Source organism: Ovis aries, chromosome 7, assembly GCF_016772045.2.
Source record: "Ovis aries strain OAR_USU_Benz2616 breed Rambouillet chromosome 7, ARS-UI_Ramb_v3.0, whole genome shotgun sequence".
Taxonomy (NCBI): Eukaryota; Metazoa; Chordata; class Mammalia; order Artiodactyla; family Bovidae; genus Ovis; species Ovis aries.
Genome location: NC_056060.1, coordinates 97733923 through 97805839, shown reverse-complemented (window position 1 = coordinate 97805839; position 71917 = coordinate 97733923). Strand labels below are relative to the sequence as shown.

Here is a 71917-nt window from a genome sequence, read left to right as displayed (position 1 = left end):
AACTAAGGCCTGGAGTCTTTAATATCTTTAATATCTCATTATTGTTGTTGTTGCTGTTGTTTTGTCGCTAAGTCGTGTCCAGCTTTTTGTGACGTAGCCCGCCAGGCTCCTCTGTCCATGAGATTTCCCAGGCAAGAATACTGGAGTGGGTTGGCATTTCCTTCTCCAGGGGATCTTCCTGATCCAGGGATGGAACCCATATCTCCTGCATTGGCAGGCGGATTCTTTACACTGAGCCACTGTTACCAAGTTCAAGCTCACTCTGCTTGCTGCTTGAGAGGTTGATAAATCTGAGAGACGAGACGTTGAGGCGAGGAATATGACTTTATTTGGAGAGCTGGGTGACTGAAAAGATGGCAGACTAACGTCTCAAAAAAAAAAAATCTTATCTGGTGCTGGTTGCCAGGTTTTTTATGGATCAGAGTTAGGGGGAGGTGAGAAAACAAAATAAAAAGACCATTTAATTCTTGCAGATATCTCCTAGAATGGGAGATGTGCTAGTTTCACTTGCTTACAGCCATCTCACAGGTGGTGTGAAATGGAATATTGCCTTCCCTATCCATAGACAAAGAATGCCACAGGCCTTCACAGGGAGGCGGGGCAGGTTATCTCCCCGAGGCAGGCAATTATGTTCGCCTATAATAACAGAAGTGGCAAGATAAAAGTGAAAGTCACAGAAGCAGATCCAGTTGTTGTTCAGTCACGTCCGACTCATCGCAACCCCATGGACTGCAACACACCGTGTTGTCCTGTCCTTTGCTATCTCCCAGAGTTTTTGCAAACTCAGGTCCACTGAGGCAGTGATGCCATCCAACCATCTCATCCTCTGTCTTCCCCTTCTCCTCCTGCCCTTAATCTTTCCCAGCATTAGGGTCTTTCCCAATGAGTCAGCTGGCCAAAGTATTGGGGTTTCAGCTTCAGCATCAGTCCTTCCAGTGAATATTCAGGGTTGATTTCCTTTAGGATTGACTGGTTTGCTCTCCTTACTGTCCAAGGGACTCTCAAGAGTCTTCTCCAGCACCAACCTTCAAGCATCAATTAAGCATCAGTTCTTCAGTGCTCAGCCTTCTTCATGGTCCAACTCTCACAGTTGCACGTGACTACTGGAAAAATCATAGCAGATCCAGTATGAAGTCAAAATTAACCCCATATGACCAGGGAAGCCAAATACCTCTTTAGAAGATCTAACCTGTATCTCTTGATGTCTGTAAATTACAGAAGTAAGTTTTAATGCATGTGTTATGCTTACTTATTGAAGTAATCACATTTAGGAAGATGAACTCCAAATAGTTTCCTCAAGTACTGTGGAATGTGCAAAATGATTAGCTTAATTTTTTAAGTCAGGATAATAAATGTAAGTCCTTGTGGAATTATCTGTTCTGTCCAGTTTGCTTATGCTAGGGATTATCCGATAATCTTTTAAGATTTAGGATCCAAAAACTGTTTCATGAATTCAGGTTTAACCAAGACATGCACTAATATTTATGGAGGTACAATTCAAAGGATAGTGCAGAGAAGGAGGAGAGATGATTGGCAAAAAATTGAGTCAACTGGGGCAAAGGGGCTAGGGACAGACAGCAGGGAGGATGGGAAGCCAGGTTGATTGTTAATGGATTCTGAGGCATCAGGACTGGTGAAGGCAGGTTCTGTTACCCAAAGCTATGAGTCATACCAGAATCCAAAGAATGAACAGAGCAGAGATTACAGTGAAAATCTGAGAGTGATGGGAATGCCTGCCATTTTATAGAAAATAATGCTAGAACCTTTATTCCCGTTGGTGCTTTTTTTTAGAGGATGTTAAAATATCTTTGCAAATGTGCTGTAATTGGGTAAATCCCTTCTGTTGTTTTACAATACCTCTTTCTATAAAGAAGCCTTCAAAATATTAGTTACTGCAATATTTAAGACTATATCATATGCGTGGTCTGCTGAAATGCATCATGGGCAAATGCGACTTTGAATATGTTCGCAACATACAGATGGCCAGCAAACACATGAAAAGAGGCTCGATATCACTCATTATTAGAGAAACGCAGGTCAAAACTACGAGAGATCACCTCCTACCAGTCAGGATGGCCACCATTAAAAAACCTACAAACAATAAATGCTGGAGAGGGTGTGGAGAAAAGGGAATCTTCCTACATCGTTGTTTAGAATGTAAATTGATACAGCCTCTGTGGAGAATAGTATGGAGTTTCCTTAAAAAACTGAAAATAGCACCACCATACTACCCAGCAATCCCACTCCTGGGCAAATATCCAGAGAAAACCATAATTCAAAAAGACACATGCACTCCGATATTCTCTGCAGTGCTATTTACAATAGCCAGGACATAGAAGCAACCTAAATGTCCCCCAACAGAAGAATGGATAAAGGGGATTTGGTACATATATCTGTACAGACATACATACAATTCCACATACGCGGAATATTATTCAACCATAAAAAAGGATGAAACTGTGCAACTGCGGTGATGTGGACAGATCTAGAGACTGTCACACAGCGTGAAGTCGGAGAAAAGCAGATACTGCATAAAATCACTTACATGAGGAATCTAGAAAATGATACAGATGGACTTGTCTGCAAAGCAGAAATAGACACAGAGACATGGGGATGGGGGAGGGGGCTGGGGTGGGATGAATTCTGGGAGACTGGGACTGACATGCCAACACTGCTATGTCTGAAATGGACAACTCGTGAGTACCTGCTGTTCAGCACGGGGAACTCTACTCGACGCTCTGCGGTGACCTAAACGGGAAGAAACTCCAGAAAGGCGGGGGTATATGTATACATAGGGGTTGTCTAGTGCCTCAGACGGTAAAGAGTCTGCCTGCGGTGCAGGAGACCTGGGTTCCATCCCTGGGTCGGAAAGATCCCCTGGAGGAGGAAATGGCAACCCACTCCAGGATTGTTGCCTGGAGAATCCCATGGACAGAGGAGCCTGGTGGAGACTGACCCCACTCAGTCCATGGGGTCGCAGAGTTTGACATGGCTGAGTGCGTGCATGCGGATACACACACACACACACACACACACACACACACACACACACACACACACAGCTGATTCACTTTGCTTCCAGCAGAAACTGCCACAGCATTGTAAAGCGACTATTCTCCAATAAAATTAGTTTTAAAAAAATAGAATACATTCACAAATTCTTTGACACTCCTCCTCTCAAGAGGTGGAGCCCAGTTTCCCTCCCCTGGAGTGTGGGCTAGACTTAGTGACTCACTCCTAGCAAATAAAGCAGAAGTGACGCTGCGTTGTTCTGGAGACGAGGTCAGAACAATCCCGTAAATTCCCCCTCAAGCTCTCTCACTTTCTCTTTTTGCTCACTTGGTCTGAGGGAAGTCAGTCTGTGTCCTGAGAACAGGCCCACATGGCAGGTATCTGAGTGAGCCAACAGCATTGAATAACCACCTTGGAAGTGAATCTCCAAGCCTCCAGATGATGACAGCTCCTGCTAACATCTCTACTGAGCCTCATGAGGGATCCTGAGCTGGACCACCCAGCCAAGGTGGTCCCGAGTTCCCCACCCACAGAAACTGAGATGGACTAAATATTTATTACCTTTCCTCATAGCTCAGTCGGTAAAGAATCTGCCTGGAATGCAGGAGACCCAGGTTTGATTCCTGGGTTGGGAAGATGCCCTGGAGAAGGAAATGGCAACCCACTCCAGTATTCTTGCCTGGAGAATCCCATGGACAGAGGAGCCTGGTGGGCTACAGTTTGTGGGCTCGCAAAGAGTCAGACACGACTTAGCGACTAAACTACTACTACTACGAACTATTTATTGTTGCTTTCAAATGCAGAACACTGGATAATTTGTGACACAGGAGCAGATAACAGATTCAGTGAATATATTGTTGAGTTGATGTGCATGTCACGATGTGGAGTCTAGGTGCCAGTAGTCTGAAGTCAAATTAAATTGTAAACCCAGGATTAATTCAGGCAAGTGTCAATCTTCAAGAATGTTTCCCTTTTTATAACTAAAATATCCTGTTAACTCTCTGGGTTTATGGCATGTTCTTAACTCATTTTTAAGCAAATGTTTCTAATAATCATGGTAACTCATTGCTGATTAAAAAACTCTTGTCTGGGAAAAAGAAATTTTAATCTGATGGTTTGGACATGCAAGCAGTACAGAGAGATATGAGAGAATGTTTCCCTTTTTATAACTAAAATATCCTGTTAACTCTCTGGGTTTATGGCATGTTCTTAACTCATTTTTAAGCAAATGTTTCTAATAATCATGGTAACTCATTGCTGATTAAACAACTCTTGTCTGGGAGAAAGAAAATTTAATCTGATGGTTTGGACATGCAAGCAGTGCAGAGAGCTAGGAGGTGTGTTTGTGTTCTCAGAGTGCTGTAACAAAACAGCACGGACTGGGAGGCTTCGACGGCAGAACTTCGCTCGTAGTTCTAGAAGCTGGAATCCAAGATCAAGGTTGGGAGGCTTCGACGGCAGAACTTTGCTCATAGTTCTGGAAGCTGGAATCCAAGATCAAGGTGTCCACCATTTGGTTTCTGGGAGGAGCCCTTTTCCTGTCTTGCAGATAGCTGTCTTCTCACTGTATATCCTCACCTGGGGGGCGGGTGGCAGAAGGAAGAGACAGGGTGGGCGGGAGGGAGGAAGAGGCAGGGAAGGGGGAAGAAGACTGCCTCTTTTTATAAGGACCCTACTCTTACTGGAGCAGGGTTCCACTCTTACGATCTCACTTCACCTTAATCATCCCCTTTGAGTTTCTATCTCCACATCCAGTCACCATGGAGCTGAAGGCTTCAACATACCAACTTTAGAGGGGATCAGTTCAGCCCATAGTATTAGGCAGGATTCAAGGTCTGAGACGGAGGTGGGAAAGCATGTTCTTATCCAAATACCTGCTGACACTGAGAAGATGGGCAGGAACCCTGAGAGCATTTCAGGCTTCCTTGGGGCCAGAATGCACCAGGGGGAGATCTTTTATCCAAAACTGTCAGAGTTGAGATTAAATAAGGAAAGTGGGAAGCCAGGGCTATTGAGGTAGCTTATGAATTGGGGCAGAGAGCCCCAGACAATACTGACGGTCGGACTATGGAGCCCGAAATCTGAAATCTAGGGAGCAAGATCAGAGCAGTGGAGGCGAAGCAAATACTGACAGGTGATTCTTGCACACGGTGGGGTTACGTTTGCTCTGTGTGTGTGTGTGTGTGTGTGTGTGCGTGCGTGTGTGTGCATGGGAGGACTGGCCACTATCGTTTCTGTTTCTGCCTAGGAACACTTCTGACATAACACGTACACGGTTTCCTTTCTACCAACAACGAATCCTCCAATCCTCCAGACACTAGCTAGATGTTCGACAACTCCGTAATTCTGACACTAATTACCTGGAGTATGGCATCAGACTCCACAAGGAAGGAGCTCAGCGGCACTAGACCGATGGCACTTCAGATGCCAGTCACAAGACTTGGGTCTTCACTACTTTGGACGAACTGGCTGTAATTTGGGGGCTCTCACACCCCCTTCCTCAGGGTCAGTAATTTGCCAGAATGGCTCTTAGCATCCAGGAAAGAGTATTACTGACATGTACTAGCTTATTATAACTGAACCACTTGGAGAAGGAAATGGCAATTCACTCCAGTAGTTTGGCTGGGGAAATCTCTTGGACAGAGGACCCTGGCGGGTACAGCCCATAGGCTCTTGTGCACTTGAGACGGGGCTCATTTGAACTGAGATGCACTATCTGTATAAAACAACTTCGCTGGTGGCTTGGTGGTAAAGAAGCCACCTGCCAGTGCAGGAGACACAGGAGATGTGGGTTTGATCCCTGGGTGGGAAAGATCCCCTGGAGAAGGAAATGGCAACCCACTCCAGTGTTCTTGCCTAGGAAATCCCATGGACGGAAGGAGCCTGGCATGTTACAGTCCATGGGCTTGCAAAAGAGTCAGAAGCGACTAAACAACAACAATCTGTATAAAACACAAATCTAGATTTTTGAAAACTTCTTATAAAAAAACCCTGCAAAATGTTTTACTGACATATGTTTATATTGACTGCATTTTTGGGTATTTTGGGGTTTTTGTTTTTATTTAGTTGCTGTGTCCAACTCTTTTGTGACCCCCATGAAGACTGAGGTAAATAAATATTAATCAAAATTAATCTCATATGCTTTTTTGGGGTCAACTTTAGTGTGGCAAAGAGTTGACTCATTGGAAAAGACTCTGATGCTGGGAGGGATTGGGGTTGGGAGGAGAAGGGGACGACAGAGGATGAGATGGCTGGATGGCATCACTGACTCAATAGACACGAGTCTGAGTAAACTCCGGGAGTTGGTGATGGACAGGGAGGCCTGGTGTGCTGTGATTCATGGGGTTGCAAAGAGTCGGACATGACTGAGCGACTGAACTGAACTGAACTGAACGTGGCTACTAGAAAATTTCGTTATATATACATGTTTTATCTTCTATTTATTGGACAGAATTGTACTAGATGTTTAAAAAAAAATCTTCTGGGCCATGGGTACTGTTATTTTTTTCATGCCCAAGACCTGAAATTAGGTGGACTCTAGAATTCATACCATGCAGGAGTGCAGAAAAAGATACTGAGAATCCAAAGACGAACAGATGCATCATGGGTGAGACAGAGGAGGACAGCAAAACTTCCTGGCGTTCTTCACGTGAGCTAATCCAGGCATTAACGGGCTTCCCAGGTGGCACTAGTGGTAAAGAACCAGCTGCCAACGCAAGAGATGTAAGAGACACAGGTTCGATCCCTGGGTCAGGAAGATGCCCTGGAGGAGGGTATGGCAACCCACTTCAGTATTCTTGCCTGGAGATTCCCATAGACAGAGGAGCCTAGTGGGCTATGGTCCACAGGGTCGCAGAGAGTCGAACATAACTCAAGTGACTTAGCACACACATGCGCATCAACAGTTACCAACAAAAGAACTACACGGGGTGAAGGCAGTGTTTAAAGTGGGGGCAATGCAGATATAGAGGCTGAGAATTCTTTGTGGTGATCATTTCCAGTCTCATTATAACCTGGTGTATCAGTCAGGGTTCTTCGCTGAGGGCAACAGCACCATCTTTGGCTAACCCTGAGCAAAAAATGAAAAGACTTAGAAATCGAGATATGGCACAGAATTGTTGCAGAATCAGCCTTGTGAAGTGGGCTCCTGGCAAAGGACCAGAAAGGCAGCTCTAGCCATCCTGCCTGAGCCCTTAGGATGGCGCTCCTCCCTCTACTGCCCCGGGGAATTCAGTCCCTCTGGGGCGCCTCTAGCACCGCCTTCCTCTGGACTCTGCTCTGGGCTGCTTTCTCAGAGGCCTGTACATTGAATCGCGCTTCTAAGAACAAAGCCCCATGTTTGGGGAACTGACTGAGGGGTCCTGGTCACTGGGGCTCCAGAGCTCAGGTGCTGAGGATGAGAAGAGGGAGAGTGCGGTGCCTTAACTCCTGGAGGAGGTGGGATCTGCCTCCCACCAAGACTCACACGATGGGGGATCAGCCACACACAGGAAGACATGGATTTGGATGACCGTAGACAACAAAATTTAAACCAGTACAAAGACAGGAAGAATCCTTTCCCTCAGGACTGTCTTGGTTCTGTGGAGAGCAGTAAACTCAAAGAGCTATGTTCTAGTTAAATCTGTATTCCACTGATGTTACTGTTCATATAATACGCCCTTCAATAGCTTGTAGTATATGCTGATCATTCTTCTAAGTTTTATATAAATATTAATTCAGCTAAATTTCATATTCACAGTTCTACCATCACCTCTATTTATGGACGGTTACTGAAGCCTGAAGAATGTAAAGAAACCTGGCTGAAATCACACAACTAACAGGCGGAAGGGGAGATTTGAAGCTATGGAGCGACTGAACTGAACTGAGTCTGGCTCCAGGGCTGATCATACTGGCTTAACTACCCTACCACATTGCTTCTTATTCTAGCAGTTCTTATCTGTAGTTATACTTAAGAAAATGTTTAGTAAACAATACATAATTTATTCCATTATGTGGATTCTGTCCATTGAACTATTTTTACTGTCTTTGTATAAGGCCCTGAGTTAACTGAGAGAAGTCATAGAACAGGGAGTGATGTAATTAACAACTGAAATCACAAGTCATAAAGATCAGATAAATGGCAGATGTTACAGGATAGCTCATGAAAAGAGAATACTTCATACTTTTGACCCTGGTGGACTCTTACTTTAAGAAATGCTTCCAACTTATCTAGAAGTAATTTTTTTTTCTTATCCTCTTATATGATTATTTAGTGACTTTCCTAAAAATCAAACTTTTATTTTGTTGTGTCAAGATATTGAGTTTTGTACAGACCCCAAGTTATACAGGAATTTGCCTGTATTTTCTAATAGAACTTTTAGGTTTCCATTTTTTAAAAAACACATTTAGACCTTTATCCATTTGGCAGTTATACTTAGATGTGGTATGAGGCATAGTTCAAAAATTTGATCTTTCTCTCAATATCACATTTTTGAAAGCAATCTTTCCCAGTGATTTGAAGCACCATCACACCAGTGATTTCTGTTTAAGTTCAATTTAAGTTTAGTTTCTGTTAAGTTCAACATATATACTGAGTACCCACCATGGGTTGCGCACTGCTGCACTTAAGTACAAAGAAGAAGACTTGGTCTGTACCCCTGAACTTCTGGCAGCCTAATTCAGACTCCTAAAAGTAAAACCGTTTCTGAAAGTGAGACAGCAGATTTTATCAGCAACGTTTCATCTTTTAGACAAGACTGTGCTCACTTTCCTCGAGAGATCATCTGATTTGATCACATTTTCACTTTAGAAAACTGAGAAATTTGCTGGGGCTGAAGTGCAGTTTGACACTCAGAAACACTGTTTGTTTAAGAGAAAAACTCCTTATTTTTAAAATTCATCTGACTTTTGAGAACTGAGAGACCCTCGTTCCTTACTGTCTATTTCCGGGATCCTGATAGAAGAGAAGCAAGGGAAGCCGAACACACCGCCACTGGTCTGGTAACTGCTGTCTCCCTCTATTTCACACCTTCAACAAGCAGCAGTGCTGCGCCCAGCAGTCCAAGTATCTCTTTCTTAGCTTGCACTTACTGCTTTTTTATTAGAAACTTTCTTGTCTAAGAAAGTTCCCAGTTTTGCTTGTATGGTATTTTCCCTCTATTTTTACCTTGGTACTTCCCTTCTGGTTACATTATTGTGCATATGTTTTAGGGCTTTCCCCGTAGCTCAGCTGGCAAAGAACCTGCCTGTCAGTGCTGCAGATGCACGTGGACTCAGGTTCAATCCCTGGCTCGGGAAGATGCCCTGGAGAGGGAAACTGCAACCTGCTCCAGTATTCTTGCCTGGAAACTCCCATGGACAGAGCTACAGTCCATGGGAGTGCATATCACAGATACAAAATCTCAGGGTTGGTAGGAAGCTTAACATTTACTTATCAACCACGTCTGGCATCCACTGGTGCGCCAACCCATGTTTAAAACTTTATTAGAACAGATGGATCAGCGTTCTGGGAAGAGAAATCCATGGCACTTGAATAGCTACACACTTGAATACAGCAGAATCACACAGAAGGGTGACTGTAAGGAAAGTAGGTCAGATAAGTGCTGTATGGAAAACAGAACACGTGAACGAAAACAAGTGACAATATACAGGGAATTATGTAACTTACCATGCAAGCCAGAACATTTTTGAGGGTGAAAGCGACACTATTAATAATTGGGCTAGGACATTAGACACCAGCTGGGAGTGTTTGGTAACAGTAGATCGACAGTAACTTAGGGAAACGCTGAGTAAGCATACTGTCCACTACGAACCTACAGATATCCTTAAGGGCCTGATGAGTGTGTTTACAGTACTGCTCAGATAAGCTTTTCCTCTTAATATAATTGTAGTCTTGACACTTACATTTAGGTTTGCAGTAATGGGGCAAAACAATCAGATTCCAAATAGAACCCTGTAGACAAAGTCTCCCTCGGCCTAAATAGCCTTTGGGTCATCGCCCTGCCATTTTGTGGTATCCCAGGTTTGCACAGGCACTGATAACCAACTCCATGGCTTTGTCTAGTGAGAGATTGGGCTCAGAGATATTTTCTCCCAGTCTCTCAGTAGTCTCTCCAATTTGCTTCAATGCCAATGAAATCAGAAATCTCAGTTCAGTGCCGGATGTGACAGGGATCCCAAACAATTCACAACTTCCCTACCAATTCAGGGGTATCTCTTGGGAACCATTTCAACTGGCAGCGGAAAGTACCCTACGCAGCTACACAGTAGGTATCAGGATGAAGTACCTGGTCAGCTAACACTTGCTAAGTGGGTGAAACTTTCAGCTCGGATTTACTGCATTGTCTGTTTCCTCGTTTGTATGCCATTTAATCAAATGTCCCCTCTGCAGCTGGGCTTCTTGTTTCCTCTTACATACCGGGGAAACTCAGGCTCAGGAAGCTAAGTGACCCACTGGAGGTGACAGCAGAATGCGGACTATGACAGAGGCTGCGAGCCGGGTCCTCTTTCTAGTTTAGCCACCAACTGGCACATGGTACAAGTGCCCTGTGAGGCTTCAGTTCAGTTCAGGCGCTCAGGTGTGTCTCACTCTTTGTGACCGCATGGACTGCAGCACGCCAGGCCTCCCTGTCAATCACCAGCTCCCGGAATCCACTCAAACCCATGTCCACTGAGTAGGTGATACCATCGAACCATCTCATCTTCTGTTGCCCTCTTCTCCTCCTGCCTTCAATCTTTCCCAGCATCAGGATCTTTTCCAATGAGTCCGTTTTTCCCATCAGGTGGCCAAAGTATTGGAGCTTCAGCTTCAGCATCAGTCCTTCCAATGAATATTCAGGACTAATTTCCTTTAGGATTCACTGGTTGGATCTCCTTGCAGTCCAAGGGACTCTCAAGTCTTCTCCAACACCACAGTTCAAAAGCATCCATTGTTTGGGGTTCAGCTTTCTTTATAGTCCAACTCTCACATCCATACACGACCACTGGAAAAACCAGAGCCTTGACTAGAGGGACCTGTGTTGACAGAGTAACGTCTCTGCTTTTCAAAATGCTGTCTAGGTTGGTCATAACTTTCTTCCAAGGAGTAAATCTCTTTTAATTTCACGGCTGCAGTCACCGTCTGCATTGATTTTGGAGCCCTCCTCCCCCAAATAAAGTCTGTCACGGTCTCCACTGTTTCCCCTGTTTGCCCATCTATTTGCCATGAAGTGATGGGACTGGATGCCATGATCTCAGTTTTCTGAATGTTGATGCTTGGGGAGGTCCATGGTAAGCCATTCACTGCACGACTCCCTTGGCCTTGGATAGCCATCTTTTTCTTCGATAAAATGCTCCAGTAGGTGATGCCAGAGGCGGGGCACCGAAGCGACAAACGCGGAAACCTGCAGTCAACCCCTGACGTAGGGCCCGTTAGAAAAGGCTCGCTCCCCACCCCCACAACACGAAGGCGGCTGCGTCAGCGACCCGCAGCCCACACTCAATATGGCGGCGGCGGCACCCGCGGCCTCCTGCCCTTCTCCATCATGGCGGCGACCGGACCCGCCTCCCTGGGCGCCCGAGTCATATGACCTGTCACACAATGGCTGAGCGCCTAATTCAGGCCTCCCGGCAACGCCGGGCGAAAGCCATGACAGCCGCCGCGGGTTTGGCGGGCCAAGCCGCGGTGCCCCTGCTGCTGTGCGCGCTGCTGGCACCCAGCGGCGCGTACGTGCTCGACGACTCCGAGGGGCTGGGCCGGGAGTTCGACGGCATCGGAGCGGTCAGCGGCGGCGGGGTGAGGAACGGAGCCGCGCGGGGGGGGGGGGGGGGGCCGTCCCGCCCCGTCCCACAAGCCCCCGCGGCGCGGCCCCAGCGTTTCGATGCGCGCGCGTCGCCGCCTGAGGCGGGCGCCCGCCCGTGGCTGCTTCGACGCCGCCGTCGCGCGACTGGACCCCAGACCCCATAGAGACGGTTAGGTTAAACACATGAGGGTCCGGAGGTCCACCAACTAAGTGACAGGTCTAGATAGTGACAGGGCGGAGGGCTCAACTTGAGCAGGGGTCCCTGAGGGGAAGGGTCTCTTCACCTTGAAGAGGGCACTCCGGGAGGGTCGCTCCAGAGATGGCCGGGGGCCCGAGGAGCGTCCGTCCGCCGAAGAGGATGCCCCTGAGGGATGTTTTGAGTGCGCTTGTAATTTTTGGGGGTCGGGGGGCCAGAGAGTCCTGGATCCGGGACTGCAGCTTGTGCCCCCAAGGGGGCAGGCGTCCGGTAGGTTTTGTTTAAAGGGACGACAGGTGCCTCAGGCCCTCTTTAGGAAGGTGAGAAGCCAGAAACGGGCTTTTGAAAGTCTTTTTTTCTAATATCAGGGCACACCAGTAACAGCTGATACTCTCGGATTGTTTAACTGTTTGAGGACTGTTTTGCCCTTGGATGGCAAAGGCCTAAGGGGGTGAGTTGCCCTCTGGAAGAGGCCTCGTTGGTGGCTGTTTATGTGTGCGAAGAGAGGGAAACGTTAAGGTGCACAAGAAATCACCTGGTCTGTTTTGTTTAAACGCAGACTCAGGCCTTCTCACCAGCTCCCATTCTGACTTTAGAGTTCTGGTGTGGGGCCTGAGAACCTGCATTTTAACAAATTTTAACAAAGGCACCAATTGATACTCGTAGGTATTGAGAGAACTTTTTTATTGATTCAAGGACCTCTGGAGCAAGCTTGTTTTCTTTTCTTTTTTTTTTTTTTAATGAATTTTTAACTTTAGAAATCGTTTTAGATTTACAGAAAAATTGCCAAGACCATACAGAGTTGTCATATACCCTGTAATCAAGTTTTCTTCTATTATTAGCATCCCAGGATAGTATGGGACATTTGTCCCAACCAATGTTGGTTACCTTAATGAAAGTCCTTACTTCCTTTCATATTTCCTTAGTTACCCAATGCTCTTTTTCAGTTTCAAGATCCCACACAGGATACTAATTACACTAAATTGGCTTGTCTCCTTAGTCTTTTCTAGGCTGTGTCAGTTGGGATAAGTTCCTCTTATCTAGGCATTCTAAAATACTTAAGGGAGCCTACCAGTCTCCTCCATCCATGGGATTTTCCAGGCAAGAGTACTGGAGTGGGTTGCCATTTCCTTCTCCAGGGGATATTCCTGACCAAGAGATTGAACTCAGATCTCCTGCATTGCAGGCAGACGCTTTACTGGCTGAGCCGCCAGGGAAGTTCCTAAGGGAGACATGAGGGCCATACAAGCTTAATGCAAAGTCTGCGTGGGCACAGCTGATAATTTCCTTAGTTCCCTAGTTATGCTAACAGGTGGCTCCCAAGCCTGGGAGCTTGCTACAGTGGCATGATTGTTCTTGGCTCCTAACAGCTTGCTTAGTCGTGTCAGCTTTTTCTTTGTAACCTTTGTCTTGCCTTTGTTTTATCCCCTTGTGTTTATAGCCTTTGAGTTGATGGCGTTTGTGATGGCCGGTCTTTGAACGAGAGGGATTTTCCTTTTTGTTCCCCAGGACAGAGCTAGAGCTGATTTTATTTGAAAATGGCAAGGCTGAACTCTTGAATGGGTTGTTTGTTGAATTGAGTCAGATGGAATGTGTGTCCTTGGATGCAATTCAGAACTAGTTTGAACGCCTGCTGGGTGGCTGTTTTGGGTGGGTCTCATCCGGGGTCGCAAAGAGTTGGACACGGCTGAGCGACTTCACTCACTCAGTCACTCACTCATCCTATTGATAACCAGTGTTGTTGTTGCACTGGTCTCTGTGGTTCTTATGATTGCAAGATGCCCTCAGCGATAACCATTGGAAAACTTTGAACAAAACAAAAGTTTATTACTCATAGGTCCTGGAAAGCACATGGTAAACCTGGGTCACACCTGGTGATGGTAGGTAGAGAGACAGAGGGTGTGGGCCTGCGGTTCTGCTTTCATTAGGGTCAAGGGTGGAGGCCTTGGGCCTTGCGGCTTATTTTTTCATTGGTGAACTGAAACCTTAAGTGTGGGAACTTAAAGTTCAGGGAAATAAAAAGTGGCCCTAATGATGGTCAGCTAGCGAAACTGACCAAGATCTTGCAAAGAACTCCCCCCTCCCCCCAACCTCAGCTTGGCTCTGGGTTCTTTGGCTGCAGTTTGTTTATTTGAGACAGCCATCTTGGAAGTGGATCCCTCTTTGAAGTGGATGCTTTGCAATCAAAGCTTGAGTCTTGCATTTGCATTACAAAAAAGGAAAAACCTGGCCATTGGGGATTGCACTACAAGCCACCCTTAATGCCCAGGTATCAGCATAAGTGGTGAGGGCCTTAAACTGCCTGAATAGCTGATTTACTGAAAGTAAGGGATAGGGCCTGTTGTAATTTAGAAAGGATTATAGTAGCACTCCTGTAATTATACTACAGTCAATAGTTTGCAATCCAATTGGTAGCCATTGTCCTAAGCTTAAAAGGTCACACCTTGAAACCAGGTCAGTGATCTTGGGGCCCGAGGAATCTGTTCAAAGATTAGGTAATACTGCAATTAACATTTTGGGCCATCTGTTATGAGTGGGTTTGAGTCTGTCCTGGGTTGGTGGATTGCTCCATATCTCACCCAACCACGGTCAGTTCCGTTAAAGTGTTGTGTCTCATTTCAGGAGACAGTGATGCAAGTGTGCGTACAAGGTTAGGTCTATATGGTGCGAATACTTGATTCAGTTTATGTAATAGACATTTCAGTGAAAACAGAAGAAAACGATGGCTAATGGAGCAGATTGTAAACCTATTCTGAATCCTGAGGGCAGCCAGTCATGATTTCTAGATGTAGAACATCTTCAGATGGAGTGGGGACAGACGGTGGCAATCGTAGATCTTCTTGAGTTGAGTTTGACTATCTCTGGGGATCTTTCTGAGTGGTCCACAGAGCAACAGGCATGAAGGTTGTTCAGATATGAACTGTTGTGATTTCTCTGGAGTTTGTATAAAGTTATCACACTTTAGGTTGCATAACTTCAGGAAAAGGGAAATTTTAGTTCTTAATAATTTAAAGTCAGAAAGTTGGGAAAAAGAAACATTAGCTTGACAAGCTGTATTCAGATATTGGAAGAAATGAGAAGAATTCAGTATTTGGTCCAGTTTACAGGTAGAAAACAAACCTCAAAGACAGTCAATAGGACTAGAATCTGATAATGGGCTTCCCTGGTGGCTCAGATGGTAAAGAGTCTGCCTGCAGTACAGAAGACCGTGGTTTGATCCCTGGGTCAGGAAGATCTGGAGAAGGAAATGGCAATCCACTCCAGTATTCTTGCCTGGAAAATCCCATGGACAGAGGTGCCTGGCAGGCTACAGTCTGATTATCTGCAGAGTGTACTCTAGTTCTTCACTGAAATATAATTTTCTCTCTATCATCACCCCTTACTTCCACCTTTTATTAGAGATAACCAAAATAAGGGTAATTTCCTTGCAAAATAAGTATGGCCTTATTAAACTTGTCCTGATTATATAAGTGCAGCCAAAATAATAATTGACCATATAGGTTCTTTTAAGTGTGCCCTGTTGGACATTTGCACAAGGAATCACAGATTGGGCTATTAAAAATCTCTGTCAAGGCTAGGCAGCCAAGCCGTGAACTTATCATCAGACTTTCTCTGCAATCCTGATGGATTTGGGTGAATTCCTTTCTTCACGAGGTCCACCAATATTCTGAGATTCGTGCATCTGCTAAGAAGTGACCTTTCTTACTTACCTGGTAAGGCTTCTGGGAACCCTGTAAGCAAGTTACCAGGCTGATTTTTCCAGGGAGCTTTATTGGCTCCATGTGCCATACTTAGTCTCTCAGTCATGTCCAAGTCTTTGTGACCCCTTGGACTGTAACCCACCCAGCTCCTCTGTCCATGGGGATTCTACAGGTAAGAACACTGGAGTGGATTGCCCTGCCTGCAGCCCACTGTAATGGGTTGCAATGCACCCACCTGCAATGTGGCAGACCTGGGTTCGATCCCTGGGTTGGGAAGATCGCCTGGAGAAGGGAGCGGCTACCAGTATTCTTGCCTGAAGACTGCAGCCAAAATGATGGTACAGAGTTCACTGACATTGGCTCTATCAGTTCAGTTCAGTCACTCAGTCCTGTCTGTCTGTGACCCCATGGACTGCAGCATGCCAGGCTTCCTTGTGCATCACTGACTCCTGGAGCTTGCTCAAACTCATGTCCATTGAGTCAGTATCCCATGCAACCATCTCATCCTCTGTCGTCCCCTTCTCCTCCTCCTGTCCCCAATCCCTCCTAGCATCAGGGTCTTTTCCAATGAGTCAGTTCTTCGCATCAGGTGGCCAAAGTATTGGAGTTTTAACTTCAACATCGGACCTTCCAATGAATATTCAGGACTGATCCCTTTAGGATGGACTGGTTGGATCTCTTTGCAGTCCAAGGGACTCTTCAAGAGTCTTCTCCAACACCACAGTTCAAAAGCATCAATTCTTTGGCACTCAGCTTTCTTTATAGAAAGCTTTGGACATATTTCTTTATATGCCCAAAGAAGAGCAGTGCCAAACAATGTTCAAACTACTGCACAATTGCACTCATCTCACAGGCTAGCAGAGTAATGCTCAAAATTCTCCAAGCCAGGCTTCAACAGTATGTGAACTATGAACTTCCATACATTCAAGCTGGTTTTAGAAAAGGCAGAGGAACCAGAGATCAAATTGCCAGCATTCGTCGGATCATCGAAAAAGCAGGAGTTCCAGAAAAAATGTCTACTCTGCTTTGTTGATTATGCCAAAGCCTTTGACTGTGTAGATCACAACAAACTGGAAAATTCTTCAAGAGATGGGAATACCAGACCACCTTACCTGTCTCCTGAGAAATATGTATGCAGGTCAAGAAGCAATAGTTAGAACTGGACGTGGAACAACAGACTGGTTCCAAATTGGGAAAGGAGTATGTCAAGGCTGTATATTGTCACCCTACTTATTTAACTTATATGCAGAGTACATCATGTGGGATGAAGTGCAAGCTGGAATCTAGACGGCTGGGAGAAATATCGATAACCTTAGATAGACAGATGACACCACCTTTATGGCAGAAAGTGAAGAGGAAGTAAAGAGCCTCTTGGTGAAAGTGAAAGAGGAGAGGGAAAAAGCTGGCTTAGAACTCAACATTCACAAAACTAAGATCATGGCATCAGGTCCTATCACTTCATGGCAAATAGATGGGGAAACAGTGGAAACAGTGACAGACTTATTTTTTGGGGCTCCAAAATCACTGCAGATGGTGACTGCAGTCATGAAATTAAAAGACACTTGCTTTTTGGAAGGAAAGCTATGACCAACCTAGACAGCATATTCAAAAGCAGAGACATTGCTTTGCTGACAATGGGCTGTCTAGTCAAAGCTATGGTTTTTCTAGTAGTTATGTATAGATGTGAGAGCTGGACTATAAAGAAAGCTGAGCACTGAAGAATTGGCTCCATAGGCCAACCTAAATTTTTAAAATCTGTCTGGTTATATCTGAGTCTATGTAGGTCTCTCTCAAATATGACATGTTAGTTAAAACCTTGGTAATATAACCAGTGTTTCTAATTGTGTCCTGTTAGGAGGAGGACAGATTCTTAGTAAACTTATGCAAATAACTATATTACCATGAAAATAAGAATACTCAGAGTTTTTGAATATTGGAGGGATCAGATAGGGAGAAATTTGTTTTATCTTTGTTTACAAGGATACACTTAACAAATTGATACAAGTCATAGACAGGTTAGGAAAAAGGTTTTCCACAAATCTGGAAAAAGTAAAACATTCAAGAAGCAACAGTGTTTTGGATAAGTCATAAAAATTATAATTATCATCATCAGTTCATTCAGTTCCCTATAATTAATTCTTGTTGATTTTGATCTTTTGTTAGCAGTTTTATGATTCTTGTTTTACTTTCAGTTCGGTCCAGTCGCTCAGTCGTGTCCGACTGTTTGCGACCCCATGAATTGCAGCACGCCCGGCCTCCCTGTCCATCACCAACTCCTAGAGTTCACTCAGACTCACATCTATCAACTCAGTGATGCCACCCAGCCATCTCATCCTCTGTCGTCCCCTTCTCCTACTGCCCCTAATCCCTCCCAGCATCAGGATCTTTTCCAGTGAGTCAACTCTTCTCATGAGGTGGCCAAAGTACTGGAGTTTCAGCTTTAGCATCATTCCTTCCAAAGAAATCCCAGGGCTGATCTCCTTCAGAATGGGCTGGTTGGATCTCCTTGCAGTCCAAGGGACTCTCAAGAGTCTTCTCCAACACCGCAGTTCAAAAGCATCAATTCTGCAGCGCTCAGCTTTCTTCACAGTCCAACTCTCACATCCATACACGACCACAGGAAAAACCATAGCCTTGACTAGACGCATCTTTGTTGGCAAAGTAATGTCTCTGCTTTTGAATATTCTATCTAGGTTGGTCATAACTTTTCTTCCAAGGAGTAAGCATCTTTTAATTTCATGGCTGCAGTTACCATCTGCAGTGATTTGACCTTAGAGTTCTGTAAATTCTTACCCAGTTCATCAACACGATCTGAAAGAACCCTGTACTTTAAGTGAAGAGTTCTCTCCAAAATTCTTGAAGATGAAGCACTTTTGGAAGAACATTTTTGCCAAAACATTAGTAAAGCTATAACTATCTGTAAATGACAAAAAGGCTTAAACACGGGCATATTAAAAATCTGATAAAGTTCATTGTAATTCAGTTGATGAGGAAATTTGGTTATTTCGGTAACGTATAGCATTTTAAGATAACTAGAATTACAAGTGATAGCATTATACCAGGATATAGCAGATGTCTAGGAATTTGATGTAATTTCTGGAACACATATGTTAATAACATGTATCAATACAAGTATCAACTAAAGAAAGTTTAGTGTTACATCTTACTTGACAATGCTTACTATGCAGTTTAACATGCCAAATAAGCCTAATTAGTTTCATGTCTTTTTATAAGGAGAAAGAACACATCTTTGAGATGTCCAGGGCTCATCTGGAGAAATCTCAGGAAGTTAATATGAGGTCAAGAAGACTTCATTTAGAATTTATTTGGGGAAGTTTGTCAAAAATACAAAAGGTGTTAAAACACTTGATTAAATAGGGTCATTGGTCACTGTGAAACAATACTTAATTATCCATTTAATTAAAATGATAAGAACTTCACAGGCAAATGTATAAAGTTACATAGTTTAAACCCAGTTTAACCACCCCCACCCACAACCTTAGCTCTTCTAATAGAGAAGACTCAGGGTTTCTTTTTTTTAAGTAAAGACTTGATAAAGATAATGTGAAGCATAGAATATTATTTTGATAATATCTGAATCTTTATTTCCTAGGTAGGTTCCTTAAAAGGTAGGGAACCTTTCCTAAGCTTGTCAAGAACAGACGAATAGTCTAACAAAAATTTGTCTTTTTAGCAGATTAAGAATAATTCTTAGTTTTTTATAAGTATGCTATTTATTAAAGCTTATTTTAAAAAATCCTTATAATTTAATTTTTAGCCAGCTTGACTACACAAGGTAAAATTCCCTCTCCTAGCTTCTATATCCATTCATTTTCTCTACTCTAGGACAAAATTACTTTCATTTCCCTTAACAGAAATATATCTCCCTACCTCATACCTTTTCTTAGCCAAAATACATCCTACTTTTCTTGAATTGTTTCTCATATTATTTCTAGTATTTTAATTACACATATTAATTAGATTGCTTAACCCTTAAAAACCTTAATTTCTAGAGACAGGACGTTTTTTCTAATAGATCTAAATATGTTTTGTTCCTCTGTAATAAGAAACCAAAAGTAGATAAACCTGTGTTCAGTATTAATGTTTCAGTGTTTTATATTATTTGGAAATTATGTGTGTAATGAATTTCATTTTTCACTTTCATTTCAATTTCATTTTTCACTTTCATCATTTAACTTAGCAAAACTCTAAGGTTTCAAGTTACCAATGAGATTTGGGTGACTACTTCTAAGTAGACATACCATAAAACATAATTATTTTTGGAAAGTGGATTCCTGGGCAATCGGAACTTCAGTTAGGCCCTTGCACTCCAGAAAGGAAAAGACAGTGGATGACTAAGTTTTTAGTCTGATAGCAGATCTGACCTTCTGCTCTGGGCAAAAAATCTTTTCCCTAAACCAGCTGATTTTTATGCTTTAATTTTCAGATGTTGTAGCCTTACTCATAGGTGCTGGTAAAGATAAACAGTAGATGAATGTGCTAATGTATTTATCCTTTACTACTATGATTCTCCTTTTTATTTTGGTGGTTTAAACCTAGGATAGCCAGTATTTCATAAAATGAGGATTCATCATGTCCTAACACCTTTCCTTTGATGTTAAATCCATTGTTTAACTTGTTCAAAGTTGAACTCTTGTTGTTGTATGTTTATTAACTCTGTTTAAAATGAGGTTTGTTTCATAACTCAGAACAGGAAACTCTTTTATGATAGTGTCCCGTGTATAATGTATTACTCATCTCAGAAGTTGAGTAAATACTGATTGAGTGAAAATGATTGCAATGCTATATTTGCACATCACTCCTTTCTGGAGTCCCTGGATGTAGCACAGTTTGTAGCAGTAAGTGTTTGGAATATTCTCATTTAATCTGCATATTTGGTGGGGAAAGCAGGATGGTGCACATGGACTTAAGACCAGGTTGTCAGGGATCTGTTCTGGGCCTCCTTGTCACTCACTGTACAGCCTTGGGCAGGTTATTTAACCTCTCTATATCTCAGATTTTTTTTCTGGGCACACAGTGATACCTGCCTGGTTGGAACATTGTGAGGATAGATGTCAAAGATCAAAGGATGGCATCTGCAATGTGAATAATTTTGGTTAGTATCATTCTGTTTCATACATTAGGGGGGAGGAAGTTATCCAAGGATTTTAAGTGAAAAATACATTCAGTGCCTGCCATGTATTGGGAACATCACTGTTTTCCAATTTTTGTGCTAAGGCTCCATCCTTGGCTGTTATAACAGGCCTTATTTAGGGAGCATGATTAGTATCAATAATTAGGTGATTTGTTATTGCTTCATGGTACATTTCAACACTTGGCTATACTGCTATTGCCATTGATAAAACTAATGCTTCTGCACTGGGTGTGACTATCAGCTGGCAACATCCTAATGACGTGTGATGGCTCAAAGCTGGCCCTTTCTTTGTTAAGGATAGAAGAGCATAGAGAGCAAAACGGCCTCCAAACAGCAAAACACACTGTTCTAGCTGTAGTGTATGTTGCTAGCATGACACAGAGCAGGCGGCATTGTCTCCCTTGGGTCAGGAGGTTGGCCTGCGTATACAGCACTCGTTCACTTCACAGTTCGAGCCTCCACCAGTCTGTAAGCTCGCTGAGGAAGAGACTGTGCTTTCAGAAGCAGTCTGTGTGTGCAACGCCTGCTACCTCCTGAGAGCGTCCTATGCGCCAGCTGCTGCGCCAAGTCCTTCCTGTGTCTGAATTTAGTCTTGGGACAGCTGAATGAGTAAGACGACCCTTTGCAGATGGTGACTTGCCCTTGGTCACCCTGCTTGTGAATGATGTAATCAGGATTCCAGCTCCACGGACTCAGACTACTGTTACGTTGCCTGTACTGGTGAAGCTAATGATAACATAAGAGATAGTAAATGAATGCTTCTTGAAAAAAATAAATGGGGATATGAACTTGAGTGGGACCCAGTCATTGTCCCCAAGGATCTTAGAGGTGAAACAGTGATGAGGGTGTGGGGATAGAGGGATTAATGGTGGCTCTGTGGACCTGTTCCTGAGGCCACAGTCCACAGGAGAGGCACCTTCGTCACATCGCTGAGGAAGAGCAGAGGAAGTCTTCCTTGAAGAGGTGGCGTTTGACCGGAAAGCTTGGACTGGATTTGGCCAGATGAGGGGGTAGAGTGCATTTGACAGATGAATGGATAAAGAAACTGTGGTACATAAATATAATGGAACATTGCTCAGCCTTAAAAAGGAACACATTTGAGGCGGTTCTAATGAGGTGGATGAACCTAGAGCCTATTATACAGAGTGAAGTAAATAAAAGAGACAAATATTGTATATTAATATATATTTATGGACTCTAGACAGATGGTACTGATGAGTCTATTTGCAAGGCAGTAATGGAGACAGAAGAAAGATATATTAGTTTGTTATACCTACATAGGGAGAAGGCAGTGCAGTGCTCTTGCCTGGAAAATCCCAGGGACGGGGGAGCCTGGTGGGCTGCAGCCCATGGGGTTGCGAAGAGTTGGACACAACTGAGCAACTTCGCTTTCACTTTTCACCTTCGTGCACCGGAGAGGGAAATGGCAACCCACTCCAGTGATCTTGCCTGGAGAATCCCAGGGACGGGGGAGCCTGATGGGCTGCCGTGTATGAGGTCGCACAGAGTCGGACACGACTGAAGCAACTTAGCAGCAGCATACCTACATAGATGATGTGAGTTGGAATCCAAATAATTAAGGAATTTGGGTATAAAACTGAACAATCTGAACTTTATTCTGAAAGCTCTTGAGGGGAGGGAAATTCTTTCATCTCTTTATTCTTCCGCCTTTCTTCATCCATGCATTTTGATGCCAGTCTTTTTAAAAATTATATCTATTTTCAATTGAAGGATAATTGCTTTACAATGTGTTGGTTTCTGCCATACAGCATGAATCAGCCGCAGGTATACATACGTCCCCTCCCTTTGGAGCCTCCCTCTCACTTCCCACCCACCCCACCCTCTCGGGTGTCACAGAGCGCTGGTCTGCGCTCTCTGAGTCGCAGCAGATAACCGCTGGCTGTTTCGTGTGTGATAATGCATGTGTCTCCATGCTGTTCCCCCAGTGTGTCCACAGGTCTCTGTCTACATCTCCATTGCCGCCCTGCAGATAGGTTCAGCAGTACCGTCTTTCTAGATTCCATATATATGCATTATATATGATATTTGTTTTTTTCTTTTTGACTTACTTCACTCTGTATAATATGCTCCAGGCTCATCTGTCACATTAGAACAGACTCAAATGCATTCCTTTTTATGGCTTGAGTAATATTCCACTGTGTATATGTACCACAGCTTCTTTATCCATTCATCTGTTGGACATCTAGGTTGATGGAAGATGGACATCTTCCATGTCCTAGCTATTGTAAACAGTGCTTGATGCCAGTCTTGTGTGAGGTTTCCTGTATAGCCTGGCCTGGGGACCATTGTGTTGTCATTCTTAACAGCAAGAGATAGCACCTCTAAATCTCTAATAAGACTGAAGAGTAGAGGTTTCTTTAAGAACTGCTGCTTGTAATATTTTCCTACAAGATGCTGAGGGGAAAAATTGCCTGAGATTCATCTTTCCCATTCTTGGCCCCCAGATATTGTAGATGACAAACAGTCTTGAGATAGAGAAACTGTTTTTATTTCTTCTAATAACCACTCTCTGAGTCTAGGCCCTCAAGATAAATCTGTAATAGTGAGATTCATTAATAGACTTAGCAACCTTAACCTCCCAGCCAACCGTCACCAACCCTCATCTCAGTAGAAGGGAAACGTGGTTGTTGGGAACCTGTGTTTTAGCTGTTGGACGGACATCAGCCCTATTTACCCAGCGATGAGCAAAACAAAGGTAGGTGAACAAAGAACCTGGGAAACGACTTCCCACAGCTTGGTGCTGCCCAAGAGCTGGCTGACTGTGGACATGCTAGATGGCACGTCCACATAAACACTGTGAAAAAGTGATCATGATTAGATTTGTTTTATTCATGCTTTTGAAAACTTTTTTTTTTTGTTTTTTTTAGGCAACCTCCCGACTTCTAGTAAATTACCCAGAGCCCTACCGTTCTGAAATACTGGATTATCTCTTTAAGGTAGTGAACAAATAATGACTTAATGGTATCTGTGATATTTTAGAAACTGTGGTGTATTTCAGCAATAGTCTTTAGCATCTTCACAATTCTAGTTTTTAAAAATCTGGTAAATTACTTTTGGAATAAGTTACTATCTATCTGAAGTTTTGCTTTGGTTTTCTCATCTGTAAAATCAAAGGCAGTGATTAGTAATTGTCTTGAAGTGTTTTCCTTCATACAGTGAATCATATTGTTAATATTGTTGCTTCTTTCCCCAGCCAAACTTCGGTGCCTCACTGCATATTCTAAAAGTTGAAATAGGTGGTGATGGGCAGACAACAGGTAGGAGGATTTGGAGACTGGGATATTTGCCTCCAATATTTGAACCTGTACCTAAACTCATAGACTGTGGTTTCAGAATATAAATAATGCCAACATTTCTGATGTTGATTACTGTGTAGATTGTTCTTTATTTTCCTTTTTCATTATAGTTATTTAAAAAATATTATATCAAAACATGTATTTTTTCATACAGAGCAGCTTGTGGACTTTAGATTTCTTATTTAGTTGAAGAATCAGTAGTAAATAAATCCACAGTTTTTAAATAAACTAATAGTCACTAGACAGAGAATAGGGAGAGAGTGAAATTTTACTGAGAAGTTTTAAGATAGTAAGTTTTTAGTGTATTAAACATGTAAAAAAAGATGTTATTAGCTTTAAATAAAATATGTGGCAAAATATAAATAGTTGGTATTTCAAAGATACAATGTTTTTGTCCTTTAAAAATAAAATAATTTTAACCAGTAAATTTGCAGTCTTTATTGTCATCATTTTGATTGGCCTTGTGTAATACATGTAGTCAATTAAAAATTTTTTAGGTCTCTGATTTTCAGGAAGAAGAAAATTGTCTCAATGATTATATATAGCTTATTATTTCATGGGTTAGACTACATTATAGTGAACCTTAGAGTATTGTCTATATGCCTGTGTTCCTGTTAGTGACTTGTAAGTAATTTTTGTTAAATAAATATATCTGCGTGGTGGTATTGGTATTTAATTTATGCTGAAAGAAAAAATGCAAATTAAAAACAAACAACACACAAAAAAACCCAAAACAAAACCATTCCCTGGCTGTTATAGGAAGACATGCATTTTATTGTGAAACCCTTTTTTGCAGAATAGATAATGACTGGCCATCTTCATTTGCTGAAGCTGGATTAGAGATAGAGATACAGAAGCAGGTAGCTCTTGTGAATTCTGATGTCTACGTTTAAGAAGAAAAGGGCTAGGGTGCCTCTCCCAGGCCCGATGCATGTGAAGCGTGGTAACATGTGAGGACTGGTGTTATTTACCCACCTGGACACCCTGTAGAGATTACTGTAGACTTTTCTCACGCTGGGAACGTGTGCTTTTTCCTATATTCTCAGTGTTCTGTTGCCTTGATTTAAGGAGGCATGTTATAGGCTCAAGGCACGGGGTGTGGAAACTGGGGCTTAGCAGCTCAGGACTCATGTCTGGGATTGAGAAGCTAGAAGTTGGGGTGGGCTGAACTGGGCATGGGGATTTGAAAACCCGAGAGACCAACTCCCAGCAGGATATTAGTCCTAGAAATTTTCAGCTATGTGAGCTGATAACACTCATGGCTTATGATAGAAAGTTGTGGTTTATTATTTAAGACCTTTGTGATGCTCAGGGTAATGGAAAAGTGCAATAATATGCTCTGATCATCTACCTTTAAGTTATATAAGATTATTCTTATGTGCCCCAGGTCAGAATTGGATCTGGAAGCTACTTTGCTGCAGTATGTTTGTGTGTGTAGAGTGTGGCCTGTGAATCACCATTAAGAGTCTCCTTTCTGTTTGCTCTCTCCCCTTCAGATGGCACAGAGCCCTCCCACATGCACTACGCATTAGATGAGAATTATTTCCGAGGATATGAATGGTGGTTGATGAAGGAAGCTAAGAAGCGGAACCCTAATATTACACTCATAGGTAGGAAGCGAAGTTTGCTGTACTTTTGTAGTCTGCTTCCTTTTAATTCTAAAGTTCGGAATTGGGTGTGTGGAGTACCTGTTGCTGCTGAAGTGCTAATCATGTGGTTACCACAGCCAAGGATGTGTCAGCCACGCGTCTTCCTTCGCTCATGTACATTGTGTCTGATGCTTATCCTGCCTCTGGAGGGAGGCGTTATGTTCTCATTTTACAGAAGCAGTGGAGGCTGAGAGAGTTATACCACTGACTTAAGGTTGGAAAATTAGTAACCGTCAAAATCACATTTAGAACCTAAGTCTGTCCTGTGTTTTTCTTTTTTGTGTGTGGTATTATACTGATTTCCTCAACAGAACGTCTCATTAAAATTTGTAAAAGGACAGTGTTTATAAGATTGTATATTGTATAGGCAGCTGTGTCGACTTAAAAAAATGTACAGTGTGAGAGTGAAGAGCTAAGTTTTCTCTGGGGCAAAATGGGGATTGCAGCCCGGGAGACAGCACTTGAGAAAGAGGAAAGGGTGCCTCCAGAGAGGCGGGGGAGGTCGGCGGGTATGGGGTTTTGGTGAGGGGGAGCACGTGCAGTCAGGCTTACATTTTTGTGGAAGGTTTCTGCCGGTCACGAGGGGCAGGCATGCCATAGAGGAGTTTAGTGCTTTTCAAGAGACGAGGAGATACAAGAATTGGACTCACAAAATGGGCTCCTGAAAGTATGTATCACAGAGTGCTTCATTTCTGCTCTCCACCCTGAACTCCTTTCAGGGGATATTGAAAATCGGCAGTACAGCACCCATGGTTAATCCTTGTAGAGGTAGATGGAGGTGCTAGTTTATAGTCAACTGCAGTATATCCCAATTAACCTGCGAAATTGTGTGTTACATACATCAGTGGATCCCATTTCTAAAAGAGGTGCATAGAGAAGTGATTTTTGTTCTTGTTTGTTTTGAAGCTCAAGGATGTGGTGGTCACTGCCCGAGGCGGGGGTGCCTAGAACAGTCCTTTCCTTGTGGAGCTTAAATTCTGGTAGCAGGATGATTCCTCACATGGGACTGTGCTCCTTGTACTGTTCTCCTGTAGCAGTGTACAGTCCTATAAAAGATTTCAAACACACACAGAAGCACACTTTTATCATTTGAAATGACTTTGGTTATTTCAAATAGGCTTACACATTCAGGCTAAATTGTGTGATTTATTGAGGTCCTTTTTATACGGCTTCAGTTGAGTTCAGTTGTTCAGTCGTGTCCGACTCTTTGTGACTCCATGGACTGCAGCATGCCAGGCTTCCCTGCTCATCACCAACTCCTGGAGTTTACTCAAACTTATGTCCATTGAGTCGGTAATGCCATCCAACCATCTCATCCTTTGTCGTCCCCTTCTCCTCATACCTTTAATCTTTCCCAGTATCAGGGTCTTTTCCAATGAGTCAGTTCTTCACATCAGGTGGTCAAAGTATTGGAGTTTCAGCTTTAGTATCAGTCCTTCCAATGAATATTCCTGACTGATTTCCTTTAGGATGGGCTGGTTAGATCTCCTTGCAGTCCAAGGGACTCTCAAGAGTCTTCTCTAACACCACAGTTCAAAAGCATCAATTCTTTGGCGCTCAGCTCTCTTTATAGTTCAACTCACACATCCATATGTGACTACTGGAAAAACCACAGCCTTAACTAGGTGGCAAAGTAGTATCTCTGCTTTTTAATACGCTGTCTATATTGGTCATAGCTTTTCTTCCAAGGAGCATGTGTCTTTTAATTTCATGGCTGCAGTCACCATCTGCAGGGATTTTGGAGACCCCAGAAATAAAGTCAGTCACTGTTTCCACTGTTTCCCTATCTTTTTGCCATGAAGTGATGGGACCGGATGCCATGATCTTAGTTTTGTGAATATTGAGCTTTAAGCCAACTTTTTCACTCTCCTCTTTCACATTTATCAAGAAGCTCTTCAGTTCCTGTTCGCTTTCTGCCATAAGGGTGGTGTCATCTGCATGTCTGAGGTTATTGATATTTCTCCCAGCAATCTTGATTCCAGCTTGTGCTTCATCCAGCCTAGCATTTCTCATGATGTATTCTGCATATAAGTTAAATAAGCAGGGTGACAATATACAGCTTTGACATACTCCTTCCCCAATTTGGAACTAGTCTGTTCTATGTCTGGTTCTTACTGTTGCTTCTTGACGTGCATACAGGAGGCAGATAAAGTGGTCTGGTGTTCTATCTCTTTAAGAATTTTCCACAGTTTGTTGTGATCCACACAGTCGAAGGCTTTGGCATAGTCAATAAAACAGAAATAGATGTTGTCTGGAACTCTCTTGCTTTTTTGATGATCCAGTGAATATTGGCAATTTGATCTCTGGTTCCTCTGCCTTTTCTAAATCCAGCTTGAACATCTGAAAGTTCACGGTTCACGTACTGTTCAATCCTGGCTTGGAGAATTTTGAACATTACTTTGCTAGCGTGTGAGATGAGTGTGAAGGTGCTATAGTTTGAACATTCTTTGACATTGCCTTTCTTTCGGATTGGAATGAAAACTGACCTTTCCTAGTCCTGTGACCACTGCTGAGTTTTCCAAATTCGCTAGCTTATTGAGTGCAGCACTTTCACAGCATCATCTTTTAGGATTTGAAATAGCTCAACTGGAATTCCATCACCTCCACTAGCTTTGTTCATAGTGATGCTTCCTAAGGCCCACTTGACTTTGCACTCCAGGATGTCTGGCTCTAGGTGAGTGATCACACCATGATGGTTATCTGGGTCATGAAGATCTTTTTTTGTATAGTTCTTCTGTGTATTCTTGCCACCTCTTCTTAATATCTTCTGCTTCTGTTAGGTCCATATCATTTCTATCCTTTACTGTGCCCATCTTTGCATGAAATGTTCCCTTGGTATCTCTAATTTTCTTGAAGAGATCTCTAGTCTTTCCCATTCTAATGTTTTCCTCTATTTCTTTGCACTGGTGGCTGAGGAAGGCTTTCTTATCTCTCCTTGCTATTCTTTGGAACTCTGCATTCAAATGGGTATATCTTTCCTTTTCTCCTTTGCCTTTAGCTTCTTTTCTTTTCTCCTTTGCCTTTAGCTTCTTTTCTTTTCTCAGCTAATTAGTAAGGCCTCCTCAGACAATCTTTTTGCGTTTTTCTTGCTGATGGTCTTAGTTTATAGGGGTTAACTTCACGTTATTTTAAAAATCATTTTCAACCATCAAAGGACAAGCGTAAGTTTTTCTAAGTAAAAAAAGTGAGGAGTCAGTGTGTTCTGTGTAAATGGACTTTAGTAAGAGTTTTCAGAAATTGGGCAGTAAAAAGCCTCATTGACTTCAGTACATACTTAACCCCTGGGCTGCTTTCAAGGTCAGTTCTCATTTAAATGCAGAAAATCTGGCAGGCTGAACCCTGTCCTAACAAAGACTTACTCATGGCGGGCCTTCAGAATGTATTTGGCATTTCACTGTTTTAAAACATTTCATTATTTTAATGTCACATTTCTTGTGTAGATACAGCTTAGGCATTCTTCTGGAGTTTAGAAAAATAAGCATTTTGTCATTTTGATTTTTTTTTCCAGTGGTAAACTAGATAGTTATCATATATTAACAGTTAAGGAACTTAATGTTGACCTTATTTTAATATATTAGTAAGAGAATTAGGATTTAGAATCATAATTAGTGCTTCTTTTCTTCCTCTCCCTTTTTTTTAAACTTAATAATAACTTGGGTATTAGAAGAATGTGGATTATTTGTTCAATATCATATAACAAAGGGGTATTTCCCTACTGAGTCACTGGCAGTTATATTGCCATAAAGAAAAACTAGTTTTGCAAAATTTGATTACCTTACTTGCCGGGGTCCAGCCCCGGCGGATCCAGGGTGATTCAAAGGTGGGGACGGAGTCGGCGTCTTTGGAAAAATACATATTTAATCACAGATATAGAGAGATTAGAAATGGATAGTGTAGTAGGAAGATCAGTGGAGAAAAAGAGGCTGAATAACTTGGATTACGTGGAATAGCATCCATGCTCCAGATGGGAATTCAGCCAGAAAAACGGGAGCAAGAAAGAAGCGACATGGGGGAATCAGTCTTTCCGGAAACTGATCCGATTTCTTTATTTTGGGGTTTGCTTATATCCCTTTTGTTACACATAGGGATGAATAGAGTCACGTGGGGGTCAGCAGTCCTGACCTTTATCAAAATCAGGTGCTTCACATAAATGTAAAAAAAAAGGTCTTAGGGATATTACATCATCTTCTGGCCATGAGTGAGACCTGCTGACATTTTATGATCCTTTCTTTCTGATAACCAAAAAACTTATTTCTTCCAAGGGTGTTTTTTCTTAAACCAGGCACCACCCTCCAAATAAAGTTACATTCCTATAGGGTGAGGGTGTAGTGAGTTACAATCAAGAAAGGAATTTATTTAACCCAAGGTTAACATGATTAGTCTTAAAGGTTAATACTTATTTCTCCTATATGCTTAAAGGTTAATACTTATTTCTTCCTATATGCTAGTTATATTCATTATAAGGGTAGGGAACATGGAGATTTAGCAGCAAACATCAGCCCAACAAATGAAAATCCTTTCACCAATGCTCCCCTTAAGATCTATTTAGTCTTAAGATATGATAAAGTTACATTCTTACATAGCAAGGACACAGTGATTTATAACAAAATACAGTGATCTATTATAAAAGAGAAAATCCATTAACTCAAAAAGTCTAGTATTGCTAACATCAAAAACTACTATATTTCCTTTGCTATATTCCAAATACATTGATTAATATATTCCCAGGTGCCTAAGGATACGGAGGCCTGGCGGCAATCACTGACTCAACAAGAAGAAAAAGTCCTATGCTAATTAAGACTCTCAAAATACTCCAAAACTCTCTGTGCTGTTTACAGTTGAGAGGTAGTAAACAATCATGTGGCAGGAGTATGGATAATCCTGTCACACAAGCTAGTCTGTCAGCAGAGAGGTTTGACCTGAGACATCCTTGTCCCACCCAGAGCAGGGAATTAGCAGCAATTATTGACACAACAAATGAAAAACCCTTCACCAATATAATTCCTAACCAACCCACTATACTAATAATTTCCAACTCCTGAAAATAATTTGCCTTTAGTAAGTCTAAAACATCTCATGCCTCTCAGATTTGGAGGCTGTAAACAATCACATGTGGCCGGACAAACCTATACAGGTGGGCTAGATAACCTTCAGAGGAGTCTGTAAGCTGAAACACTCTTGTCACGCCCAGGAATTTTTATTGCCTTGGAGCTGCACGTTTACTCCTTCTCCAAGAGAAACGGTGATGGGGGAGAGCCCCCCGTAAAGTCAGAGGTGTAGGTGAGAGCATAAAACAGACTCTGGTTTTGGGGTAGATGCTCGGGAACAGGGGGTTTCCTGAGCCTTGATCACGCCTTTGCGTATGCCAAGCCTCCTTCCTCATGACCTTTGCCATGGGTGGAATTCCTCACACTGGCCCCCGGCACTTACTAATTAGTATTTAAATAGCTTCAAGTTGCAAGAAGATGTACTAGTGAGTGAGGAATTTGTACTGTACCTGCTTCACAGAGTAGTTAAGCATAGTGTTAGTTGCTCAGTCATGTCCAACTCTTTGTGACCCCATGGACTGTAGCCCGCCAGGCTCCTCTGTCCATAGAATTCTCCAGGCAAGAATACTGGAGTGGGTAGCCATTTTTTCCAGGCGATCTTTCTGACCCAGGGATCAAACCAGGGTCTCCTGCACTGCAGGAGGATTCTTTACTGTCTGAGGCGCCAGGTTAAGCATAAGCCTTTCAAAACTCTCTGATATGCCTTCAGAGAACAAAAATTGTACATCGAATATCTTTTTAGCAGGGGTGGGGATATTAAATTACATGTTACATTTGTTTCTGTTGGTAAATATTGAGAAAGGGGTTTTTGTTTGTTTTTATTTCTTTTATCAAAGAGCACTTAGAACCACGGAACCTGGCTCTGAGGATCGGTAGGGAGTCACCGTGCCTGGAAGCTGGAAAGGCGTGTGAGCATTCGTGCCTGGCACGCGTCTCCCTGTTGTCAGCCCTTTGCTGGCTGTGTGCTCAGGCTGCGTTGGTGCCTTTTCGCTTTGCTTTGGTTTTGGTGGTGCCGTACTTTACACCTGCTCCAGCTCTGCCTGTTCGTCTCCACAGGGCTGCCGTGGTCCTTCCCTGGATGGTTGGGGAAGGGCTTCAACTGGCCGTACGTCAATCTTCAGCTGACCGCCTACTACATCGTGACCTGGATTGTGGGGTGCAAGCATTATCACGACCTGGACATTGATTACATCGGAGTCAGTAATATATTTTTCAGAACATGATTAAGCTTTGAACATTTATTTATAATTTTTAAAGTAATTTCTGGCACTTTGTTGACATCTTTGTGTTCTGAGACTGATTGTTCTGTTGGTGTCTGTTGACAAACTACCTCCGTGTCATCATTGGTTCTTCCTCTTCATCCATCCGAATCTTCCCACTTTTGAAACCTGTATGTAGTTTATGCCTCCCTGCGCTGTTTTTGTTTTGGTTTTGGTACCACCCCAGCTCAAATTCTCCTTCTTCTAAGCTTTCCCTAGTTTTTCTGTTAATAATTCTTACAACAATAATGGGTTTACTTTTATAGTTTAGTGGTTAGTCTCATTTTGCTCCCTCAATCTTCCGTGGTCCTAAAGTAGAGGGTAGCAGACTTCTAAAAGTGCTAGAGAGTAGATATTTTAAGTTTTGTGGATCAGAAGGCAATATTAAGGAAGAATATTATGTTGGTAATTATATAACCCTTTAAAATGTAACTGCTTAAAATTGTAAAATCCATTTTTAGCTTTCAGGCTGTAAAAAATACGAATGGTGGGTCTGATTAGGCAGGCTGTTAGAAATATGCCTACCCTTGTCCTGAGCTGTTACTTAACCCGTTTTAATGATTTAAAAATGCGAGGCCTAACATGTTGCGTTTCTAGCTGGTCTGTTGGCTGGCTGCAGGCATGCCCCACCCTGCACTGTGTCCCCACGGAGCCTCATACACACACAGTGGGTCTCTATACACTGCAGCTAATAAATGTGCTGTCAAAACTGATTTTAAAAGCTTTCATGCAGTTAGCCAGCAATTATAGCGCTGCTACTGTGTTGCAGGCATGGTGACTAATATATCCTGGGGAGAGCACAATTAGTAAGCCCTTGAGGAGCTGAGTGAGAGGGGCAGACACTGCAGCAGGTATGCTACAGGATCCTAGGACCCGACATGGGCCATGAGGGCAAACCAGGGGCTGTAGGAGGCCAGAAGTAAGGACATACTGTTTTTGCTATGCTTCTCTTGATTATAACTGAAAGTTTGTTGTGTTTGAGAACTTTCTTAAATACCAAATATGTTTAACCCATAGTGAAACTAAGTGTAGGCGTGAGTCTTGCAACATTCTATTATGGTAAAGTCACAGAAAATGTTTCTGTTAGAAAATGGGTTATTCACATCTGTTTTGGACTCCTTCTAACCACACGCCATGGTAAGGAAGTTTCTTGGATAAGATCACTTTCCAGTTGGTAAAGAATCTGCCTGCAGTGCAGGAGACCTGGGTCAGGAAGATCCTCTGGAGAAGGGCGTGGCAACCCACTCCAGTATTCTTGCCTGGAGAATCCCATGGACAGAGGAGCCTGGGGGGCTACAGTCCGTGGGGCTGCAAGAGTGGGAGACAACTTAGCGACTGAACCACCACTACCAGAATCACTTGAGTGAAGGGTATTGGGAAGCCATGCCCATCTCTCAGGTGCAGAATGGAAGTCTTAGCGAAGTTCTGTGTCACCCCCGAAACCTCATGCTGTGTGATTCTAAGCCTAAGAGATTTGTGCGTGTTCCTTTTATCTGTCTTCATTAAGAGTTTGCTTTCATGATGTCACACATCGTTGTGATTCTCTGTGTGCGCTAAAGACGTGACTCCTGTGCAGTGTCCTTACTAACACTTGGCTTTCAGGTGTGCTTGTAGGGACTGGTAAGAATTACTGCCACAGTCCTGAGTGATAAGCGTCCAGTGCCTGCTGTAGTGCCTGGCATACACTGTCTTGCCAATCTTTATTGAATGATTTAATATTCCATTTTTAGAAATCTCTGGAGTACGTGACTTTTTGAAAAATATCCTCCAAATATGTTAAGGTTTTTTAAAATACTATTTTAATTAAAAATTATGTTTTCTTGTAAATATCTATAAACTTAACAGTAGGACATTCTAGTAAGTAAGAAAAATGGCTTTCCAGATAATATGAAAGATGGTGAGAAAAGAGGCATCTTAGTGGTAGTGTTCTTTCTGACACAAAATCTTATAATTCTGATATTTTGACTTTCTCTTTTGCAGATTTGGAATGAGAGGGCATTTGACGTTAATTATATCAAGGTCTGTACAACTTTAAAATCTTTTTATCTCTAAGTTATTAGTGAAAAATTCCTTTATAGTTCCATGGAAATCAGTAGAAGGAACACTGCATTTTTTACAGCACAGTGATGTGTTTTGCCAGTTGTAACGTAAAATTACATAACTCCTTCTAATTCCCAAATTGCCTTTTTCTATAGAGTTGTGGTGAATTTTCCTATTTAAAAATCCATTATTTGTATAATTATGATAATTGTTATGGAACAACTATATCATTTAGATTTTTAGAATACCAAGAAATGCAGATTTTTCTTTCATTGTCATGTATCAAATTCGTAGTATATTATCTCATTCTTGTTTTTGTTGGAAACAAGAAATTCTTTCTTGTTTCTTTCTTTCTCCTGTTACATTGGAGTGTGTTGTATGTTTCTATTTGTGATTAGCAAATAGATAGCAAATAATATTTGCAAAGTGTGTTTCTTTTAGAGGTACTTTCCCTAAATATTTATTTCTCTCTAATTCTTGCTGCCCCCTTTATGGGGTAGCTACTGTTATTGCTGTTTTTTAGGAAAGGAAAATCTGAGAGTAATAGCCCTTTCCATCACTGGAAAACATGGCAGTTTAACTTTTCAAGTGGAGATATTCTCTGGTTTACTTAATAGTTCTGTCTTGTTTTATTATGTCTTTTCTCTTAAAAATAGAATTTCATGGTTACATTTTTTTTCTTTAAATTGAAAAGTGTCTTATTCTTTTAAGCATGTCATATCCACTAAATTTATTTCATTTATTTATTCAATCAGTCAGCCAGGAAGCATTTACTCAACACCTAGTTTGTCAGACAACGTATGTGTGCTTGGAATACAAGGATAAAACGTGTTTTTTCTACCCAAAAAGAGTTCAGATTTGGAGACTGTAGAGTCCCATATGACCAACTGAAATATCAGTCATGATTTATTTAGCAGAATTATGCTTGTCAGGGGGGTGCAGAGAGGAGGTGATGCCTGTGTCTGAGGATTAGAGAATTCTATTTAAAGACTAGTTGGAATCTTTAAGCTGGGATGGATAGGAACTCCACAAGTTGCTAAGGCAGACCATGCCACTGGGGAGACGTGAAGACTGAGAAGTAAAGGGGTTTGGGGGCAGAGCAAGTGGAGAAAGATGGATCAGACCAGCAGGGTCACTGAGCCATCCGTAGGCCGGTGTGTTTTGGATTAGCGGCACGATTTAGTCACTAGTTGTGCAGAGGAGAAGGCATAGATTGAGAGGATTGAATACCGCCAGAGCCTGGTAACTCAAAGTTAACTGCAGGGGCAGGCATTACCAGTGAAGGGGTGAGAGTGTGGCAGTGGGGGTGGGGGTGGCTGTGGAGGGGGAGGAGTCGTTAGTGGCAAGTTGGGGCTAGGATGAGTACAGGTCTGATGAGAGCAGCAAGAAGACAGAGCAGAAGCCAAGTTAGTGCCCATATGCCGTGTAGCCCTATAGTCAGGTAGACCGCGTTGCTGTGATGGACTCTCATCTTCCCAAACTTGACATTTCACAGTCCCCGCCCCCCCCACCAACCCCCACCTTGGGATTACACGTTTCTCTTTGAAAGAAGTGAAAGTGATGTCGCTCAGTCCTGTCCGACTCTTTGCGACCCCATGGACTGTAGCCCACGAGGTTCCTTTGTCCTTGGGATTTTCCAGGCAAGAATACTGGAGTGGGCTGCCATTTCCTTCTCTAGGGGATCTTCCCAAACCAGGGATCAAACCCGGGTCTCCTGCATTGTGGACAGGTGCTTTACCAGCTGAGCCACCAGGGAAGCCCATATGTTTCTCTTTAGCTGTGTGTATTTCATTTGAAAGAAGCTTTAAAAGCATTAGAATTTAGTTTCATTTTTGTTTTAAGCTAATGGTCTGCAACTAAGGTGGTTGTTTTATTTATTTGTTTTTACTATTAAGAGCCTGTTGCGTATTCCTTTGCATTCTAATTCAGCTTGCCTGATTTGAAAGACTAATTCCTATTCCAAGACTCATCATCAGTGTTCTAAATGTTTTAGACTTCGTTTCCTTTTCTCTCAAACTATAGTTTGCCTGCAGGAACACATCTTAGGAACTAACTTGTAGTTTGCATTTGCCATTTTTGTAGTGATATTTTCCTAGAATCTGTGTCCTGTTTGTTAAAAGGCCCATGAGAGAGAGTTCAATAATGGCACATGAATGCAGGTATTCAGATTCAATAAGCTTAATGAATATGTATTCCATATAGTATAGTAAGATGGCCCCTGGAAATAATAAGGATTTGTCTTTAAGAGTAGAAATAAATATAGTAGAAATAAGCAATGTATGTGAAGATGGCAAGGCTATTTTTTTCTTTTATTTTTGCTGTTTACATTGTATTTGGGATTCCCTGGTGGCTCAGATGGTAAAGCATCTGCCTGCAATGCGGGAGACCTGGATTCGATCCCTGTGTCAGGAAGGCCCCTTGAGAAGGACATGGCACCCCACTCCAGTATTCTTGCCTGGAAAATCCCATGGACAGAGGTGCCTGGTAGGCTACAGTCCATGGGGTTGTAAAGAGTTGGACACGACTGAGCAACTTCACTACATTGTATTTATAATTGACTTTGTTTTTCAGTTGTGTCTGGAAAATCCCTTATAGGATCTGAGTGTAGTGAATGGAAATGGATGTCTCTGGACCCTCGTTCAGTTCACGCAAAACAGCATCCTTTTCATTTATCTTATAAATAATATTTCTGTCTAGACTTTTGAGCGGGGAGAGGGAGGGTGGAAAGGGAAAGATTCTATAGCAAAAACATTTGGAATACATTAGATAAAGCTTTGCTCAAAGAATGCTGCTTTCATCCTCATTTTGGCAATTTATGTATAAAATACAGTTTCTAGATTTGTATATTTTAGAATATTATTTGAATATACCATAGTAAACAGTAAGCGATTTTAGAGATGATGGTCTAGGAATAGAATTAGAAAAAATAGATACATCATCGTGATAACTACAGATGTGACTGAGTTGCTCTCCCTGCTCTCTGTAAGAGTAAGACAGAACCTCAGAGTCATGAGACTCAAGCTGGTCTCCTAACAGGGGCTCAGGATTCTCGGTCCTACTGAATCTTGAGTTGTTTGTTGTTTATACGCCAAGTTGTGTCCGCCTCTAGAGTTAGTTGATCTCTAAGGATCTGTTCAGATTGCTTTCAGAGTGGAATTGATGAGAGCACATTATTTGGAAATTTTTTTAGTTCAGAAAACTCAGAATGTGAAAAGAGAGCTTGTGAAATTCTTTGTTCCCCCTTAATGAATATTTACTGAGCACCTGCAGCCATGAGCCTGATAGTTCAGAGTACATGGGGGTGTCGCAGTAAGTTCACACACAGCCATCTATCGAGAACTACTGTTTAGAAATCGGCATCTTCTGCTCCTTGGTGAAATGATGTCCCCTCTTCGAGGGTCTTGCTGCATGTATTGGCAGTCCATACATCTCAGTATGGACCACTCTGTGATTTCCTAGGACACCCTGTTAGTGTTAGCGTGCTGGTGGGTGTGCTTGCCACTGGACGGTGAGGACCCTGTCTTGTGCCTATTTCAGGGCCCTCTTGGGGCCCAAGCACAAAACAAAGCGCTCTGTGCTCTGTGAATTTATTCCTGTTACAGTTTAGCTTGTTGTCTTTAATCTGGTGGGTGGGTCGTCCTACAGACTGCTTTTATTGCCTGTGCTGTGTATGCGTATGAAAGCGTTGAGGATAAAAATAGAAAATTTCTTATTTCTACTTACAGCATGATGCAGAATTCTGATACTTGTAATATTTTAAGTAATGGCAGAATATTTAAAGACATTGGAAAATGCTCAAAATAAAATGAAAAGTTAAAGCATTTTTAGTGTGTGTGTTTAGCTGTGTCTGACTTTACAACCCCCTAGAGCCCACCAGGCAATGTGTATTTAATTTGACCCCAATTTACTGTGTCTGCATAAGAAAATTCCTGTAAGAATTCATATCAGAGTAGTGGTTTTTTATGGATATTACTGCTCTGATTTTTCAAAAAAAAAGTTCCACCATTGCACCCAAATTTTCTATGGCTAAACGTGATTTTAAAGTCAGAGGGAAAATCCCTCTAAAATATTTTTGCCTCTTGGGTTTTTTTTTTTTTTTCTTTTTACATTCCCATGAAGTAGATTATTTTAGTGATAGTGCTTTTTACCTCTCCACATGGGGCACATTTCTATTGAGAAATAGTGTAGACACTCTCATCCTGCTTGTTGAATCTGAAGACACTTGAGCTCACTTGGTCATAAGTCAGCAGCTGAAAACTCATTTTTAACCTTTCTTGTGTTCTGGTTCTCTCTCTGAAAGGTGTTAAGAAGAATGCTGAACCATCAAGGTCTCCAGCACGTGAAAATCATAGCGAGTGATAATCTCTGGGAGCCCATTTCTGCTTCTATGCTGCTTGACCCTGAGCTCTTGAAGGTGATTGATGTAATAGGGTAAGGAATGTTTTACTTTGAGAATGAACAGTTTCTGGTTTGTTGCTCAGACAGTCGATGGCACCTTTGTTTTTGCCTGCTTTTCCCCTTTTGATTATATTTTCAGAAGGTTGCTCTCTTGTATTTACTTAACCAAAGCGTGTATAAATGGTACTTCATTCCTTTTTTTCTTTGAAAGGTATGTATTTTGGGAATCTTTCTATGCCAATGTAATAATGTATTGATGACTTTTGAAATGTTGTGTCAACGTTCAGAAATACAAAACATGATTTTATTTAGATTAAGGGGCAGAGTAGTGTTTACATTTTAGAAATTATGAAGGCAGTGTTGTCTCTCCCTCACCCTAAGTGTTCCTGCTCTATTTGGATTCTGATTCAAGGAGCTTATTCTCATGGTGAGACTCTACCATTCCAGAAAGGATTTGTTGTTGTTTAGTCTATGGCAACCCCCTCCAGTATTCTTCCCTAGAGAATCCTGGGGACAGAGGAGCCTGGGGGCTGTTGTCCATAGGGTCGCACAGAGTCGGACACGACTGAAGCGACTTAGCACGCATGCATGCATTGGAGAAGGAAATGGCCACCCACTCCAGTATTCTTGCCTGGAGAATCCCAGGGACAGAGGAGCCTGATGGGCTGCCGTCTATGGGGTCGCACAGAGTTGGACACAACTGAAGCGACTCAGCAGCAGCAGCAGTCTCTTGGTTGGGTTTGACTCTTTGTGACCCCGTGGATTGCAGCACACCAGCCTTTCCTGTCCTTCACTATCTCCCAGAGTTTGACTCAATGGACATGAATTGGAGCAATGATGCCGTCCAACCATCTCATCCTCTGTCGTCCCCTTCTCCTCCTGCCTTCAGTCTTTCCTAGCATCAGGGTCTTTTCAAATGAGTCAGCTCTTCGCATCAGGTGGCCAAAGTACTGGAGCCTCAGCTTTGTCATTAGTCTTTCCAATGAATATTCAGGACTGATTTCCTTCAGAATGGACTGGTTGGACCTCCTTGCAGTCCAAGGGACTCTCAAATTCCTTCTCCAACACCACAGTTCAAAAGGGTCTTTGGTGCTCAGCCTTCCTATTGGTCTAACTCTCACATCCATACATGACTTCTGGAAAATCCATAGCTTAGATTATTTCCTGCCTATTTCTGAAACAGTGAAGAGTTTCAGTTTGCATTGTTCGGTATGGGGACTACTAGCCACAGGTGTTATGGGACGCTTGGAATGTGGTTAGTCGGAACTGAGGAGTGTTAAAAGTGTAAAACACACACTGGACTTTAAAGATGTGTTAATAGAAAACTAAGTTAGTAATGATTTTCCATATTGATTACATGTGTTGAATGATAGTATTTAATCATAAATACATGATTAAAATTTTTTTTTTAAATGTAGCTACTAGAAGATTTAAAATTACTTTGTATAGCTCACATTGTATTCCTGTTGGACCAATCTGGTTTAAACTGTCACAGTATTGTGTTTAACCTCCTCGTGAATTTATTGTTGGGGCCTTGGCCCCAATTTCCAGCCTGTGAAGACATTTCCCCTTTAGCCAGTTGCTGTCAGTGCTTCCACTCAGGGTAGGGTCTGCCCCTGTGGAATGAGTGCCTCTTGGTCACCTGTCACCTCCACCATTCCCACATTCTGTCTGCTGATCCTGCCTGGTCCCGGTGCTGCGAGACTCCTGGGGACTCGCTGTCACCTGGTTTTGACGGGGATATTGTCTGTGGGTTTTAATTTCCATCATCAGATTGGTCTGTTTGGTTTCAGGAGGAGTATTGTGGGGAGTTTCAGAAACTGGGCTGCTACTCTGGTCCACCTCGCCTATAGGCCCTGTTTCTCCTGTAATACACGTATGTTTTTCTGATAGGATGGACTGTGGTTTACTCTCAGTGATCTTAATCTTGTCATTTAAAGTTTGAAAAATCATGCCATCAACTGATAGAGATGTTTTGCCTAATTATATGCCTTTAAGTCAAAGCTATGGTTTTTCCTGTGGTCATGTATGGATGTGAGAGTTGGACTGTGAAGAGAGCTGAGCGCTGAAGAATTGATGCTTTTGAACTGTGGTATTGGAGAAGACTCTTGAGAGTCCCTTGGACTGCAAGGAGATCCAACCAGTCCATTCTGAAGGAGATCAGCCCTGGGATTTCTTTGGAAGGAATGATGCTAAAGCTGAAACTCCAGTAGTTTGGCCACCTCATGCAAACAGTTGACTCATTGGAAAAGACTCTGATGCTGGGAGGGATTGGGGGCAGGAGGAGAAGGGGACGACAGAGGATGAGATGGCTGGGTGGCATCACGGACTTGATGGACATGAGTCTGAGTGAACCCTGGGAGTTGGTGATGGACAGGGAGGCCTAGTGTGCTGCGATTCATGGTGTTGCAAAGAGTCGGACATGACTGAGCGACTGAATTGAACTGAACTGAACTGAAAAATTATATTCTTAAAGAACTTTTACATTATTTTGTTGAACTGTAGATCTGGGCATCACAAGAGACCTGGATTTTAGTATCAGTTCTACCCCTCTTTTCTCAGATTATTTGATAGATCACTCAGGTTTAAAATGTAACAGTTTCTTTATTTTCTGAATGAGAGATATAATACCTATTTCTATAGCTTTGAAAGAGATGCTTTTTGGGATTTTAAAGATAATGTATACTCTCTATAGAAAATTTGGAAACTGTAGAAAACTGTAGAGTTGGAACTTACTCATAATCTTAATATCTAGAGATCATTAATAGCATGATAGCATATTATTTTCCAGGGTATTATTTTTTATATTGAGTATTTTTTATTTTTACCAGAGACATACCAGATATACATTTGACTGAGTAATAACAGATGAGTCTTAAAATTAGCATTTCTTTGAGGTGTCAAAACTGAATATTATGATCATAGAATGAAGTTCTGGGATATAGAATAAGGGCTTCCCAGGTGGTGTTAGTGGTAAAGAACCTGTCTACCAGTGCAGGAGACGTAAGAGACATGTGTTTGATCCCTGGGTTGGGAAGATCCCCAGGAGGAGGACATGGCAACCCACTCCATTATTCTTGCCTGGAAAATCCCATGGACAGAGGAACTGGAAAGGCTATAGTCCACAGGGTCGCAGAGAGTCAGACATGACTTTGAAATGACTTAGATCAGATCATCAAAATGTTCATTTCAGTTCAGTTGCTCAGTCATGTCCGACTCTTTGCGACCCTATGAATCACAGCATGCCAGGCCTCCCTGTCCATTACCGTCTCCCGGAGTTCACTCAGACTCATGTCCACCGAGTCAGTGATACCATCCAGCCATCTCATCCTCTGTTGTACCCTCTTCCTCCTGCCCCCAATCCCTCCCAGCATCAGAGTCTTTTCCAATGAGTCAACTCTTCACATGAGGTGGCCAAAGTACTGGAGTTTCAGCTTTAGCATCATTCCTTCCAAAGAGTACCCAGGGCTGATCTCCTTCAGAATGGACTGGTTGGATCTCCTTGCAGTCCAAGGGACTCTCAAGAGTCTTCTCCAACACCACAGTTCAAAAGCATCAATTCTTCGGCTCTCAGCTTTCTTCACAGTCCAACTCTCACATCCATACATGACCACTGGAAAAACCATAGCCTTGACTAGACGGACCTTTGTTGGCAAAGTAATGTCTCTGCTTTTGAATATGCTATCTAGGTTGGTCATAAGTTTTCTTCCAAGGAGTAAGCGTCTTTTAATTTCATGGCTGCAGTCACCATCTGCAGTGATTTTGGATCCCAAGAAAATAAAGTCTGTTACTGTTTCCCCATCTATTTCCCATGAAGTGATGGGACTGGATGCCATGATCTTTGTTTTCTGAATGTTGAGTTTTAAGCCAACTTTTTCACTGTCTTCTTTCACTTTCATCAAGAGGCTCTTTAGTTCTTCTTCACTTCTGCCATAAGGGTGGTATCATCTGCATATCTGAGATTATTGATATTTCTCCCGGCAATCTTGATGCCAGTTTGTGCTTCATCCAGCCCGGCATTTCACATGATGCACTCTGCATAAGTTAAATAAGCAAGGTGATAATATACAACCTTGATGTACTCCTTTCCCAATTTTGAACCAGTTCGTTGTTCCATGTCCTGTTCTAACTGTTGCTTCTTGACCTGCATACAGGTTTCTCAGGAGGCAGGTCAGGTGGTCTGGTAGTTCCATCTCCTTCAGAATTTTCCAGACTAAAATAGGCCTTCACAATCATTCTTTTAATGTTAAGAATACTACTGTTCCAAACCACAAAGATAAGAATTGTGATTTGATTCAGTCTCTGTTAATTTGCTTGTATTTTTGTTAAATTTTTTGTCAGTAGTTGTTTGCTTAAGAAGTATATACTCTTCTCCCTAGAGTTCATGTGCTAATTCTCATACTGTTAGCCTCTTTTCTATTTTACATTTGAAAGTTCTTAATTGTTTTTATATTCAATAATCAGTCACTTCCACAGCCATCATTATGACAATATTTTACCGTTGGAACACTAAATATACATTTATATTCCAGCTGACTCCTCTGAAATGCTAGAAGAAGGGAGAAGTTCATTGCTCTGGGAAGGGCTTCTCTGCCTCTGCGCTGCTGACATTTCTCGCTGGATAGCTCTTTGTCGTGGGGACGTGTCAGGGGCGCTGTAGGGTGTTCAGCAGCATCTCTGGCCTCTGCATACTAGATAACAGTAGCAACTCCTGCTGTGCCTTCTCCACCAGACAGAATCACCCAAGCTGAGAACTGCCACTGCTCTGGGATAATGACTTCTTATTTTTATTCAAAGAAGAGTCCTCTGCGGGTTTTTGTTGGTTTTGTTTTAGTGTTTGTTTTTTTTTTCCCCTGGGGAGTAAATGCCAAAGTATCTTTCTCTGTATGAGGAGTAGAGCAGGGGAGGACATACTATTGATACTTTATGTAATAAGCTCATTAGTCTTATTTTCTTTTAAAATAAATACCGTATCTCTTTATAACAAGTGAACTGGGTCTTCCTTGTGATAACTTCTCTAGTGGTGGCCTGTGGCTTTCTGTCATTAGTGCCTCACAGCACGTGGGTTCCCTGACCAAGAATTGAACCTGCGTCCCTTGCATTGCAGGGCGGATTCTTAACCACTGGGCTCGGGGAAGTCTTACTTTTGACTTTCTTTCTCACTCCTTACTTTCTACCGAAGCTCACCACGTCCCCTGGGAGGTCTGAATCCTGTCTCCACCTCATTCATCTCTTGGAACGTCCCAGGCCTCTTCTGCTGCCTCCATCTGTCGACATCCTTCCCTTCTTGTTACGGTTTCCAGGAAGAGGTCTTTCCCACTGATGATCTCCCCGCTTCTGTGTGTTATAAGTGCATCTCATCCTCAGGGTGTCCTGAGACCCAGGGGTGGGAAGCAGATGCCTACATATAGCCTGACATCTACCTGGAAGTGACCTGTTGTTTTAAGATGGAAAGCCTTGGCAAGGACACATATATTTGTTCACTAAATGAAAGTTGTAGTTGCTCAGTTGCGTCTGACTCTGCAGCCCCATGGAATAGTCCAGGGAATTCTCCAGGCACAAATGCTGGAGTGGGTAGCCGTTCCCTTCTTCAGGAGATCGTCCCTTCCCAGGTACTGAACCCAGGTCTCCCAGATTGCAGGCAGATTCTTTACCGGCTGAGCCATCAGGGAAGCCCACGAATACTGGAGTGGGTAGCCTATCCCTTCTCCAGCGGATCTTCCTGACCCAGGAATCTAACCAGGGTCTCCTGCCTTGCAAGTGGATTCTTTCCCAGTGGAACTACCAGGGAGGGTATTTACTCAATAAATATACGTAAGTGCCTGTTCTGACTTTTTACATTTCCTCCCCCTCTTTCTTTTCTAGGGCTCATTACCCTGGGACACTTACAGTAAAGGATGCTAGGTTGACTAAGAAGAAGCTTTGGTCTTCTGAAGATTTTAGCACTGTAAATAGTGATATGGGTGCAGGCTGCTGGGGTCGCATATTGAATCAGAATTATGTCAATGGCTACATGACTTCGTAAGTTATTAAAACTTTTAAAGGTTTTCATTTTGAAAAATTTCAAAGCCTAATAAGTAGAAAAAAGTACAATGGACTTCCATAATCTCACAACCTAAATTCAGTGATTTAAGCATTTGCCGTATTTCGTTCATCCGTCCTATACCTAACATGTGTCAGCTCTAGAAAGAGAAGGCAGGAAGCTGCGAACAGGAATAGAGCTTAGATTTTGGGGTCTGATATATCGTCTCAGATATGGTTAAGTTATTTCTCTGGCTTAGATGCTTTTGTTCCCTTAAAATCAGTTACTACTGAGACCTCTTCTGCAGGGGCAAGCATTGTGGGCAGGCTTAGATCACAAAGTGGCTTAGGCCTTAAATGGCTCCTCCTGTGTCAAGAGAGTTATGTGTGGTTCTCTTCCTCTGGGGACCCCTGCCCTGTCTGCTTACACCATCACTTGAGCCCTGGCAGTCGGACTCTTAAGAGTTCTCATTGTAAAACTTTACAGCCGCTGAGTCAGGTCATGAAATTATGTCATGAAACTGGGACATTAAGAAGGCTGACTGTCAAAAAGAAAGCAGGTATAGATAAAGTCTTTATCTGTATTTGACTCATGATTGTGGTACTGGTAGGTCGTGACTCTCTTTCTGGTTATACTTTTGTGCAGTAAAAATTGTGTACCTCATATACACTTGTATTTTTTATTATATGATTCACTATTAAAAATGTTGCATCCCTCACTTGATTTTTCAAAATGTGAGTGAACTTAGGCAACTTAAATTTTCTTGTTTCGGGTGGTAATTTTACCACTTGCATATACTTGTGTGAACTTTGCTAAGGTCTTTTATACTATAGGCTTTAGAGATTTACATTTTTATTTCAAGCTGCTCGGTGTTTCTCTTTTATCAAACAATCTTTTAGCACCATCGCTTGGAACTTGGTGGCTAGTTACTATCAGCAGTTGCCGTACGGGCATTGTGGACTGATGACTGCTCAGGAGCCATGGAGCGGACACTACGTGGTAGAAGCTCCTGTCTGGGTATCAGGTATGGTTCAGATTCCCTCTCTCACCCCCTGCCGTTCAAAGCAGAAAGCACTTAGAGGAGCTGTAGAAACACTGTGTGTGTGTGCGCGCGTGCGTGTGTGTGCATGTGTGTGCACACACACGGTAGTTGTAAGTGTATCTCTGTCTTAGCAAGATTTGGCCTAGTGTTTTATAAGACTCTTTCGGGTAACTAAGCTACTCTCTGTATTCCATTCTTGATTATTCTAATACCAGGCTCTCTTTTCCAGTTAATGTATTTTTCACAGAGATTTGTAGTCATGACATTAACCTTGTAATCATGACATTATTCTAAACTCAGGTTGTTCTTTAATGAATATGAAAATGCTAAGTTTTGGATTTGTATATCCTGATTGGCTAACTCCTTAAATGTTGAAATAGTTGGTTCCACATTATTTCAATGAACTAACGTACTTTTATAATTTTGTCACTGTTTCTTGGGGGTTAATTTTGTCACCTCCCAAAATGAAACAAGGAGTATCACTCAGTACATTTCTAGGACAAGCTTTGGAGGTGCCCAATAAATAAGTATTGTGAAAATAAACTTGTTTAAAACCATAAAGCTTAGTTTTTGAAATATTTTGTTAACTTTTTGAAAACCATATTCTTTGTAGTTATATTAAGGTGGTTTAAATAGAGATCAACAAAAACTGGGAGGAGATAACTTTATTTACTGCTGGCATAAAGCAGTTTTTCAGTAGTCTTGAACAGAGTGTGGTTTGTTTATTTTTTACAGTCATTCTAAGAATATTCCCATAATTATACCATTTAACTAGGCTAATTACTCAGAAGTTGAAACATGCGGCTGGCAAATATTTTTCCCAAAATAGAAATTAGCTGTTAGACTCAGTCATACTTGGGAAAGTTTTCCTTTTAACCTTCTTGTTTCTTTGGTCAATCTAATAATTGACAAAAGACAGATCATCAGGAAAAAAAAATTTAATTTACACATTTAATTTTGTACATAAAAATATGGGACTCAAGTTTGCAGTCAGGCAATTGAGGCTTTATAATGCCATCCTGAGCAAAGGAAAGAGATAGGGACCTGGAGCTTCACAGGGGAAGAAGACCATTCATAGAAAGAGAAGAACAGATATTTGCGGTGCCATGAAGATAAGTCTTTCAGATAAAAAGTTATTGTTGGTAATAGCTCTCTTTCTGGGCCAGGTGTCCTGTCTAGATTCTTTCAGGCAGTTGTAGGAGAGAGAAATTTTTTCTTTAGTCTTCTGGGTCTTGATCGCCAGCAGTTCAAAACAATACACAGGCTGAAGTGGCAGATTCTGGGGTGGCATACTCTGTTCTCTTTCAGCCTCAAGCAATTAGATAGCTTTTTATTTCTGGAAGAATCCCGTTATTACCACTTTAATGTTGTTTGGGTCTTTCTCTGCTTTTCTATAGCTCATACCACTCAGTTTACTCAACCAGGTTGGTATTACCTGAAGACAGTTGGCCATTTAGAGAGAGGAGGAAGCTATGTAGCTCTGACGGATGGCTTAGGTAACCTCACTGTCATCGTTGAAACTATGGTAATTCTTTATTATTTTTATTGGATTAATTTGCTTTGTTAGTATGGGGGGCGGGAAAGCATAAAACATAACTGAACACCTTAAAAAAAAAAAGGAGCTTTTCTTTTCTGTGTAGGATCCCAGGACTGGGACGACCAGTCTGTGGCCTGACCTGGTCACTCTCGGGGCCAAGGGTCCACCTGTGCGAACCTGCTCTTCCTTTCCGATTCTTCCCAGGGGTGAAGGACCCAACTTTATGCCTTTCTTCCCTATTCTACCCAGCTACGTGAAAATCTTTCTTGCAGCTTTGGTTGTAAAGAAATTCTGCCAGTTCTTCAAGTAGCTGAAGGGAAAGGGCACGAGAAATACTGATATTCTGCTTCTCTCCCAAAGATATCGTCGCCTTCACCTGGGGACTGGGAGGGAAGGAGCCCTGTGTTCTTGGCTGTACCTACTTTGGCCTGGAGTCTCTGTCAGTCCAGCCCGAGAAAGATAGGGAGGGGTGGCTTGTGGTTTAAATGCCATATACTCTTGATGCTCATACTGAGTTTTAGTAGATTTTCTTGAATATTTCTGTATTTGTAGTGTACCCTTAGGATCATTTCCAGACTTCAGCATTATTATTATTTAAATAATTTTCACCAGTTTTGCTGGGAGTATATTTATGGAGCTCCTCACACTGACATTCTAGAAGCAGATCTCTCCTTTACTCATTAGATATGGTTTCCTTCAGTTCTTTGAACATTTTAAAATACCTGATTTAATGTCTTTTGTCTAGGAAGTATAATATCTAATAGGTAATGACTAGGCTTTCTCAGACATCGTTTCTGTCAACCACTTTTATCTCCATATATGGGCCATTCTTTCCTGTTTCTTTGCAAATATCATCTATCATTTGTTGTATCATATATCATATATATATCATTTGTTGAAAGCTAGACACATTACATAAAATAATCTGGACACTCTGGACGTCCGATTCCCTCTCCGTCTAGTGTTTGTGGTTGTTGCTTTCTGTCATGGTTGTTGCTGTTTATTTGCTTTGTGACTTTCCGAGCAGATTCTGTAGTTTGTAAGCTTTATCATGTATGGCCACCGAAATCTCTGCTCAGTTTTCTTAGTGGTCAGATCATGATGGCACAGCTTTCCTCATGTTTGGAACTAGCAAGTGTCCCAGCCTTTGCTGACGGGTTCTGTGTGCGTAATGGGGGCATGCTTCAATGCCCAGGCGGGTGGTTTACAGCTCTGCCTCAGCTCTTGCTTCCTGTTTGAGCCAAGCTCCCAGGGAGGCTTGAATTTCCCAGTAAAGCCATCTGGGGCTGCAGTTTTCTTTGTGGGAAAGTTTTTTAACTATAATTTCAACTTCCTTTACAGATAAAGGGATATTCAGTTTGTCCATATCTTCTTCAGTGAGCTTTGGGTTTTTGTGCCTTCAAGCAAATTTGTCCATTTCATTTAAGGTGTTTAATTTCCCAGCACGAAGTTGCTGCTATTATTCCCCACTGTTCTCTTAATATATATATATATGTATTTTGTATTGATGTCACCTCTCTTAATGGTCATAATCGCAGTTTGTATTTTCTTTCTTTTTATCCTGGTTTCGTGATTAGTCTGGCTATAAGTTTATTCAATTCTGTTAATCTTCTCAAAGAATCAGCTTTTTTGGTTTCTCAGTTATACACTCTTGTTTTTCTGGTTTTGTTTGATTTATCGTTTCATCTCTATTATTTTCTTTCCTCTGCTTGCTTTGTTTTTTAAAAAATTAAATTAAAAGTTTTATCGGAATATAATTGATTTACAATATTGTGTTAGTTTCAGGTACACAGCATGACGAGTCAGCATTCTTACAGGCTACGCTGCCTTTAAAGTCATTACAGTGTCTGTATTTCTCTGAGCTTCACAGTGTGCCCTTGTGGAGTGTCTGCTTTATGCATAGTGGTTTCTATCTCTGAATCCCACACCCTGTGCTTACTTTGGTTTTAATTTACTCTCTTTCGCTAGTGTCTTAAGCTGAAGTTTCTGTTTTAGTGGCATCCCACAAATCCTGATGTGTTGCGTATTTAAAATTCTTTCTAATTTCCCCTTTTATTTTTTCCTTTGAGGCATAGATTATTTAGAAACTTGTTATTTAATTTCTAAATATTTGCAAATTTTTTCAGACATTTTTATTCATTTCTGACATAATTCTGTTGTGGTCAGAGAATAGACTTTGTGGGACTTGGATCTTTTTGAATTTATGGAGACTTCTGTTATGGCTAAGAATGTGGTGTACTTTGGTAAATGTTCCTTATACAGTTGAAAAGAATACGTATTTTGCAGTTATGAATGAAGTGGTCTATACTTGTTAATCCAGGCAAATTGTTTGATAGTTTTGTTCAGATCATCTGTATCTTTGTTGATATTCAGTCTAGTTGTGTATCAGTTATTGAGGGGAGGTATTAAAATCTCTAATTACAATTTAAAAATTTCCCACAAAACCCGACCCAGAACCTTTAAGTCCTCTGTGATTGTTGAATCCCATAAACTAGGAATGACGTCACAGACTTCTTTTGATCCACACCACGGTAATGATGGCTTCCCTGGTGGCTCAGACGCTAAAGCGTCTGCCTGCAATGTGGGAGACCTGGGTTCAATCCCTGGGTTGGAAAGATCCCCTGGAGAAGGAAATGGCAACCTACTCCAGTACTCTTGCCTGGAAAATCCCATGGACAGAGGAGCTTGGTAGGTTATGGTCCATGGGGTCGCAAAGAGTCGAACATGACTGAGTGACTTCACTTTCCCTTTTCCCTTTACTTTATGATAATGATTATTTTGGAAAAGTGATGTTGACAATGAGATTTGTTGTATATATTTAGCTGACTGCAGTTGTGCATTTGAAGGTTATAGTTGGGTGAGATGCCTTCTTGGTGAAAACATCCCAAGCATTTCCTTTTTTTGGATGTATGCTGCTGCTGCTGCTAAGTCGCTTCAGGCATGTCCGACTCTGTGCGACCCCATAGACGGCAGCCCACCAGGCTCCTCCGTTCCTGGGATTCTCCAGGCAAGAACACTGGAGTGGGTTGCCATGTCCTTCTCCAGTGAATGAAAATGAAGAGTGAAAGTGAAGTTGCTCAGTCGTGTCTGACTCTTAGCAACCCCATGGACTGCAGCCTACCAGGCTCCTCTGCCCATGGGATTTTCCAGGCAAGAGTACTAGAGTGGGTCGCCATTGCCTTCTCCTTTGGATGTATATCACTTAGAAAATAGAGTATAAGTTTAATCTGTGTGTGCCATCAGATGATTCTGGAATTCAAAGTCTGACTCAGTCAAAATGACATTAAGTTTTATTTTGAGTAGGTATATACAGTGTTGTTGTTGGTCAGTTGCTCAGTCATGTCCAACTCTTTGCGACCCCCTGGACTGCAGCACACCAGGCTTCCCTGTCCTTCACCATCTGCTGGAGCTCGCTCAAACTCATGTCCGTCGAGTCAGTGATGCCATCAACCATCTCATCCTCTGTTGTCCCCTTCTCCTCCTGCCTTCAGTCTTTCTCAGCATCAGGGTCTTTTCTAATGAGTCGGCTCCTTGCATCAGGTGGCTAAAGTACTGGAGCTTCAGCTTCAGCGTCAGTCCTTCCAGTGAATATTCAGGACTGATCTCCTTTAGGATGGACTGGTTGGATCTTCTGTGGTCCAAGGGACTCTCAAGAGTCTTCTCCAACACCACAGTTCAAAAGCATCAATTCTCTGATGCTCAGCCTTCTTTATGGTCCAACTCTCACACCCATACATGACTACTGGAAAAACCATAGCTGTGACTAGATGGACCTTTGTCAGCAAAGTAATGTCTCTGCTTTCTAATATGCTGTCTAGGTTGGTCATAGCTTTTCTTGCAAGGAGCAAGTGTCTTTTAATTTCATGGCTGCAGTCACCATCTGCAGTGATTTTGGAGCCCCCCAAAATAAAGTCTGTCACTGTTTCTATTGTTTCCCTGTCTATTTGCCATAAAGTGATGGAACCAGATGTCATGATCTTAGTTTTCTGAACATTGAGTTTTAAGCCAACTTTTTCACTCTCCTCTTTCACTTTCATCAAGAGGGTCTTTAGTTCTCTGCTTTCTGCCATAAGGGTGGTGTCATCTGCATATCTGAGGTTATTGATATTTCTCCTGGCAATCTTGATTCCAGCTTGTGCTTCATCCAGCCCAGTGTTTCTTAAGATGTACTCTGCATGTAAGTTAAATAAGCACAGTGACAATATACAGCCTTGACATACACCTTTCCCAATTTTTAACCAGTCTGTTGTCCCATGTCTGGTTCTATTGCTTCTTGACCTGCCTACAGACTTTTCAGGAGGCAGGTAATGTGGTCTGGTATTCCCATCTCTTGATGAATTTTCCAGTTTGTTGTGGTTCACATAGTCAAAGGCTTTAGTGTAGTCAATGAAGCAGAAGTAAACGTTTTTCTGGAATTCTCTTGCTTTTTTGATGATAAAATGGATGTTGGCAATTTGATCTCAGATTCCTCTTCTTTCCTAATCCAGCTTGAACATCTGGAAGTTCATGGTTCATGTACTGTTGAAGCCTGGCTTGGAGAATTTTGAGCATTACTTTGCTAGTGTGGGAAATGAGTGCAATTGTGTGGTAGTTTGAATACTCTTTGGCAATACCTTTCTTTGGTACTGGAATGAAAACTGACCTTTTCCAGCCCTGTGGCCACTGCTGAGTTTTCCAAATTTGCTGGCATATTGAATGCAGCACTTTCACAGCATCAGTTTTAGGATTTGAAATAGCTCAGCTGGTATTCTATCACCTCCACTAGCTTTGTTCGTAGTGATGCTTCCTAAGGTCCACTTGATTTCTCACTCCAGGATGTCTGGCTCTAGATGAGTGATCACACCATCATGGTTATCAGGGTCGTGAAGCTCTTTTTTTGTACAGTTCTTCTGTGTATTCTTGCCACCTCTTCTTAGTCTCCTCTGCTTCTGTTAGGTCCAGACCATTTCTGTCCTTTATTGTTTCCATCTTTGCATGAAATGTTCCCTTGGTATCTCTAATTTTCTTGAAGACATCTCTAGTCTTTCCCCTTCTAATGTTTTCTTCTATTTCTTTGCACTGATCGCTGAGGAAGGCTTTCTTATCTCTCCTTGCTAATCTTTGGAACTCTGCATTCAGATGGCGGTGCCCTTCCTTTTCCCCTTTGCTTATAGCTTCTTTTGTTTTCTCAGCTATTTGTAAGGCTTCCTTAGATGACCATTTTGCCTTTTTGCATTTCTTTTTCTTGGGGGTGGTGGTTTTGACCATCACCTCCTGTATAGTGTTATGAACTTCTGTCCACATTTCTTCAGGCTCTCTGTCTGTCAGATCTAATCTTTTGAATCTACTGTCACTTCTGCTGTATAATCTTAAGAAATTTGATTTAGGTCATACCTGAATGGTCCAATGGTTTACCCTACCTTCTTCAATTTAAGTCTGAATTTTGCAATAAGCAGTTCATTATCTGGGCCACAGTCAGCTCCTGGTCTTGTTTTTGCTGACTGTATAGAACTTCTCCATCTTCAGCTACAAAGAATATAATCGGTCTGATTTCAGTGTTGACCATCTGGTGATGTCCATGTGTAGAGTCTTCTCTCGTGTTGTTGGAAGAGGGTGTTTGCCATGACCAGAGCATTCTCTTTGCAAAACTTTGGTAGCCTATGCTCTGCTTCATTCCGTACTCCAAGGCCAAATTTCCCTGTTACTCTAGTATCTCTTAATTTCCTACTTTTGCATTCCAGTCCCCTATGATGAAAAGGACACCGTTTTTTGGTGTTAGTTCTGGAAGGTCTGGTAGGTCTTCATAGAACCATTCAATTTCAGCTTCTTCAGTGTTAGTGGTTGGGTTTTAGACTTGGATTACTGTGGTATTGAATGGTCTGCCTTGGAAATGAACAGACATTTCACATCGTGGATGTGACTGGTGATGGAGAAAAGTCTGATGTTGTAAAGAACAATATTGCATAGGCACACACAACAGACATTCAACAAAGGTTTTGTTAGAAATAGTCTTTAAAAATTTGAAATACACTCTTTGTCACCTAGTGTGTGTTACTTCTGTTAATCTGCTGCGGCTGCTGCTAAGTTGCTTCAGTCGTGTCTGACTCTGCGTGACCCCGTAGAATCTAGGTGCAGTAAATGACTTTTTCTTTAAAATGTCCTATGTCTTATCTGAATAACTTACATGACTTTTTTTCTCCTTAGAGTCATAAACATTCCCAGTGTATACGACCACTTCTGCCCTATTTCAATGTATCACATCAGTTTGCTACATTCGATCTTAAGGGTTCTTTTGTAAGTAAATAAGTGGAACTTTTATTTTGGTTTTGATTTGAGAGTTTATATATTTTATCATGAGCTAGGAGTCTGTAAGTGAAATATTATAAGCTATTAAGAGTTTGCGTATGCATCGTTAAATGCCTCGGTGTCTTCTCCTTGGTGACTGGTTTTAGTCAGGAAGTACAGAAGCCACCAGGAGGTAATGCTCTTTGTGGTTTTGAAGAATCCTAACAAAAGTCACTTGCAAGAAGGTTGTTCTTTTGGGAAGAGCATCATTTGTGTAATTGAGGAAGCTTTCCAGCACTGCTCTTTACAACATTCGATATTAAAAGATACAAAATTCTTGTTATTTCTACCTATTGTTAGATTTGAATACAGAAATATATACAGTGCACTTTCTACTAATTGCATAAGCATTGTTTTTTAATGCCAGAAAGTTCTTATAAAGCTTTTTATATAGGTATAATGAGTATTTTTGAAGCAAAGATATCAATCTTTTTTAACATTTGCCAAAAGTCTGCAGTGTTTGTAGGAAATAAAGTATCTGCTTGAATAATGTCCTCCTGCTCTTGAAATGATTGTTGCCTAAGGTTTGAGGTGGGTCTTTTGGTAGGTAGAAATAGAATGCACCTTGTCCTTGGTTCATTCTTGCTGGTACAGGTTTTAGAAGTCCTCCAGGAGAAGATGGTGAATCACTCAGCAGTGCTTTCTTTGTGTTTCCTCCTCAGAGCCAAATCCCCGAGCTGCAGGTGTGGTATACCAAACTTGGAAAACCATCGGAGAGATTTCTCTTCAAACAACTGGATTCTCTATGGGTAGTTTTAAATAAATTCCTATAGTTTGAGCATTGCAGTAGGGAACAGAAATTTGATTAATGAATTAGTTTTTAATTTCGTAATTGATTTATGGCTGAAGCATAATAGAGATAAAATTGCCCCCCCCATTTTTAAAAATAGAAGTCCTCTTCGAGGAAGTATGTTTTGGTAGATGGGTTTGCCCGTGGTATTTAGTTTGTCTTGGTGAACGGTACCATCACTTGGTTGCCCAGGTCAGAAATTTGAGTCTCATTTGAGACTGTCATTTCCACCCATTCTTTGAACACCCTCAGTGATCAAGTACAGACAGCATCACCCACATAGTTCTCCTGCCCATGCCTCATTCTCTATTCCTACTGCTCCTGCGTATTCAGTTCCTCATTAGATCTCTCTTGGATTTCAGAAACTCTCTCTTGCTCGTTTAAGTCTCTCTCCCAAACATCACATTGCTCCCAGAGCTGGCTTTTGTCTGTCCTTTGCTCAAAGGCCGTAATGATTTTGTCAGTTTACATTCCTTGTGTAACATGTGACCTCATTAATACCTCACGAGGTAAAAGAATGCTTTCTTTTCTAGAGGCCTGTCCTTCTAAATTAATCTTTCTTCTCACACTAAACTTCTTGCAGTTTTCAGAGCATGGGTATGCCAAGTTAATTACTTCTGTGACTTTGCACATGATTTTTCTTCCTCCTGGGATGCCTTGTTTGTATTTTTATCATCCTTCAAGACTCACCCCAAGTGTGGCTTTCTCTGAAGCCTTCCCACCAGTCTTAGGATCATAGCCACCTGGGGATGTGTGTTTGCCTAGTAAGCACGTCCCTGCTGCACCGGATGCCTCAATGATTGAGTTCCTGCCTTATACATCCTTAAAGGTCCCTGCCTTTTTGTCCCAGGTGCCTAGTGTGGAGCTTAGTAAATGGTGGTTTCTTATCAGTAAATGTTTCAAAGACTGAATTGGTCCATGCAAGCACATCACTTTGCCTAATTGACACAAACCTACTTTTTCTGGTAATTATTAATGTTCTGTGACTCAACTAGTCACTATCAATAAATGAAGTTAGTGTAGCGTCTACTTTTTGTATGACACATTGCTAGAAATAACATCATGAAAATGATTTTCCCATAAGAAAAATGTATCATTTGGGGTTACTCCTAAGACAGAATATGGTATTAGATATTTCATAGATCTGACCAACAATTTATTAAAGCAAAGGTGTGATATAAACACCTTTAATTCAAAGTAGAAAAGAAGAACTGCTCAGATTTCATGAAGTGAACATACATTTACTGCCAACGTCAATTATGCAAAAGCTTTCACTGTCTTTAGAGGCTTGTATTTGCCGTAGGACACCTATGATGTGGGGAATGTTTCTTCTGGGTCACTCACTGAGCTTAGAACTTTATGAATATTGTCTCATTTAATACTCACAACAGCCCTATGTGGTATGTATTTTCTACTCATTTTAGAGATGAAGCGATTATGGCTTTAAGAGATTACATAGCCAGAACATAAACCTAGTTTGCTAATTGAAATATGTATTGAACATGTAATGAGTAGATAGGACTTTTTTAAAAATTAATAGTAAGGTTTCTGTGTTTAATAGCTGAGTCAACAGTAAGATTTTACCGATATTTCTACCTTAGTGAAGTCCTGAAAAATAAGTAAGCAGATCTCTTAGGTACATATATTGAATTTATACACAGGCTTTAAAGACCTTACAGTCCAATGGAAAGCATAGACTGATAGAAGCAGATTGGGGGTCATCTGTTCCTTCTTCCTTGTATGAAGTGAAATTCTCCTAATATCCTTTCTAGAATGTAACTGTACAAAGTCTTCTAAAGAACTGAAGAGAAAAGATGTCCAGGGCCTTGGTATTAAGTGTGCATATTCACAAATAATTAGGGACTTCCAACAGAAATCACTTTGGCATTTCTTAAGCTCATTTTTTTAAAAAGCTATTTGACTCACGTGAGATGAGCCGAGGCGCCTGGCTTGACCACAGCATCGTTTCTCTCTCAGCTGCTCGACAGTGGTGGCAGCTTCACGCTGGAACTGCAGGAGGACGAGCTGTTCACGCTCACCACGCTCACCTCCGGCCGCAAAGGCAGCTTCCCACCACCTCCCAAGCCCCAGCGCTTCCCCTCTGTCTATGAGGATAACTTCAACATTGGTAGGTCTTTGTACTGACACTTCACTTGGTTCCCATTTTCAGCAGTAATGCATAGATTTCTACCTATCAAACTGGTGCAAGACAGGGTCTGTGAGAAGCACACTGATTTAGTTCTAAATCTCTATGTGGTAAAAGGAACCCAATTTCTCTGTTGCTTCCAAGTAACCTCACAGCTTGAGGGCCCTGTAATTTTCAGTTCCAGAAAAAATTTAGAGATTATTGTTGGAATGAAAGTTGTACAGACCTTACTCAACTTACAGTAGGGTAGGACCTGATAAACCCACCATAAGTTGAAAATATCATAAGTAAAAAATGTACTTCATGTACTTTAATATACTTCGCCTACCAAACCTATTAACTCAGCCTAGCCTACCTTCAGTGTGCTTCAAACACCTACGTGGCCCAGCAGTTGGGCAGAACCCTCTAACACAAAGCCCAACAAGGTGTGGTGCGTCTCCTGTCGCTCCTGATGCTGTAAAGAAAGGGAGCCCAGGACGGCCGTCAGGGTCCAGAATGGCGCTCAGTGACTCTGTTGTTTACCCTCGAGATTGTGTGGCTGATGGTGCTGTGGCTTTTTGCTACTCACTGCCACTGCCCACAGAGGCAATGTGAGAGGGTGTGCTCATCAAAATCCAAAATTTGAAGTACAGTTTCTACTGAGTGCATACCACTTTCATACCAGTGAAAACTTGGAAGTCAGGGCAGTTAAACAGCTTGCATGGGGAACTGACTGAGCTAGACTTTGAAGCCAGGTCTGCGTGTTCCTGAACTCAGGATCTTTCCTCTTAAGCATTTGCATGGATTGAATATGTAAAGTCTGTGTGTCAGACTGATCGTATTGATACTTAATAAGGATGACATAAAGTCAGTAGCTCTTTAATTACCTAACCCTACCCTTTGACTATTTATAAGTATCATTTCCCTGGTAGCTCAGTGTTCAAGAATCTGCCTGCCAATGCAGGCGATAGGGGCTCGATCCCGGGTCGGGAACATCCCCTAGAGAAGGAAATGACAACCCGCTCCAGTGTTCTTGCCTGGGAAATCCCATGGGCAGTTTGGCATGCTGCAGTTCATGGGGTCGCAAAGAGTTGGACACGACTTAGCGACTGAACAACAATAAAAAATATCATTTGCCTATTTAAAACTTTTCAAAAGTATATCAGAATGGACCAGAAAACATTAGAGAGGAGAGATGCTGTAAGGATTTGATAACTCAACACTCAATTTATTGTGTTCTGAACAGATTACCCGTTTTTTAGTGAAGCTCCAAATTTTGCTGACCAGACTGGGGTGTTTGAATACTACGTGAATATGGAAGACCCCGGAGACCATCGCTTCACACTGCGGCAGGTCCTCAATCAGAGGCCCATCACGTGGGCTGCCGATGCGTTCAACACCATCAGCGTTATTGGGGATTACACATGGTATGTAAAACTGACCTCATCTTTACTGTAGATCTGGCGAAATAACCTTGTAATGTCATCGGGTACCTTCTGAAGCCAGGACTCCACAACAGCTCTCCTTGTCCAGGAGTCTAACAGGCCTGTAATAACCATTGAATACCACAGTGGGTGCAAACCAGCCAGTCGTTTTCCTGTTGTTCAGTGTCCTTCCCTCAGATTTCCCCAATTTAATAGTAATCGTGGCAGGATAAGATTGGTTTTAATGTGAAATCTGAGGGCTTTGGCCCCAATTATAATTTAAAATTTATGCATAAGCAGACTTTGTGATATGCATGTTGTTTTTAAGCTTTTTTTTGCTGGAGAGTTGATGTGTTGATCTGGTGTTGCCACCTGCTGGACCCATACTTGAATTACACTGTTTTAGCCTTTGTGCAAAATCTGTTTACAAGATGACAGTAGATGGCAATAGTAAAAAGCAAATCATCGTTCAGTTGGCTAGTGAATTTAACTAGTATACTTCCACCGTGAGACATAAAATACAAGCATTTCAGGCTTAGTGATAGTAACTATTAATGCGAAGTCACAAAATAGCCATATCTGTAGCCTGGAAGTCGGACAGGGAAGGAAAGATAATTTGGAAGAGAGCCTTGAATTGTTTCTTTGAGGAATGCTGCAGGAAGTCTTTATCCCTTCTGCAGAGCCTTAATCTGTGTTATAAAATGCAGTTCTAGTCACAAGCTCTGATATAAGTCTTGAGAAACTTTCAGTTATCCAAAGTTTCTGGAACCATTATAGCACCATAAAGAATTATTAGGATAAAGAATTCTTACCTAATTTAGGATAACTTTGGTGGATATCTTTTTATACAACAGAAATACTGTTTATACCAGCATCTCTGTTCAGTTCAGTTCAGTCGCTCAGTCGTGTCCAACTCTCTGCAGCCCGATGGACTGCAGCACACAAGGCCTCCCTGTCTATCACCAACTGCCAGAGTTCACTCAAACTCATGTCCATCGAGTCAGTGATGCCATCCACTCATCTCATCCTCTGTCATCCCCTTCTCCTCCCACCTTCAATCTTTCCCAGCGTCAGGGTCTTTTCCAGTGAGTTAGTTCTTCGCATCAGGTGGCCAAAGTATTGGAGTTTCAGCTTCAACATCAGTCCTTCCAATGAACACTCAAGACTGATTTCCTTTAGTATTGACTGGTTTGATCTCCTTGCAGTCCAAGGGACTCTCAAGACTCTTCTCCAACACCACAGTTCAAAAACATCAATTCTTCTGTGCTCAGCTTTCTTTATAGTTCAGCTCTCACATCCACACATGACTGCTGGAAAAACCATAGCTTTGATTGGAAGGTCCTTTGTTGGCAAAGTAATGTCTCTGCTTTTTAATATGCCATCTAGGTTGGTCATAGGTTTTCTTCCAAGGAGTGAATGTCTTTTAACTTCATGGCTGCGGTCACCATCTTCAGGGATTTTGGAGCCCAAGAAAATAAAGTCTCTCTGTGTTTCCATTGTTTCCCCCTCTATTTGCCATGAAGTGATGGGACCGGATGCCATGATCTTAGTTTTCTGAATGTTGAGCTTTAAGCTAACTTTTTCACCCTCTTCTTTCACTTTCTCAAGAGGCTCTTTAGTTCCTCTTCTCCTGACAATCTTGATTCTAGCTTGCGCTTTATTCAGCCTGGCATTTCACATGATGTACTCTGCATATAAGTTAAATAAGCAGGGTGACAATATACAGCCTTGACGTACTCCTTTCCCAATTTGGAACCAGTCTGTTGTTCCATGTCCAATTCTAACTGTTGCTTCTTGACCTGCATACAGATTTCTCAGGGAGGCTGGTAAGGTGGTCTGGTATTCCCATCTCTTTCAGAATTTTCCACAGTTTGTTGTGATCCGCACTGTCAAAGGTTTTGGCATAGTCAGTAAAGCAGAAGTAGATGGTTTTCTGGAGCTTTCTTGTTTTCTTGATGATCCAATGGATGTTGGCAATTTGATCTCTGTACTTGACACTTTATCTGGATATTCTGGTCATGTCAGTGGGCTTTGTGATTTCCCTTTTTTTTTTTTTTTTTTTACTGATGGTCTTATTGTAAGACAGGTGACTGCGTTTATTTGTCTAAGGGGTGGGCCCTGTCATATTCTGACCACTGGTCTGGAAGCCAGCCGCCATAGACACTTTGTGGGGCAATCCTTATCTCCCAGGCCTGTGAATATTCCACATGAAGTTCTCTCTGAACCCCGAATGCTTTGTTTCTGGCTGAGAATCTGGAAAAGTTGAGAGAATTTCATTTTAATAGAGAGATGATACAGAACCCATCCAAGGATTAACCAAAACTCTTGGTAACTTTGAAGGTTTTGCAGTATTTACATAGCAGTACTCAATCTTTACTATTGCAGTGGGGAAGGAGGTAGGGACGGGGAGGATGAAGTGAAGTGGGGAGAGAAGGAAAGAGTGGCATATTCTGAAAGAAAAAGAACCAGAAAACCTCAGTTGCGCGCGTTGAGAGAGGACTGCTTCCATCCTTCTTAGATCCCCACTCCTCCTGTCGTTTCGCTGCTCAGGAACACACCGCGACCCCTGCCTGCTGCCGAACCCGATCCACACTTCCGGGCCTGATTCCAAAACCTTGTAAAATTTGCTCTCATCCTGTTTACTTTGTGTTGTTTCTCATTATCCTATTCTGGGTGCAGGGGAGCCAGAGCTGTTGAGAGACGCACACGCATCCCACGTTCATTTCTGTCCTCGGCTGCGATGCCGGTTTATTGCAGGGAGTGGAGGGAATGAAAGCTGGGTAACACTGAACACTGGTCTGTGCTTCCGATGGCTGCTTTATGCTGAAGGCAGCACTCTGCCTACCTTACAGACTGGGAAACAGGGGCGTCGGGGTAAGATTGTTCAAGATCCCATACTCTTAAATTCGGAACCAGAGCCAGAGGCCAGGTCTGTCCTGCAGTGTAGCCCCTGCTTCTTGGACTTCCTCTCACAGCTGTGTTTTAACCACTGTCTTCTCCCTGAGGGCAGGAAACGAAAAGTTAGAGTGTATCCAGATTGCTGTTCCAGTCAGCTCTGTGCATGCAGGGTGCCGTCAGTTTTTTGAACTGTGTTTAGGACAGAATTTCCCTCACATTTGCTGCTGCTGCTACTGCTAAGTCGCTTCAGTTGTTTCCGACTCTGTGCGACCCCATAGACGGCAGCCCACCAGGCTCTGCTGTCCCTGGGATTCTCCAGGCAAGAATACTGGAGTGGGTTGCCATTTCCTTCTCCAATGCATGAAAGTGAAAAGTGAAAGTGAAGTCGGTCAGTTGTGCCCGACTCTTAGCGACCCCATGGACTGCAGCCCACCAGGCTCCTCCATCCATGGGATTTTCCAGGCAAGAGTACTGGAGTTGGGGTGCCATTGCCTTCTCCCTCACGTTTAGATTTAGTTAAGTGTTAGCACAGTAATTTGACTATAGAGGATGGACTTTCCCAAACCTACTTCAAACTTTCATCTTATTAGTAAGCTTTGGCTGGGATCTGAGGACAATCACAAAATTATCTTTTTTTGAACAGACCTGAACTCTGAATCCTTTTGATCAAATTTGCTTAATATGTTGGCTGGTTTTTATTCTCTCAGCACTTCTGAGGGGTTATGACTGTGGAAGATGAAGCCACATTTTTATTCTATTTTATTCCTTATCTGTAAAATTGCCTGTAAGTTCTGATGCAAGAATAATTTATTATGGAATGTGATGTAAAAAAAGAAAACATTTGATCTTCTCTCACTGTCGCACTAAACAGAATGAGTTTATGGTGCTGACAGGTTCTGATGAACCGGCAGAGAGGTAAGGGATTTGAGGAACCAGTCTGGTCCCAGGTGGTCTCATGCTGGTGGTGATCTGCACAGAGAAGAGCACTCTCTGCAGGGGGGAACATACAGGAGACTGGGCTCTAGTTACTTAGCATTTGGTCTTCCTGTAAAGTAGCCCAGCTTTGATTAAATGATTAAATTAGGATTTTCCTGATGGTTATGTACCTGTTGTAGGTGCTTCTTTTTTATATTTTTCTTTACAAAGTAACATTGCCCTGTGCAAAATTCAGTGATGAGAAATGTAAAAGCCACATAATTCTAGATCCAGTTTCTCCCCACTTCAAAAAATATATTTCTTGGCATTCTTAGTTTTAGATAAATTGCTTGCTTCATTGCTTGGCTGTGTGCAAGCTAATTCTTTCCCATTTGCACTTAAAATTTGAGTAGGAGGGGAATTGTTTTCAGAGGTCATGTTGGACTGGGTTGACTGTGGGCTTCCCTGGTGACTCAGCGGTAAAGAATCCGCCTGCCAATGCAAAGAGACCCGGGTTTGATCCCTGAGTCAGGAAGATCCCTTGAGAAGGCGATGGCAACCCACTCCAGTAGTCTTGCCCGGAGAATTCCATGGACAGGGAAGCATGGTGGGCTGCAGTTCTTGGGGTCACATAGCGTTGGACACAACTTAGCAGCTAAACAACAACAAATCACTGCAAAAGAAATCCGGTAGCATTTGTGAAAGGAAGCCTGGAGGAGAGCTCATTGATGATGTCCTGTTAGCTCCTGGTTGGCTGAATCTTTCTCCTCCTTTGATATACTCTATCAGTCAGCACTGCCAAAACCCGGGAGTTATTGTCTCTTCATAGACAGAGATACCCTACAGGGGAAAATGGTTCTCAGAGTGAGGTTCCTGGACCTGCAACATCAGCGTCACCTGGCAGTCTGTTAGACATGCAGGTTCAAGGGCCCACCCTATACCTGCCGAGTCAGACCCTGAGAGTGGGGCTGGCAGGCGGAATCGGACACGCCCTCCAGGGTGACTTCCATGAGGCTCAAGTCTGAAAACGCCTGCTGCAGAGTTAAGGGAGAGTTGACTCTGACTTGACAGAGAAAATAATGTTAGATCTTTCTCCTGTCATTTTTAAGTCTTGTTAGGGTTAAATGTAAAAATTAGCCTCAAAGTAACTTTTCCCAGAGGCTCCTAATACGTAGCCTTCACTGCTTCTCTTTGCTGATGTAAATAATAAACTTTTTTGCTCAGACTTACGTGGAAACCTGTCTTTTATGTATTCCTAGAAAAAAGTGGATTCTTATTATATTCTTAGAATAAGAAGTTATTTTATTATAGAAATACAGGAAATATATTCTTAGGAAACTTGAAAACAATAAATATTATTTTCCAATAGTAAGTCATTTTAAAGAGGCGATGAAATGACTTGACTTTAGTCATGTGAAATTTAAAACCATTATTGGTGAAGATTCTTGACGCCCATACCTGCTATTAATGTGGACTTAGCGAAACACATCCTTCCCTCAGTTAGACGTTGGGAAGCATGTGGCTGTGCAGTGAGCCGCTGGTGCTGCATCTGAAACGACATAATTAAAAGCGCTAACACTCTGATTCTGCAGGTCCAATCTGACTATAAAGTGTGATGTGTACATAGAGACCCCTGAGAAGGGAGGCGTGTTCATTGCTGGAAGAGTCAATAAAGGTGGTATTTTGATTAGAAGCGCCAGGGGGATTTTCTTCTGGATTTTTGCAAATGGAACCTACAGAGTCACAGGCGATCTAGGTAAGTGCATTCTTCTGTGGCACGTCATTTACTGTGTGATATGTTGCTGTGAGTGTCTGCTTTTTACCTATGGGAGCAATGAAATACCTCACCATGTTTGAGCATCTAATTGGGAAGAGATTCAACATGTGTAAGCAAACGCCAAACGAGTCCAAATTATAGTGTTAATTAATTAGTACAGAGGCAGCTCAGTGAAAGAGGAAATTGTGCAAAGTCTCTCGGGTATTGTAGCCTTGAGCTGGCTGTTAGAGTATGGTGTGGGGGTAGATTTAGGAGAGAGAATACTCAGGAAATTTAAAAAAAAAGCAGAACTATAAGAATGTTGCTGGTGTGCTTATGGAAATATAAAGGGAAGAATTAACTTGCTTAAAATGGAGATACCCTATTTCCTAATTTAGTCAATAACTTGAAAACAGCTTGACTTTATTATTCATCTTAACAGTCTCTGTCTTATGTATAATAGTACTTTATCTAGAATAGGTACTTAGAATCTGTTCGAGTTGAATTCCACCCACTTCACTTTGGTTTGGGTACACAGCACTCTGTTGAAACTAGATCTTATTGGCGACTCTTTCTGATTCAAACTCTCTTGACTTTCATCCTGCATTAATAAAAAGTCTTCTCTCCTATTGTTTTTGCCCTTTGCTTCTTCCTTAGGTTAAAGGGCTCCAATGATAAAATAGAAGTTAGAGAGAGTAGGTAATAAGGATATTAGAATAGAAATTGCATAATCATAGCATGGCTGGGCTGGAAGGTACCTCGCATTTTCAAATCCAAAAGAGAGTGCCAGAGAGGTTAACTGATTTGCTGAAGGTCTCAAAATGAGGTAGTGGAACCAGAGATTTAAATCTCTGTCTTCAGTCCCCACTGCCCTGTGTCTTAAACTGCCCATTGGACATCTCATCCTGAGTTTCTGTCAGGCATTCAAATATAATACATTCAAAAATTGACATTATTTTCTAATTCTCTAATGCAATTAATATTACCTTGTAGTCATTTCACTACCTGGAAATCTTATGGTAGTTTTTTGACTGTTCCTGCTTATCTTCCATATTTGGTCCAGTCAGCTGTATATACAGACCTGAATAAACATGCTAAGGCATCATGTGCCCTGCTTGGTTTGTAAGCTTATTTTGCTCCTTCTCTTGGGAGCTCATGTATTGTGTATGGCTCAGGGCAGGATCTCTGCATGTTGGGTGCATTCCTCAATGAAGGGTGTTTTTTGTTTTAAATCAGTTGTAGATTTAAATCTTGGAAATGTCGATCTTTATTATGACTGACTTTACTGCATACGGATGCAGCCAAGAACCCCCAGTGAGTTCTGTCATTCAGTGATTTAGATTGTAAAAATATGCCAACTAGGATAATCTTTTTGTGTTACAGCTGGATGGATCATATATAGTTTAGGACATGCTGATGTTACAGCAAAAAAATGGTATACACTCACTTTAACTCTGAATGTAAGTATTGCCGATCCCAGTTCTGGAGGTAAAATGTTATTTTCTTGTGTCTTTTTTTTTTTTTTTTTTAACATTCTATGTCATCACACGAGGTGGGGAAAGTGTGCTAAGCAGTGGAGAGCAGGCAGAGAAGCTGCCATGAAGCCAGCAAACCGCCAGTCCTTGGGATGCTAGCCTGGGTCTGGGTTATTTCACCCCAACTGGTGAACCTCTGCGTCCTTATCTTTAAAATGGAAGCAAGCTCTGTGGGCTGTTTGAGAGTTAGATGATTTTTATTTTTTTTCACTCGACACATTTTTATCAAGTGTCTACTATATGTACTGTTCTAAATACTAGGGATATAGTAGTGAACGAGACAGGAAAGTTCCTGCTCGCTCAGAGCCTCTGTTCTTCTGGGACAGGACTTATTAAGCTTCTTCTTTTTTTTTTTTCTGTAAAGGGCCAAAGAGGGAGCTATTTTAGGCCTTGAGCGCCCTGTGATGTGCTTTGCAGTTCTTCAGCTCTGCTTTTGTAGGGAGAATGGAGCCTTTGACAGTAGGTGGATGAACAGGGGTGGCTGTATTCCACTGAATTTATAAAAATAGATGGCTGGGCTGTGGGCCAGAGCTGGCTGACTCCTGCTGTAAATAAGCAAATAAAACCGTGAAGATAAAAATGGGATAATGAGATAAAGTAGCTTCCCTGCCAGATTCTCCAGATAGCCGCCAGGGAAGGCCTCTTGGAGGTGGTGGCTGGGCCGAGGTCTGAGCGGAGGGCGCCCTCTGACTGGCCGGGTGGGAGCAGCAGTCAGAGGACCGGACCGCGGATGCCGGGGGCGGGGTGGGGAGACGAGCTTCTGTGCTTAATGGGATTTGTGTGCTCAAGCCCCGGGCTCAGTGTAATAGTCACCAGGGCCTCAGTGGCGGAAGAGGTTCAACAAGCACTGTCAGAGCTGGAGCTGGGTCGCCTTGAGGTGTGCAGTAGTGGGAGCGTACGTGGCTCTGCACGTGGAGTCGGGCAACTTGAATTCAGGCCTGAGCATCGCTGGTAAATCTGTGATTCTGATCGCTCGTCGCCATGTCTGCAGCCATAAAACACAAGAGCTCAACGAAGGCCCATTCCATGATAAGCGTGTGACTCCAGAGCGGATTTTATTCTGACTCCGCCCAGCGCTTTGGGTCTTTTGCTCTTCACCCTTTTGAAATTAGCTAGTTTAAAATGGGGCCGGAAGGAGTGTGCTGTGAATGTTTGCTCGAAAGCAAGCTGTAATAATGGTAAGAGCTGTGTGCCAGGCACTTAGCTAAGTAGGAAGGGCAGCTGTCTGAGCAAGGCATTATGTTTATCTTTCTCTGTCAGTGACCAGTACTTTGTTCCTGTGGGTGTTTCTATCTTCTTCCATCCACTCCCCCCACCCCTCCCAGTCACTAGTTTAAATGCTGGTTACTATTTTCCTAACATAAGGGTGAGCTTTTGATATGACCTCGAAGTGATATTCTGTACATGAGGATAAAACAATAAAATGAAGGTTAATTACTCTTCTCCTGGCTGGGCTGATTCTGTTTCATGAAGACTTTAAATAAACATCTTGGCCCCTGCAGTCCTGTCTGAAGAGCTGGTAGCTAAAAGGCCGTAATTGCAACTACGTGTAAATAAGAAATATGTTTTATTTTAGTGAGCTTTTGTTTACAATTTTATCATGATGTTATAAAAAGTGTTACATTCCTACAGATTTTACAGCATTTTGGGGGAGTACAGGAAATATTGAGGATTTTGTGCCTTGGGAACTGTTTATATAAATAGATGAGAATTTCCTTTGAGAAAACTTCCCCTGCATTTCAAACTTCTGCTCAAAGTTGTGGGACCCTATTGCCTTGATGAGTCTTGTGTGAGAAGAGTATTTGCTACATCTTTGCTACACTGAGTAGGTGGCCCTTTCATTGAGCAGCAGGCTTCAGAGGACCATTTTCCCATGTCTCTTAAGGGGTGTGTCTCTCTCCACTCCAGGGTCGTTTCTCCTCCGGCAAGCTGAACGGCAAGACCCTCTGGAAGAACATCTCTGTGAACTTCCCAGAAAACGGCTGGGCTGCGATTGGGACTCACTCCTTTGAATTTGCGCAGTTTGACAACTTCCGTGTGGAAGCCTCGCACTAATCCATAGAGGGCCGCGGGACACTCTGCATTGTCCTTCTTTATGCTTTTGGTTCAGAGCCAGTTCTCGTTTTGATGATCAATATAGGAGCCTTTCAGAGGCGAAAAATAATGAAGAGGAAATGGGGAGAAAAATATATTTTTGCTGATCCTCTTGAAGATTATTTTAGAACTAATTCCAAGGGGAAACAGATGAAGCTTTAACATGACCTGATGTGTCCCATACATAGGACACGAAGTACGCAGGTCCCATCCTTGGGAGTGGTTAGGGTGTTGAGACCCCGATGCCTCGTGCTAATGCCGAGGTGGCTTTTGCCATCACACTTACCCATGCAGATGGCCAGCACTCGCTCGGACGGCGATGTGTCTGTTCACACTGACTGCGTGTTCCCATCGCGGGCCACACTGCCTCGTAGGAAGCTGAAGACCCTGGAAGTTCTGCTGTGTGGGAACCACTCCAACATGTTACGCCTGCACTCTGAAAGTATTTTTTTCTTTTCCTTTTTAAAGTGATATATTTTTGAATTATGATGAGTGAGATGATTTGAAAAATAGCTCATTAATAACTACCTCTAAAGATATTTCTACAGTAATAAATATTAGCAGATTAATTGGGTTACCTGCATTTTTTTTTTTCTTTTGGATCCAGCTTTTAGTCTTGTGACCCTTACAACTGTGTGAACGTTTTCCCACGTGGCTAGAAGGAGGAAGAAAGCTCCCTGGCATGTAGCCAGTGCGGTTAGTGGGTCCAAAGGTAGAATTGTAGCACATTTTTCATTTGATTTCATTGTGCCTTTCTGGTCTGACTTCTCTTCTGGCACTGGTGACAAACTAAAGTAACGAATGAATACTTCCGTCTCCTTGTGCCTGGAAGATAGATGATCACCTAACCTTTTGCTGGTTTATAGAACTGGATCATCCTCTCTAATATTTTGTTGTGTATTTAATTGAAGTACAAATATGTTTAAGTGTAGGTGAGAATGTTTCTCATGCATTATAATTTATATCTAATCATTAGTGTACCCCCTTGAAGCAAACTAGTTATTCATGTGGATAAAATAATTTTTTTTTATAATGAAGGTTTAAAAGTTCATTGAACTAATTCTACAGTTTTGGAATTTATAATGATTTGATGTAGGCTAAACCAACATGAAGTTTTGTATTACCATTAGAGACAAGAAACTAAATCTTAGAATACAGGTTACAGAGGAAAATTTTTAAATTGAAACCAGTCTAAGTGATTTCCAGTTTAGGTCACTACATATTTTTTAAAATTAACTTTATTGAGGTGTAATTTACATATAGTAAAATGTTCGCATTTTGAGTGTACAGTTCAGTGAGTCTTGGTAAATGGATAAACCAAGATATCAAACGGTTTCGTCACTCCAGAAAGTTCTCTTATACCTGTGCGGTCATTTGCCCTCACCCCACCCTGCTCCCAGGCAATCACTGGTCTGATTTCTGTCACTATTGATAAGTTTTCTTTGTTCTAAAACATTATAAAAATGGTATCATACACTTTGTACTCTTTTATGAATGATTTCTTTTACTTATCATGAAGTTTTTGACATTTGTTTATGTCCTATGTATATCAGTGATTTGCTCCCTTGAGGGGGTATACCACAAGTTGTCCCCCCAGCTTTTAGAATTACAAATAAAACTGTTATGAACATTCGACTACAAGCTTTTGTGTGGACATATGCTTTCATTTTTTCTGGGTAAATGCCAAGAAGTGAAATTGCTAGATCCTATTGGGAAGTGTGTGTTCAACTTTATAAGAAGCTGTCAAACATTTCCAAGTTAATTGTATGATTTTATACTCCCATTAGAAATGTTTGAGAATTTCAGTTGCTCTACATTCTTGTCAGTGCTTCCTATTATTATTGTTTTTAATTTTAACCCTTTCTTGTGACTCTGTAGTAGGTTCATTAGCTGCTGGGCATCTTTTCAAGGGCTTATTTCTCTTTCATATATTTTCATGAAATGTTTGTTCAAATCTTTTGCTTGTTTAAAAAATATGGTTCCTTGTCTTATTGACTTGTAAGAGGTCTCTATACATTTCAGGTGCAATTGTTTTCTAAACTCAGATATGTATTTTGTAGATTTTCTCCAAGTCTATATCTTTTGAAAAGTACAAAATTTGAATTTGGAAGTCCAATTTGTCATTTTATCCTTTTATGATAGGTATGTTTTTGGTGTCTGAAGAAATATTTGTTTGGCCCAAGTTCACAAGGATGTTTTCTTCTTGTCTTCTAGAATCTTAGTGTATTTAGTTTCTGTATTCAGATCTGTGATCCCCTGTACATTACTTTTTGTTCATGAAGAGAGATGAGGATTGAGGTTCATGTTCTTCCTATATGAATATTCAGTTTCTGCAGCATCATTTGTTGAAAAGACTTCCTTTGTCAAAAATCAATTGACCATACATGTGTACAACCAATAATAGACTCTCTATTCTGTTCTACTGATAGGTATGTCTGTCTTTAGGCAAATACATTCTCTTCATTAGCAAACACCCTTTCCAACAACACAGATGACTCTACACATGGACATCACCAAATGGTCAATACCGAAATCATACTGGTTATATTCTTTGCAGCTGAAGATGGAAAAGCTCTATACAGTTAGCAAAAACAAGATCTGGAGCTGACTGTGGCTCAGATCATCAGCAAAATTTGGGCTTAACTTGAGGAAAGTAGGGAAGACTGCTAGGCCATTCACACATGGTCTAAGTCAAATCCCTTATGATTATACAGTGGAGGTGAGGAATAGTAAAATTTGAGCTCTAACTTTGTCCTTCAAAATTGTTTTGAATAATCTAGACCCTTTACATTTCCATAAGGTTTCGACTCATATATTTATGCAGAGTCCTTTCTAGAATTTTGAGTGGAATCACACCAGCATTACAGATGGGAAGAACGGATATCTTAATAATATCGACCCTTCAATCTGTGATCGTGTTCCATCTCCATGCTTTGAGGCTTTCTATAATATCAGCAATTTCTGTAGTTTTCACTGTACAGTTTTTATACATATTTTGTTGTATTTATCCTTAAACATTTTGTTTTTTTGATGCTGTTGTAAATGGTGCTTCCTCCTTATTTTATTTTTCAGTTCTTTGCTGTGTGAGCATCAAAATACAGTTGATTTTCTTTTGTTGACCTGCAGTCCCACCGCATTACTAGCTTCACTTATTTTAGTAGCTTTTAAAGAAACAAAATTTTTAGGATTTTCTACATGTATGATAATACCATCTGTGAACACAGATCGTTTTCCTTCTTCATTCCTAGTTGGTCTGCTTCGTTTCTGTGTCTTACTGCGCTGGCTAGGGCTTCTGATACGAGGCAGGGAAGGCGCGGTAAGAACAGGTGTCCTTGCTGTATTCCTGGCCGTAGGGAAGAAGTGTCTCTTGTTATTAACTGTGATGTTAGCTACAGTGTTTCTTTTCTGTAGATTCCCTTTATTTAGGGAAAGCTGCCTTCAATTTCCAGTGTGCGGAGAATTTTATTGTGAATGGCTTCCCTGGTGGCTCAGAGGTTAAAGCGTCTGCCTCCAGTGAGGGAGACCTGGGTTCGATCCCTGGGTCAGGAAGATCCCCTGGAGAAGGAAATGGCAACCCACTCCAGTATTCTTGCCTGGAGAATCCCATGGACGGAGGAGCCTGGTAGACTACAGTCCATGGGGTTGCAAAGAGTCGGACACGACTGAGCAACTTCACCTCACTTTCACCTCAGAGATTCAATTTATCAAAAAGTTATGTGATTTTTAATATACCTAATAAGACAGTTATGTGATTTTCTCCTTTATTTTGTGAAGATGGTATTTCATGTTTGATTTTTAAATATTAAAACAGTTTTGCCTTCCTGAGATATATCATGACAAAGTGGTGTTTATGACCCTGTGTATATAGTAGTGAATTTGATTCCTTGGTATTTGGTGCAGGGTTTTTGTGTTAATGTTTACATGGAATATGGGTCTAGTCTTTTTTTTTTTTTTTCCTTAATGTCTTTGTCTGGTTTTAGCACCAGGATGATGTTTTATAAACTCAGTTGGCAAGTGTTCCCTCCTCTTTATTTTTTGAAAGAGTTTGTGAGTTTCTTAAATCTTAGGTGGAGTTCATCAGTTGTATCAGTCAGGGTCCCTGAGGAGGCAGAAGCTACACTAGGAAAAACTTCACGTAGAGAGTTACTAACTAGTAACAGGATTAACTGCTAAGAGGTAAGGAGACCCCTGAAGAATACAGACATGGCAGCTATGGAGACAGCCGCTCTCTCGGCTGGGCAGAGTCCTTGAGGAAGGAGCACACCCAGAGGAGGGTGTCCATGCAAGGCCGAGATTCCAATCTCACTGGCGGGGGCGTGGCCCTGGTTCTGCAGATGGCCCAGAACTGCTGAGATGGCGCCGCTGCAGCTGGCAAGCAGCAACTTGGCTTTGGGGGTGGACTTGAGACTCACTGGGAAGCCGCCTCCTGGAAGGCTGTTGAACTTTAGGAAGTTCCCCTTTGTGGTGCCGGTGGAACTTTTCTGGGAAAACTGCTGGTGTGTTGGTGAAAGTACCTGGCAGGTGAGGGCCACTGGTTGTCCCAAGCCCTCCCTGGAAGGGAGGCATCACAGGGTGTCCCTGAGGCTGCGGTGAGCTCGCTGCAGGAGCAGGAAGAAGAAAGCGCACTGTCTTGGGGATGGAAGCTCCTTGCTTCTGAATGTCCCCGTGGTACCCGCCTTGCTGTCTGGCAGAAGAAAGCATTTTCAGGCCCCAGTTCCAGTGTTGCAGAGCAGCTCAGAGAAGACGACTTGCTGAGGAACAGCAGAAACAGAGCTCTCCAGCTCCTAAATTTCTTATGTCAGTTTCGGCAGTTTGTGTTTTTCAAGGAATTTCTACATTTCATATAAGTTGTCAGTGGCATAAACTGGTTTATAGTATTTCTTTATTGTCTATAAGACATTCCTGATACGGCCAGTCTATG

The 71917-nt window shown here is 42.0% G+C and overlaps 1 protein-coding gene across 9 annotated transcripts; it reads left to right on the top strand.

Annotated features, from left to right (window-relative positions):
- Positions 1 to 11561: 11561 nt before the first annotated feature.
- On the top strand, positions 11562 to 68637 carry GALC (galactosylceramidase). Of its 9 annotated transcripts, none has more exons than XM_060418685.1 (18): positions 11849 to 11940; positions 23427 to 23539; positions 23712 to 23780; positions 24038 to 24101; positions 25637 to 25750; positions 31894 to 32033; positions 34077 to 34115; positions 38437 to 38567; positions 44400 to 44555; positions 45456 to 45580; positions 46996 to 47123; positions 53319 to 53408; positions 54122 to 54208; positions 56227 to 56377; positions 57621 to 57801; positions 63204 to 63367; positions 64751 to 64827; positions 66811 to 68637. In XM_060418685.1, the coding sequence occupies exons 2-18, from the start codon at positions 23525 to 23527 to the stop codon at positions 66955 to 66957; spliced, it is 1878 nt and encodes a 625-aa protein (XP_060274668.1). In that variant the 5' UTR covers positions 11849 to 11940; positions 23427 to 23524; the 3' UTR covers positions 66958 to 68637. The 9 variants fall into 9 exon arrangements, with proteins under 9 accessions (XP_027827900.1, XP_060274665.1, XP_060274668.1 ...); XM_060418687.1 differs by lacking the exon at positions 23427 to 23539 and adding exons at positions 15541 to 15680; positions 20707 to 20784 and having other exon boundaries at positions 64751 to 68637; XM_012182175.5 differs by lacking the exon at positions 11849 to 11940 and adding an exon at positions 19000 to 22379.
- Positions 68638 to 71917: the final 3280 nt, after the last annotated feature.

What these genes read in the sequence shown, in the direction of transcription:
- GALC (XM_060418682.1), top strand. Translation starts at nt 11,570, where the DNA reads ATGGCTGAGCGCCTAATTCAGGCCTCCCGGCAACGCCGGGCGAAAGCC. An exon ending in AAGGTGATTGATGTAATAGG is followed by an intron (nt 38,568 to 44,399) that starts GTAAGGAATGTT and finishes TTTCTTTTCTAG; the next exon opens with GGCTCATTACCCTGGGACAC. An exon ending in GTTATTGGGGATTACACATG is followed by an intron (nt 57,802 to 63,203) that starts GTATGTAAAACT and finishes CTGATTCTGCAG; the next exon opens with GTCCAATCTGACTATAAAGT.